This window comes from Cebidichthys violaceus, unplaced genomic scaffold (genome assembly GCF_023349555.1).
Source record: "Cebidichthys violaceus isolate CVI_PGR_0920_01 unplaced genomic scaffold, fCebVio1.0.p SCAF_65, whole genome shotgun sequence".
Classification (NCBI taxonomy): domain Eukaryota; kingdom Metazoa; phylum Chordata; class Actinopteri; order Perciformes; family Stichaeidae; genus Cebidichthys; species Cebidichthys violaceus.
In genome coordinates, this window is record NW_027176872.1 from 613,528 (window position 1) to 683,868 (window position 70,341).

The window sequence follows — 70,341 nt, forward strand, 5'->3', positions numbered from 1 at the left end:
AGTTGTAGTACGGCATGAAATTACAAACAATATGATGGCCGATGCCAAAATACACATCCCCGTGTATATGTATCTGTGGTGCAGTTTTTGTATTCACACATACATCTGTGCCAACACTATGCCCAAAGATTTTGTTAGCTTCATTGTCAGGTGATTATGAGAATGATTATGGGATTAAGGCCTGTGGTGGAAAAAAATCCTATACCCGCTTTGCGTGAGTCTTTTCATGCTGAAATACATAATACCAAAAACCAGGTTGTCTTTTAAGTATTTATTCTCTGCGCAGAGAAGGTTCAATCATCACAACAGAATGCGTACAGTCTCAGTGAGGAAGAACCTTGAAAAAAGTGAACAAGCTTTCTTTATACAGAATGAGCAAAGGTGGCGGCCGATGGCCAACATTACATACATCTCGGTCTCAGACTTTTGGTCTCAGACTGATAGGAACAACAAGTGAAAACAAACGGCCAGCAACCAAAACAAGCGGCCCAAAGGCCTTGGCATGGAACATTCTCATACAACACAGTTAGTTATCTATGTGAACAGGCAAGAGAGAATTATTCTTTTGCACAACAGAGACACGGTGAAGTTCAACAAAGTCCAGAGCAAAAATACTTATGCATGAATACAATATACTGAGTAGAAATATATACTACGTAAAAAATTACCATTACAATCCTCCCCTTGATCATAACATTAGATCACTACAATAGTATATATTCCCTGCTAGAAGTGAGAACATAAGTCAATAATATTTCATAACGATTTTAGTTAAGGTAAGGGCATCATTAGTAGTGAAAACACCAAGCCTGTGGAGGAAACAATCTTTATCATAGTTGGGAAAAGTGTCTAATTGTGCAGTCGTTAGAACAGAGTGCTCATTGGAATACAGGAGGAGTTGATGGGACACTGATTTGTTGATGGTTCGCACTAAAGGACAGTCTAACAAAAGGATTGACACGTACCATCATCTGGATAGTTCACTAGTTAGTTTGGTTAACATTGGCCGGCGAGACTAGAGAAGTTTACTGACATGCGGACAGAATAATTAAGGTGTTGAAACAGATTTCGTTGTAGCCTGTCGTCAATCAGGGGCATATCAAAACATCAACACATAATACTCAAAATGGTTTACATATGCACATCATTAATCAATAAGGTTAAGGCATTAGCTGTTGTTGTTTTTTTTAAATTGTAGGCAAATCTATGTTGTAGCAAGCTAGGGAATGTTAACATGAACATGGGAAGATAAGTCTCCTGAGATGAGGTGATACACAGACACTGGACCTCTCTGTTGAACAGTATCATAAGACAACATATCAGTGAATTTCATAACAAACAATAATCAAACAACTTAAACGATTTGTAAGAAATTCTATCATATTACCATAATGCACATTCAGAATCAAGTGTCAGTTTAATCGATTACTTTATCAGGTAAACTAAACAAAAGCACTAGCTGTTTTATGAGATCATATTTCTCAGATAACAAGCTGTAATAATAAACATAAGTATTACACAGAAATGTCACTATTAAAGTACTACTCATTTAAGGGAGGAAAACAGTAGGGCATTGAAAACAAGTCACATGCTGCAGGATTGGCCTTTTTTCCCTTCTTTTCTAACAGCATGTCTGGGGCCAATTTAAATCAATGTAGTGTATTCATATCACATGTTATTTGCTGTTTAGTTAAATTACAAACCGTTTCTTTAATCTGATGGTTGCTGGTTTTTGGTTCTATGTTATTTGGTTGCCATGGTTTCTCATGCATCAATTATTAGGAAACACAATTATTATTGCACAACAATACAGAAAACACATTGAACCTCTTAGGCTACATCCACATTACTCCGTTTTCGTTTGGAAACGGAGTTTTCAAACGAAAACGATCTCCATCCACACGGCGTTTCAGCCATCGTTTCCGAAGTGATCTCCGTCCATATTACACGCCTGGAAACGAATATCACGTGACTCTTCACGTTCACTGGGCATGCGCTGATGTAAACAGGAAGTAGATTGTCGTATTTTGTAACTAAGCAACCAGAGTAATAAAGTAGTCTTTAATGATCGTAAGTATGTGTTTGATACTTAAGATCTTCTCTCAAATCTTCCTCTATAAACTCAAACAGATACAGTTCGTGGAAAGTTTAATAGGTTTTATTTTTCAGACTTAACGTTAGTTACAGCGCTGCGGGTCGCTCTCTCTCTCTCTCTCTCTCTCTCTCTCTCTCTGCTCACTGATCTCTCTCTCTCTCTCACGCCGCTCACCGATCGCTACAATAACAGCTGTTTCCTCCACAGACATGCAGACTTTAACTGGACAACAGCTGCTAGTAAAGACAACAAGGTCAGCAATGCCTGTAATCAGTTGTCAGTTAACCTGGTAGTCGATCGCGGGTGTTACGTCATCGTTTCCAAACGTATGCGTTTCCGTCCGTCCACACGAATACGCTACCCGGAGTTTCCAAAGTTATCCGGCTTCGGGATCGTATCTAAACTTATCCGTTTACGGTGCTCCAAAACGCCGGCGTAGTGTGGACGCTCAGTGTAACCGTAGCAAAACATATGCGTTTCCAAACGAAAACGGAGTAATGTGGATGTACTCTTAGACGTAAACGAAAACGGAGTAATGTGGATGTACTTAGAGTACATCCACATTACTCCGTTTTCGTTTGGAAACGCATATGTTTTGCTACGGTTACACTGAGCGTCCACACTACGCCGGCGTTTTGGAGCACCGTAAACGGAGGAGTTTAGATACGATCCCGAAGCCGGCTGCTGTTGCTGTAGCAGCTGTTGTCCAGTTGAAGTCTGCATGTCTGCGAGGAAACAGCTGTTATTGTAGCGATCGGTGAGCAGCGAGAACAGTGTAGAGAACGGAGAAAGGAAGTTGTGTGGGAGAACTTGGGGCGATTGAACACCAGCGATGCGTGTCTCCACTTGGGTGTCACCGGGGGGAAATGACAAGACCAGCTGGGTGTCATCGGCATAACAATGGTAGGAGAAGTCATGCGAGCAAATAACAGAACCCAGAGATGTTGTGTAGAGCGAGAAGAGAAGGGGGCCCAGGACTGAACCTTGCGAAACCCCCGTAGTCCGCATGCGTGGTTCCGACACGGCCCCCCTCCAGCCCCCCCTACAGGAAGCTAGCTCGGTGCAATATGGCTAGTAATAGACCAGAAATAGAAGATCCTCCAATGGCCTACAGGTCTGATAATTTGAAAAAATAATTTGAACCTGAAAGTTCAAGTTATGGTCTTGAACATTGAAAAATACAGCAATGTATTCAAAATAAAAATAAATGAATGAAAAGTTTTTTTGGGTTGAGGGGTGTGTCATCATGAGTGACAGCATCACAAAGAAGGCTGAGGACCTTCCTCAACAACGTTGTCTTCAGGTAACTTGGGCACCACGAGAATTATGATTGAACACTTTCTATACACCATATTCATGTGAATGCAGAGGGGAAAAACTGTGAGCGCCAGCTATCCTGAAGGAAACTTCGGAGAGAACCAGCTACTGGTTCGATTGGTCTTTCGCCCCTATACCCAGGTCAGACGACCAATATGCACGTTAGGACCGCTATATCCTCGCCAGGCGCATATCCTCCGTGGCGGTGCGCCGCGACCCCGGCACTAGGTTGGATTGGAAAGGCTCGGGGCGAAGGTGCTTTTCAGCGCTCCTCACCCAGACTTTGTCGCTTTGTGGACTAAGTGCTCGCTGTACCCGCTCTCTCTGCGGGGAGAGACGGGTCCCGGTGTTACGTCCCTACTGGTTTTTAAACCTACTGGTTTCCCTTCCATGAGCAGCAGCTGTTGTCTGCCTCTGTCGCCAGATTTGTCACACATTCACAAACATATTGCTGGAGATCTATAAACCACATCTTATATGCGACTGTCGCGCTGAGGACAGTCCGCCCCAACTGCGTCGCGAAGCTCATAGCAGTCCTGACGTGCAAATCGGTCGTCTGACCTGGGTAGAGGGGCGAAAGACCAATTTCAGAAGACTACTAAGTGACTTGGTTATGTTTAAGCAACAAAACTACTAGGTTAGGTTTAGTAAAATATCATGGTTTGGCTTAAAATGAGCAAGCTATGGACGTAAATTCAAATAAGTCAACATTGACTTTTTGTTTTACAAGGGGACACAAACTGCAGCCTCCTGGGTGTGAGTCCTGTGTTGACCCATCCATCCCTTCCACGGCAACCTCCTTTCTGTGCAGACTTCTGTCAACTATGATTGGAAACGTATATTTGATATGTCAAACAGACACAGAACTCGGAAGAAGATAAAACACAATTGTTTGTTAGCCTATGTGTTGCGGAAAATGTTGACGGTTTTTAGCTTTTCGTGACGGTTTTAGCTTTCGTTTTGTCTGTTTGGTCTGTGTACCATGCTATCATTCAATTATTTCATTCAATCTAAACTAAAAACGGGTCAGAATCCTTTTTGGGGGGTTTGGTTGGCTTTAAAAAAAAAAATGACAGCGTCTTTTCTTGTTATTGTCTTTTCATGGGTGGATGGAGACTCTCAGTTCTCATGAAGATGGTTCAGTTGTTAATCGCTTCATCTTAAAATGTTCTGTGGTTTGGTGAGCACATATTTGACCACCTATTATCACAGGATCAAAATGCCATAGTTGGGTCAACTCCATGACAACTGAGCAAACTTCATCCACTGATGAAGGTCACAGCAAAATTTCCAGTAAGTGGACCTTTAATGTTTGTCAAAGAAATTACCCTTCCTTAAGTCCTGCCCCTTGAGCGCAGACTAGCCAATCATAGTGTAGCATTACAGAGCTTGATTAAGTGTTGCAATATATATATATATATTTTTTTAAACATAGAATCAACTCAGGCCAGGCCATCGGGAGTTCCCGATTGACTGTCAGTGAGTGCAGTTAGTGACAGTGTGGGCTCCATGGTAGCTCTGACAGCTTCACGGAGCAGCAGTGCAGGGCCTGGCTTAGCAAAGGGTCAATTATTTAATATGTTCCATCTTGTACTGGCTATATTATAAGAGGCATATCAATATGTTATAAATGTTTTTCCTCGGTTCAAAACTTGAACTACACTTATCTAACGAAGTAAACATATCTCCACCAAAAGGAGGCTGAGGAGGCTGAAGAAGCTGAGGACAGCTGGGCTCGCCATCTTCAGACTGACCTCAAAACAGCCACTGGTTGTCAAGAGCAACAAGAAAGTTATAGTGCTGCTTCTCAGCACTAACAGGCCATATGACCCTTTTCTAATAACGCTGACCCCTACCTCCAAGCTTGCCACCAATTGGGCTGTGGAGACAATGGGTGGATTTCAAAGGACTATTGCTATTCTGTCAGAGACGGAGGGGGCCGGCAGTTTGAAGGTGTGTGTGAAGAAGGGACAGTGCCACTCACCTAAGTGGAGCAAGCTCCTGTCGGATAAGCAGTGGGTGTGGTCCAACTTTCCAGTGGGGACAACGCAGAGTCATGTGACTGTGGAAGTGGACGCTCGTATGGCAGCCTACGCCTACGGCGGTAGTGTAAGGCATGGATATGGCATTATTGGAGTTTGTTCTGAAGGTACACACACACTTAGATCGCTTTGTACACACACACACACACACACACACACACACACATGCATAAAACGGAAGAAGTATAGGACCACACTGACATTTTTTTTGGACTTAAGTGTTTAAAGTCAGAATTCTGAGAATAAAGTTAGAATTCTGAGTTTAAAGAAGACTAAAAACTAAACTCAGAAATCAAATACACTTTTCACATGTTGAACTAATATTCTTCCATACAGTTTATTTATGGCTGAAAGTGAAAAGATATAGTAATACATTTAATGATGGTACAATAACACGTATCTGCTTTGGTGTTGCATGTATTTCTATATGAGGTGTTTGTATTTCCTGTAGACACCCTTCCTCCTCCACCTCCCACGGATCCCTGTGAACAGGTGAAATGTCGTGTGAAAAAACGATGTGTGAAGGGAGAATGCGTCCATGTTTCTATGACAACCTGCCGTGCAGTTGGTGACCCCCACTACCTGACATTTGATGGCCAATGCTATGACTTCCAGGTAGGGTTGGGACGGCTTTACCAATCATCACCAGCTATTCACTATAGAGTATATCTCTATTTTAACTTGTTACATTCTATTGAGGCCGTCAGGGACACACTGGACAGAGACCAACTCTCATGAGCTGAACTTCAACGAGGAGCATCCACATAAAATATGGCGTAACTCATCTTTGAAAACGCCGCTGTAGAAGCAGTATTTCTTAACTAGCAAACAAAAGCACAACTGAATTAAGCTTCTAAAGTGTCATTTAGGAGTAGGACAATATGACATGTACAGTGAGCTGATTTATAGGCCGGTAGATGGGAGTGCTGCTAAAGCACACACCACACCTAAAAACCAAACAGTTGTAGTACGGCATGAAATTACAAACAATATGATGGCCGATGCCAAAATACACATCACCGTGTATATGTATCTGTGGTGCAGTTTTTGTATACACACATACATCTGTGCCAACACTATGCCCAAAGATTTTGTTAGCTTCATTGTCAGGTGATTATGAGAATGATTATGGGATTAAGGCCGCATTCACACCAGCCTTGTTTAGTCAACGTTGAACCGAACCCCGAAGCGTTTACCCCTTTGGTGCGGTTTGTTTAGGTTGGTGTGAACGACAGACTCAAACTCTAGTGCGAAACAAACAACCACTCTCTGGTCCGCCTCGGCGGGTGGTCATGGACCCCTGTCAAAGTGAACTCTGAATATCCGCTGTGAACACCATTTGAACCAATCACAGCAAGCGTACCAATTAATTTATTATTAATGTCATTACATTGGATAAAAAGGTTTTCCTTTTCCTGTTTTGGTGACTGCTGACTAGTAGCCTATTTTCGTCTGTGCTGTGGAAGTTAGTCAGCAAGTGTAATAACATACTGACCTTCCACGAGTTCACGTCGTCGTAACACAAGCATACCTTGCACAAAAAAACGAATTGGTTCTCGTAACGCGGCATTACTTAAATCAATAACTGTAATACAATAACTTTTTTGTAAATTGTAATGCCTTACACTACTCGTTACTTGGGAATAATATTACAGTGCCCAACACTGTTTAGTAACTGAATGTAATAAATATACTGTTTCTCAGACCACAGATGAGACAATAGTTCGCTAACTAGCGCATCCCGAGGTCCCGCTGCCTCACTCTCCACTGCTAGGAGACTACTTCGATGGTAGTGAAGCAACTCATTTAGAGGGATCCCTGCCGCTGGCCACCAAACAGCTCATTTTCTGTAACATGCGTAGCACAAAAGCATGGTGGAATTAGCAAGCTAGCTAACAAGCTAAGCGCTAAATGGGTAGAATGAAACATCTTTGCATCAACCACAAACCCCTGTCACAACGTAGGAAAGCACATCACACACAAGGCAACTGTTGAGCCATACCAGGAGCAGACATCTCCATCACATGACATTTGTTAAGAATTTCTGGACCGTTTGAGTTTTGCCTTTGTGAACGCAAACCATACCAGTTGGGAAAATTTTAAGAATGTATCATCATTGCATTGGCACGATTCAGGAACCAGACTTTAATGTCATGTCATAGCGATACATTGCCTAATCGGACATGCCTCAAAACTTACATTATACCGTGTGGAGCCTTTTTTAAACTGTGTGACATTCAAAGAACCTTCAAGATTGCTGTTACTGCATAGAGCAAATTGCCTTTAATCGGCACTACATCAGGTTTTGTTTTTTAAAAAGTCGCCCTTTTTTCTTTGTGATATAGAGTGCCAATATTTTTTATAATTAGACTTTGCTTCAGTTGACCAATCACATTCATCTTTTCTTTCAGGGTACCTGCACTTACATTATGACAACAGTTGCAAAGACGGCATCTGACCTTCTGCCTTTCCCTGTGACGACCACAAACTTTTCATACGTAAGGACCGTAACTGTCAGTGTTCACGAGCAGACCATTATCATCGGCAGTCAAAGAGGACAAGTACAGGTAACAGATCTGCTGTCATCTACTGTAACAAGCAGTGAATGTAATAATCATCTCATCTCATCTCATCTTCAACCGCTTATCAGGGATTGGGTCGCGGGGGCAACAGCTCCAGCAGGGGACCACAAACTTCCCTTTCCCAGGCCACATCAGCCAGCTCTGACTGGGGGATCCCGAGGTGCTCCCAGGCCAGTTTGGAGATATAGTCCCTCCCCCTTGTCCTGGGCCTCCCTCGGGGTCTCCTCCCAGCTGGTCGTGCCTGGACCACCTCCCTAGGGAGGCGCCCAGGTGGCATCCTTACCAGATGCCCGAACCACCTCAACTGGCTCCTTTCCATGCAAAGGAGCAGCGGCTCTACTCCAAGTCCCTCACGGATGACCGAACTTCTCACCCTATCTCTAAGGGAGATGCCAGCCACCCTCCTGAGGAAACCCATTTCGGCCGCTTGTACCCGCGATCTAATTATTTCGGTCATGACCCAGTCCACATGACCATAGGTGAGGGTAGGAACGAAGATTGCCCGGTAGATAGAGAGCTTTGCCTTGCTGCTCAGCTCTCTTTTCGTCACAACGGTGCGGTAGAGCGACTGCAACACCGCCCCAGCTGCTCCGATTCTCCGGCCAATCTCACGTTCCATTGTTCCCTCACTCGCGAACAAGACCCCGAGGTCCTTGAACTCCTTCACTTGGGGTAAGGACTCATTTCCTACCCAGAGTGGGCAATCCACCGGTTTCCTGCTGAGAACCATGGCCTCAGATTTAGAGGTGCTGATCCTCATCCCAACCGCTTCACACCGGTTGCGAACCGATCCAGTGAGTGCTGGAGGTCACAGCCCGATGAAGACATCAGGACCACATCATCTGCAAACAGCAGCGATGCAATCCTCATTCCACCGAACTGTAAACACTCCTCCCCACGACTATGCCTCGATATCCTGTCCATGAATACCACAAACAGGATTGGTGACAAAGCGCAGCCCTGGCGGAGGCCAACCCTCACCGGAAACGAGTCCGACTTACTGCCGAGAACCCGGACACAGCTCTCGCTTTGTAATAATCAATGTTCAAATATTAAGGCAATCTTCATGAGAGTTGTTACGTTCCCCTTTTAGAGTCTAAAGGATGCGGGGAGTAACGATGTTAAATTCCCAGGGAAAAAGAGAATGAGCAACGGATGAGGTTTAACAAAGGAGTATTTATTATCAAAAATGGTTAACTGCTTACACGGCAGGAAATGAAAACAACATTCTTATAAAAAGAAAGCGTCACTAGTTGAACAATATACAAACAACACACACGCCAACAACAGCCCACACGGCTGTAACGGGTGATCCACAGATTCACAGCAACACGTGCCCACACAACGTCACTGCTGCGGTCCGTGTGGCGCTCCTCTCCTTTTAACCACCGCTGATTTGGGATAGAACGCAGCCGCGTTTAATCACCCGGCAGCTGGCATCCAGGGAAATGGGCGGCACCTGAGAGGACAGAGGAGGAGCACAAACAACAGGACACGTAACAAGAGTAAGAAACTATACTACATATTCATACAAAACAACCTTATTAGTCAGATGTTTCACATTTAAGGGTAAGTTCATTAGTAGAGTTCTGCTCAGTCAGATTATTGAATATGTGTCCAGCAAAAGACTTTCATCAGCATTTTAAAACATCTGGCTCGAGAAATTTTAGATAATGAAAAGGAAACAGCTGCCCCGTTTCTAGGCGGGGAAGTCTTTCGCACCTAACACAGTGGTTACTCCGTCGGCTGTCCCACCTTTGAGGATATACGTTCCTCTAGGAGGTGTCGGAACAATATCGTCAGCCTTTTATCTCACCCCGTAGCTGAATCGTTAGGATTTCGGAATTATTGTCCTTTTGAAAGTCTTCTACGGCTAATGCCCTAGGTGCTCTCAATGGGATGTAACCCTAACACCCTGTATATAATAGTTATATACATCGTCTATACTTTACTGTTGCCTATTGTGAACATTCTCACCATTTTATGACTAACACTGCCAAGTCTTCACCCAGGGTACTTACCTTAAGCTCCTCTGCATGTTTCAGTCGTCACATCTTATCACACCATTAACGGACAGGGGAAGAGGGTTACATTGTTCTAAAGAACCAGAATACTTTGTTTTGCTTCAGACACTTACAAAATGTAAGGCTGTATTTTTATTTAAGTTTTTCACACAAAAATCACATAAAACAATTTAAATCCAATGAAACAGTCTCTGTGCTACAATAACTAATTCTAACACTCCTACTGTAATGGGATCTTCCTCTTAATCAGCGTTCACTGATTTGCTAAATGAATAATCTAGTCTCTACCATAGAAATCTCCCCCTTTCTCTTCTCTTCTCTTCTCTCTGCTCTGCTGTCTTCCTGTAGGTGCAGGCTCTCTCAATCAGCTCTCTGACATTCCTGTGTTTTTTGGGGTCTATCTTTCCTCTGATAGCAAAAGCGTCTTCCAGTCCACCTCAGAGTGGCTAAGACAGCAGAAGGGTCTTCCAGTCCCCACCTCTGAGGGGGTAAGACCCCTAAGGGTCTTCTATTTAAAGAAGTCTATCAGTCCCAGTCTCTAGTTGGGGAAAAAGCCCAAATCTCACAGTTTTTCTGCTGCTTTTTATCCTGGTCTGATGCTGGTAACCTCCCTCAGGTTCATGCATCACTCACATGAGTCCTCCTGCTTCTTATATCAGACACAGAATGTAACTGGTTGTAACTGGTTTGATCCTGTTCAGAAGAGGAAGGGCTATATAAGTTTTGAGTGACTATTTTATATAAGGCGTCTATGCAGTTTATATGGTTAATCACATCTATCATAAAATAAAACAGTTTATATGTTTAATGGTTATAAAAAGTTGAAACAAGATATATGTTGTGAGGGTTATAAAAAGCATGGTTGTACTTTTATGCTTTCATACTTTTCTACAATCTTCTTTTACAATAGACTGACCTTAAAACAGCCACTCGCAGCTTCTCAGCAACAACAAGCCATATGACCCTTTTCTAATAACGCTGACCCCTACCTCCAAGCTTGCCACCAATTGGGCTGTGGAGACAATGGGTGGATTTCAAAGGACTATTGCTATTCTGTCAGAGACGGAGGGGGCCGGCAGTTTGAAGGTGTGTGTGAAGAAGGGACAATGCCACTCACCTAAGTGGAGCAGGCTCCTGTCGGATAAGCAGTGGGTGTGGTCCAACTTTCCAGTGGGGACAACGCAGAGTCATGTGACTGTGGAAGTGGACGCTCGTATGGCAGTCTACGCCTACGGTGGTAGTATAAGGAATGGATATGGCATTGCTGGAGTTTGTTCTGAAGGTACACACACACTTAGATCCCTTTGCACACACACACACACACACACACACACACACACACACACACACACACACACGCATAAAACAGAAGAAGTATAGGACCACATTGACATTTTTTTTGGACTTAAGTGTTTAAAGTCAGAATTCTGAGAATAAAGTTAGAATTCTGAGTTCAAAGAAGACTAAAAACTAAACTCAGAAATCAAATACACTTTTCACATGTTGAACTAATATTCTTCCGTACAGTTTATTTATGGCTGAAAGTGAAAAGATATAGTAATACATTTAATGATGGTACAATAACACGTATCTGCTTTGGTGTTGCATGTATTTCTATATGAGGTGTTTGTATTTCCTGTAGACACCCTTCCTCCTCCACCTCTCACGGATCCCTGTGAACAGGTGAAATGTCGTGTGAATGAACGGTGTGTGAAGGGAGAATGCGTCCATGTTTCTATGGCAACCTGCCGTGCAGTCGGTGACCCCCACTACCTGACATTTGATGGCCGACGCTATGACTTCCAGGTAGGGTTGGGACGGCTTTACCAATCATCACCAGCTATTCACTATAGAGTATATCTCTATTTTAACTTGTTACATTCTATTGAGGCCGTCAGGGACACACTGGACAGAGACCAACTCTCATGAGCTGAACTTCAACGAGGAGCATCCACATAAAATGTGGCGTAACTCATCTTTGAAAACGCCGCTGTAGAAGCAATGTTCCTTAACTAGCAAACAAAAGCACAACTGAATTAAGCTTCTAAAGTGTCATTTAGGAGTAGGACAATATGACATGTACAGTGAGCTGATTTATAGGCCAGTAGATGGGAGTGCTGCTAAAGCACACACTACACCTAAAAAACAAATAGTTGTAGTACGGCATGAAATTACAAACAATATGATGGCCGACGCCACAATACACATCCTCGTGTATATGTATATCTGTGGTGCAGTTTTTGTATACACACATACATCTGTGCCAACACTATCCTCAAAGCTTTCAGGTGATTATGAGAATGATTATGGGATTAAGGCTGCGTTCACACCAGCCTTGTTTAGTCAATGTTGAACCGAACCCCGAAGCGTTTACCCCTTTGGTGCGGTTTGTTTAGGTTGGTGTGAACGACAGACTCAAACTCTGGTGCGGAACAAACAACCACTCTCTGGTCCGCCTCGGCGGGTGGTCATAGACCCCTGTCAAAGTGAACTCTGAATATCCGCTGTGAACACCATTTGAACCAATCACAGCAAGCGTACCAATTTATTTATTATTAATGTCATTACATTGGATAAAAAGGTTTTCCTTTTCCTGTTTTGGTGACTGCTGAACTAGTAGCCTATTTTCGTCTGTGCTTCATCTGTGTCTTCACCCAGGGTACTTACCTTAAGCTCCTCTGCATGTTTCAGTCGTCACATCTTATCACACCATTAACGGACAGGGGAAGAGGGTTAAATTGTTCTAAAGAACCAGAATACTTTGTTTTGCTTCAGACACTTACAAAATGTAAGGCTGTATTTTTATTTAAGTTTTTCACACAAAAATCACATAAAACAATTTAAATCCAATGAAACAGTCTCTGTGCTACAATAACTAATTCTAACACTCCTACTGTAATGGGATCTTCCTCTTAATCAGCGTTAACTGATTTGCTAAATGAATAATCTAGTCTCTACCATAGAAATCTCCCCCTTTCTCTTCTCTTCTCTCTGCTCTGCTGTCTTCCTAGGTGCAGGCCTGCTGAAGACACGCGCGGTGCCGCAGCCTCAGCTTTTTTTTGTTATTGTTCCGGGTTCAGAGGTCACAAAGCCTGTTGTCTGTTACGTGAGCGCAGTCCACCAAAAACATTATATTTCCCTCAATTTAAGCTTCTGCATTTTCCAAAACCACTAGTGTTATTCAAACATATTGTCCGGTTCTTAAGCCTCATACCGAACGGTTTAATATGAATACGTGTATTATTACACCCCTAGAAACAAATAACTGTTGCTGTGGCATCATAATGAACTTATTAGGAGATGGCTCAAGTGTAGTAGGACGGCACAGAAGGCCCAGGGATAAATTGCACGTCCCGCCACTGCGTCTAAGCAGTGTTGCACCGACCCAGGTCGGAGACTGAGCAGTTCAAAGCCCCTGTGCTGCTCAGTGCTGCTCAGCGCCTGTGAACAGACGCTATAGTGCAGCGGGACCCAGTCTTTTTACACTCTTTCTACTGTTCAACAAACAGCTGGGACAACAACAACGTCTTTACATGTTATAGCAGCTTCATCATTGCTTCTTTGTATTCTAGTTCCCATGATAACATTCAGAAACCAGTTGCATTTGTTTGTTTGTCCTACAGCGCCTCCACCTGGAGGAGAGGAGCAATGAGCATCAATCACAGCAGTCAGTGCAGCACCACAGATACAGCAAACTAACGGGGCTTTCTTTATGACATTCAATCATTTTGATGGAGAGGTGAATAGTCACAAACAAACACTTTTCTCTTTGTTTTTATGTTCAAATAACAATATATATAATATATAATATATAATGTGTCCATAATAATTCTTTAAGGTATAAAAATCTTGATCAAAAGTATTTAGAAATGTGTTTTTCTATCTCGTTGTAAATTAGTTTTCATTGAGTGATTGTTGTATCAGCCTTAAATATGAACAGTATAATTCAGTAGCACAAGACGTGGTTTACAGTTTGACGTGACTGAAGGTCAGAGAGATGGAGTTACAGAGCAGGTAACGCTGTCAAGAGATGTGGATATTATGGGATTAATCACAGTGAGTAATAACTTATGATGAATCCATTTCTGTGATGTATTGCAGAGCCCTGATGTAGCTGAAATGAAAAAAATAACAATATTAGCAGATAATTGGTATTTATGTGATGATTGTGTTGGCAAATGGGTCACAGTTGTTTGCTGATTTTGGAATTATCAGAAGCAAACTCTCTGTATTTAGTTGAATTAAACTTTGAAGGAAAATGTCTTTCCAATAAGCCTCTTTAGTGAAGTTGTGAAGCTGTGTCACGTGCGTAAAAGTTGAGACACATCAATCCTGCTGCTGTGTGATGACTACAAGTATTTAATTTAATCCAGTTTGAGTTTTAACTTCAGTGTATCCATCTCCTGGTGGACCAGCTGAACTTCTAAACTCACCTGCATTTGATAAGTATCTTGTTCTTGCTCTTTAAACTGTACTTAGGCCTGTTTTAAAGTAACCTGCTTTGAACTGTCTCGATAGCTGTACTTAGGCCTGTCTCAGTGGCCTCAGTTGTGAAGTGCTATCTGAGTTTCTGCTTGTTTGAAACGGCTTGTTTGATCAAGCCTGGTTCACTGATTACAAAGGAGGAGCTTCCACTCCTGGCAGACAATGAGCAATTAGTAGATAGCTGTACTTAACCACTGCTGGATGTGTCAGCTTTTAAGCGTCTGGCAAACGAAGGCTAGGGCAAACAAAGGCAACAGGCCGACTTTTTCAAGTCTGACTTCGTCAAGCTAAGACTTCTCGAGCGTGTACTACCATGTGTTTGCATCCTATTTCTGTCCGGCCCTCTGCCCGGCGGTCACGTAGACATTGGGCAGCTTTCAGGAGCCGTGACCCCACTAACCTCATCTATCCTACTCTCTCAGCTCAGGGCGAGCAAGTGGTGGCGGGGGGGCTCTGGAACTGCCAGTCAGCAGTGCCGAAAGCTGAGTTCATCTCAGGTTACGCTTCCTTGCTCTCCCTTAACTTTCTTGCTCTAACTGAGACCTGGATCACACCAGAAAACACCACCACACCCGCAGCTCTGTCAGATGTGTACTCTTTCTCTCACACGCCCAGAGCTGCGAGGCGGGGTGGTGGTACTGGCCTGCTAATTTCCCCAAAATGGAAATACTCTCTTGTCTCTGTTCCTCAGTTCTCCCCGTCCTCTTTCGAATTTCATGCTGTTACTGTCACTTATCCAGTCAAGCTCACCATTAATGTTGTGTATCGCCCACCAGGGCCTCTTGGTGAGTTCTTGGAGGAGCTCGACACATTAGTCTCGCACCTCCATGACGATGGCTCGGTGCTCACCCTGCTCGGTGACTTCAACATCCAGACCGACAAGCTTGAACCTCTTCTTTCATTCCTCTCCTCCTTTGACCTTTACCACTCTTCTTCTCCTCCTACCCACAAGGCCGGCAACCAGCTGGATCTTATCTTCACTAGGCACTGTTCTACTGCTAACCTCTCTGTCACTCCCCTCCAGCTCTCTGACCACTATTTCATGTCCTACTCCCTCTCCCTATCCTCTGCTCCATCACTTCCTCCACCTACCCACATGGTTTTTACCCGGAGTCATCTGTCGGACTCAGTGCATACTGATAGACGGAGCCTAAGAGAGGCTGAGCGTAAATGGAGAAAAGGCAAACTCCCGAAGGACCTTCTTAACTTCCAAGCTCTTCTTTCCACTTTTTCCTCCTCTCTATCTACTGCTAAAGCTGCGTTCTTCCGCTCTAAAATCCTAACCTCTGCTTCCAATCCTAAAAAACTCTTTGAAATTTCACTTCACTCCTCCAACCCCCACCCCCTCCTCTTACTTCCTCCCTTCTCCCTGATGATTTTGCCAACTTCTTTGACAACAAGGTAAACGATATCAGATCCTCCTTCTCTCAGCCCCTCTCTCCCTGTCCAATCCTGCCCCCACAGCTCTCCCTCCCATCTCCACGCCCCATCTTACCCTTTCTGGCTCCTCTCTCCCCTAACGAGGTCCTCAACCTTGTTACGTCTAACCGCCCCACCACGTGCTCCCTTGACCCGATCCCTTCCCCTCTTCTTCAGTCTATTGCGACTGAACTCCTTCCTTTCCTCACCCACCTCATCAACACATCTCTTGTTTCAGGATGCCTTCCCACGGCCTTCAAGACCGCCAGAGTCACCCCCCTTCTGAAGAAACCATCACTTGACCCCTCTGATGTCAAGAACTTCAGACCGGTTTCTCTTCTACCCTTTCTATCCAAAACACTTGAATGTGCTGTCTTTAACCAACTGTCTTCCTATCTCCATCAAAACAGTCTTTTGGACCCCCACCAGTCCGGGTTCAAAGTGGGTCACTCGACAGAGACGGCCCTCCTTGCGGTGACAGTCGCTTCACGCCGCGAGAGCTAACTCTCTCCTCTGTCCTGATTCTCCTGGACCTGTCTGCGGCATTTGACACTGTGAACCATCAAATCCTCCTCTCATCCCTCGAGGCGATGGGCGTCTCAGGCTCTGCACTCTCCCTGTTTGCATCCTACCTGACGGGTCGATCCTACCAGGTGACCTGGAGGGGGCCGTGTCGGAACCACGCATGCTGACTACGGGGGTTCCGCAAGGTTCAGTCCTGGGCCCCCTTCTCTTCTCGCTCTACACAACATCTCTGGGTTCTGTTATTCGCTCGCATGACTTCTCCTACCATTGTTATGCCGATGACACCCAGCTGGTCTTGTCATTTCCCCCCGGTGACACCCAAGTAGAGACACGCATCGCTGCATGTTTGGCTGACATCTCGAAGTGGATGACGACACACCACCTCAAGCTCAACCTAGACAAAACTGAGCTACTGTTCCTCCCGGGGAAGGGTTGCCCGCACCGGGACCTGTCCATCACCATTGATGATACCGTGGTGACGCCAACTCGGACTGCGAAGAACCTGGGTGTGACCCTGGATGACCAACTGTCATTCTCGGCAAACATTTCATCCGTTACACGCTCCTGCAGATTCCTGCTCTACAACATCAGGAGGATTCGTCCCTTCCTGACTGACGAGACGGCGCAGGTTCTCATCCAGGCTCTTGTCATCTCCCGCCTGGAGTACTGCAACTCTCTACTCGCCGGAGCCCCGGCGTCGGCCATCAGACCTCTGGAGCTTGTCCAGAAAGCCGCAGCTCGCCTGGTGTTCAATCGCCCCAAGTTCTCCCACACAACTTCCTTTCTCCGTTCTCTACACTGGCTACCTGTAAGAGCTCGCATCCAGTTTAAGACTCTGGTGCTAGCCTACAGGGCAGTGAAAGGAACAGCTCCTTCCTATCTCCAGGCCATGGTCAAACCTTACACCCCCGCCCGACCACTTCGCTCTGCTGCCTCAGGGCGATTGGTTGCCCCGTCGCTCAGAGGTCCTGGCGGCCGATCGACCCGGTCACGGCTGTTTTCTGTCCTGGCCCCACAGTGGTGGAATGAACTTCCCACTGACGTCAGGACAGCGGAGTCGCTGCCCATCTTTCGGCGCAGGCTGAAAACCCACCTCTTCAGGAAGTGCTACCCTGAGCCTTCCACTTAGCGCTTATTGTTTTCATACTAGCTTGTTGCACTTAGTGCTATAAGTAATACGAATACAATAACTGTTTTTCTTGTTTCTGCACTGTACTTTGGCTCTGAGTTATGCTCTGCTTCATGCTCTTAGATGCTTGTTTGGAAAAGGAAATGTACTTATGACTTCTGGTGACTAGTAGTTCTTTTGATTACCAATGTTGAATGCACTTATTGTAAGTCGCTTTGGATAAAAGCGTCTGCTAAATGACTGTAATGTAATGTAATGTAAGAAACTAAAAGGAAAGGATACTAAATACAAACAAATGAACAAACACATTAGTGTGAGGATAACACTTATTGGTAAAATGTGTTACTTTAACTATTTACAGACTGAAGAAACAATGTGCAGCCGCCTTCACCTGCACATTCTGGCAGACAGCTGCAGCTAAACTCCACCTACACCCTCCGCCACCACCAGCATGTTGTGAGACAGCTGCACCTACAACCTGTTTCAGATCCTTCCTGCAGCCTTCATCAGTAACCTGCAGTCTTCATCTCTACCTTCAGATACCAACAGAAAGGTGCAGCTTGAACCTCCACCTCCAGATGTTTCCAGCTACCTGCACCTCCGCCTCACCTGCAGACTCTGGCATCCGAGCTGTGTAACCTGCAGGACATGACCCAAAGAACCCCGAGGACATCATGAAGGCACAGAGGTGAGACACACATTTCAAACATTTGCAAAATGAACAGAAACTCATCACATTCATCCTGTTGTCCCAGCTGTTTGTTGAGCAGTAGAAAGAGTGTAAAAAGACTGGGTCCCGCTGTGTCACTCAGGCTGCACTACAGGGTCTATTCACACTACTGAGCGGCATGGGGGCTTTGACCTGCTTAGACGACCTGGTGGTCCCGGGCTCCCCCAACAGCACCATATCGATACCGAACTTAGTGCGGACACCCGATCTTCATAGTCTGCTGCAGTTCAGACCTCCTGAGCTCAAACGATCCTCCAGCCTCAGCCTCCCGGTAACTTGGATTACAGGCGCGCGCCACCGTACCCGGCAAGAGAGCTGTTCATTCAGAGAGGTTTGGGCGTACATGGACGAGTGAACATGTGTTGATCACGACGCAATAAATGCAAAGACAATTGAAAAATAAAGAGACGTTTGGTTTATTCTTATTAAACATACATAATTTAACTACCTCATTGATTTGTCACACTTAAAACCTGAATTGACTGGTTAAACAGAAGTAGTCAAAGGGCCAAAATGAGAAGGTATAATGTTGGTCAAATGCATGTGGTCCAAATAAAATGACATCAGTTTTATTGCCAGTGAGATACAGAAAGTTTGATCCTGAACATTTTCAATTTTTTTCTCCAAATCTCACAAGACAAGAGCAAAAACCAGATTAATTTGTTCCCTTTTCTTCTTTGCTACCATGTTACCTGTCTTGTGACCCCTCAGAATGATCTCTGGAGCTCTAGGGGTATGCAGACCTTCAGATTTGTTACTATTTTTAAAATAGTCAAACTTAAGTTATCACTGATGGTGTTCATTTTATTAGAACAATTTTATTTTAAAGAGAAAACCATTGTTAAAGATGCAATTCTTATTATAGGGAAGGGGATCCCTAGTTACTTGGCTAGAGAGGGATGCCCAAAAAAGCTGGATGCATCAGTGGCTGCAGACTGGTATGAACAAGAGGTGGGCTCATTGACACGAGTGTCACACTTTGGCAGCAATCCGTTTCACAGAGCACAGGACCAGGAAGCTGCAGAGAGATTGCTCTGCAGTGCAGAGATGTGAGTGTACTGCTGGACAATGCTGTCAATAATCTACCACAACTTTTTAAAGATGGACTCAAGTGTGTGATTGATGTTACAAGACATTGTCAGCACTGATGTTTTTTATGTTTTCTCTTTCATCTACTTGTAAATAGGTCAAATATAGAAATGAACACATTCATTGAGATGACATATTTGACTTGTACTGAAGATGGATTCAGTCTTCTCTCCGAACACAATTTTGAACAGAAGTATGCTGTGTTTTGGAACAGCTCTTGCAAGCCAAAGCTGTGATGATGGAAATCATGTGAGCAGTTTAACTGCAGACGGAAGAATCAGAAGAATTGAGATACAGTAATACAAGTCAAATACAGGAATGTAATCACAATGCAATAACTAACTTTTAGGGAAGTATTTAACTTGTGCTTGACATACAGAATTTAGAAAATAGCAAAGATTGTCTTTCTTTGCTAGTCTAATGGGAATAATTGAGTTCTCACGACTTGTCCGCTTTAATGTGAAATAAATGTATATAGCCTTTATTAGATTTGAAAAATGCATCATGTCAAATATAGCAGTGGCAAGTACATTTCCCTCTAAAATGTAGTAAAGCACAAGTATAAAGCAGCGTGTAACTTGTAGTACTCCGGTCCAGCACTGCAGGTGTCTTCATCATAACAGTGGACCTGCTCAGCGATCAGTATCTCAGTGTATCATTTTTAGAATAGAGTAGAAATGATGCACGGTAATGGTCAATATGCATGTGGGTCAATCACAGACACAACAGACGGGGAAGTTGCTGACATGCGTTTAATGATCATTAGAAAAGAATTGATTAGTAAAGACTGAAATGTACTGTATATGTGTTAGAAGTGACTTACAAACATTACATACTGTAATCATCCACAGTTACAACAATCACTGTACAGATTATCACTGTACAGATTATCTGTAGCTTGTGTAACTGAATATAAATGTTATAATTATAATGATAGCTTACAGTATAAACACAACATTGCTGGATATATTCTTAGATGAAGAGAAGAAGTTCTACATTGGTTTCCGTTCTATCCTGCGGTGTAGCAACCCCTCACTCCCTTCCGCACTCCACAGCTTTTCTTTCCTGTGCAGGGTTTGTCTTGACAGGCCACCATCCCACGGTGGCATCTACACAGGCGCTGGCAGTCAGAGTCAGCGTAGAACTTCTCACCAGACACAATGTACCGACCGTTGACGTTGCAGCCGCACTGAGCCAGCGGCACACAGCGATCCTGGAAGGTCAAAGTTCAGTCAGGACACTGTCACTGTGTTACAAGACCCTTCTGAATGCAACTATCGGGCAGCCTACATGAAAAAGCGGTTTTTCAACAACTGAACAACTTCTTGGCTGTAAATAACAGTTTTGATGTCTTCCAGTCAGGCTTTCGACAGCACCACAGTACTGAAACTGCTCTTGTTAAGGTTTTCAACGACATCCACTTAAACACAGACAATGGCAGAATTTCAGTCTTAGTATTATTGGACCTCAGTGCTGCATTCGACACGGTCGACCATGACATACTACTAGAAAGACTAAAAATCTGGGTGGGACTCTCTGGCACAGCACTCAACTGGTTTGAATCCTACTTGAAGGACAGAGAATACTTTGTGTCTGTAGCTAATTACACATCAGAGCTGACGAAAATGACATGTGGTGTTCCCCAAGGTTCAATACTGGGGCCTCTTCTGTTCAACATCTACATGCTTCCACTAGCTCAGATTATGGAAAACAACAAAGTGTGTTATCATAATTATGCAGACGACACACAAATCTACATAACTATATCACCAGGAGACTATAATCCCATACAGGGACTGGCTAAATGCATTGAACAAATCAACAACTGGATGTGCCAGAATTTTCTTCAATTAAACAAAGATAAAACGGAAGTAATTGTTTTTGGTACCAAGGATGAACGATTGAAAGTCAGCGCTCAGCTTCAATCACTGATGTTAAAAACCACAAACAAAGCCAGAAACCTAGGTGTAGTTATGGATTCAGACCTCAACCTGAACAGCCACATCAAGACAATCACAAAATCAGCCTACTATCACCTGAAGAACATATCAAGGATTAGAGGACTTATGTCTCAACAGGATTTGGAAAAACTTGTCCATGCATTTATTTTCAGTAGACTGGACCACTGTAACGGTGTGTTCACAGGTCTCTGTAAAAAGTCAGTCAGAAAGCTGCAGCTGATTCAGAACGCTGCAGCTCGAGTCCTCACTAAGACCAAGAAAGTGGATCACATCACTCCAGTTCTGAGGTCTTTGCACTGGCTTCCTGTCCAACAAAGAATTGACTTTAAAATCCTGCTGTTGGTTTATAAAGCACTGAATGGTTTAGGGCCAAAATACATCTCTGATCTGCTGCTACCATATGAACCATCCCGACCCCTTAGGTCGTCTGGGACCGGTCTACTTTCTGTTCCCAGAGTCAGGACTAAACACGGAGAAGCAGCGTTCAGTTTTTCTGCTCCACATATCTGGAACAAAGTCCCAGAAAGCTGCAGGTCTGCAGAGACCCTCAGCTCCTTTAAATCCAGACTGAAGACTTTTCTGTTTGTTGCTGCCTTTGATTGAACCACATTCAAGGATTTTAATCAATTTCTGCATTTTACTACTGTATTTTATTTCTTAAACTGCACTGCACTGTTTTTAGCTTTTTAGTGTTTTAATGACTGATTTTAATGTTTCTTAATTGTTTTTAAATCTCCTTTCTTTTGCATTATGTTTTGATGTTAATTTGATGTTTGATTTTAATGGTTTTATGTGAAGCACTTTGAATTGCCTTGTTGTTGAAATGTGCTATACAAATAAACTTGCCTTGCCTTGCCTTACATTGCCAGGCTTAAGTATTGGCAAATTCAATTTTGGCAAGTTAAACTCCAATTTAATTTTTGATCGCTGTGGAATATCAAAACCCAGACTTTAAACTCAAATTTAATCACTGAATCTTTGTTGAAACAGTTTCGCATCTCTGTGCCAGGACCACAGTTTGCCAAAGTCTCATTATTTTAGGTCCACAGCTTTGCCTGTAAATTTTTTTTACATGCTGTCCCAACCGTCTTCCAAAAGACTTAACGTACTCAGTTCTCTATGTTGACCCTTATAGTAAGGGTGCAATATCCAAAACACATGATGTAATTCAAAAAAAGATCTGATATACATGGGATCAAACTAAAGCTATCTGAGGAATGGATATTGGAGAAACTATTCTGGGAGAAGTTTTGGAAGATACAACTTTGCGTATTCGCACCTCTTTTTTCTGTATTGCACATGGTGTAATTCGGTTCAAAATAGTACATTGGTTACATGAATCCAATGATAAATTATATAAACAAGATATAAACAAGATCTATCTTAATCTTGCTCCTAAATGTCAGTATTCCCCAGTTTCCTGGGTCATATGTTTTGGTCGAGTCACTAACCACTTCTGCACTTCTGTTTTTAATTCACTGAAATTTTGTAAACATGAGTTTATGGTCTCAATCTCTAGTTTCAAGTCTTCTTCAATACAGCATGATGTTCATTAAGTAAATTATGGTCCATTTAGAGTCAAATAGACCATAAAGCAGGGTATGATTTAGGGCAGACTTACTGTGCATTTTAGCATTTTATCCATGAAACAGCATCTGATTCAAGGTTTTTAAACTTTTTTTGCCAGAGGACAACCTTGGCCTTTCCTTTTTTGATGAAAGTCATGTGTCACTGTAATTGAAGAAGGCCGGGGCAGTGTGGAGGATTACCTGACTCAGCAGGTAACCGGGGTTACACATACAGCCCTCGCTGGGCGGGGTCTCACAGTTGGCGGATGGAGATTTAGAGATGCAGCTGGCCGGACATCCAGGAGCCGTGACACTGTACATACTGTTAGCTGAACACTTCATCCCTGTGACACACACACACACACACACACACACACACACACACACACACACACACACACACAGAATAGCACTCAGATCACAAACACACAAATACAAGAAAAGTCACATTATCTGTCACAGAGCGCTTACAGCAGAAGTGCCTCGTCCGCCATGACTTCACGCAGCCTCCGTTTCTCTGACACTCCTCCACGTAGTCACTGATGATGCTGCAGGCTGCTTCCTGTTGACCTTCATTAAGCACCAAATCATAGATGCAGTCGGCGTGGTACTGCTTGGAATCTACTCGGCCTATGCAGTCATTCATGGGTCCGTCCTTTGCTGTCATGACATCACAGACCGACGTGTAGGCGGGTGGTTTGAAGTTGGGGGGGAGCGGCTGAGCGCAGTCTTTACCTGGCAGCACAAAGGCATCAATAGAGACATGGTCACATTACATGTCACTCAAACAGCTGATATCATCTGCCATTGATAAAGCCCTTATGCAATGAATGGGGTCGGTGAGCACCAGCTATGAGAAGCATGGTAATCTTTACATAAATGATAACTAATGATAGCTAAAATGGCTAATAATTGTGATTTGTTTATTTGCAGAATGTTCTTTCAACCTTATAACTGAATCCATTCATAGTGTGAACGGCAGTGCAGATCATTTGTGCACCCTTAGTGCCCCTCCAACCAGGTCCACCCGAGTAAGATTGCCATCGTGACTTGATATGACACTGATGTGTAAAATTGGCATATATTTTCATAAAGAGGTGCATGTCTGTGAGTATGACGGGGTAAAGGGGATATATTCTGTGTAAACAAAACAAAAGATATTAACACCTACCAAAAAAAGAAACGTGGTCATTCTCTGAGATTACAGTGGCAATTTTACGGGAAAAACTTGAACAAATTATAAATTCATAAATTTATGAAAAAAACTCTGAATTTGTTGCACCTAAAGTAGGTGTTAATATCTTCTGATATACAGTCCATGGTTAATATGGAAGGTCCTGAAAGATTAATATACACGTCATAAATAAATACCAATATTTCTCTACAACTTCTGTCTTTGACTAAACAAAGGTGTTTCTCTTTCATTTCAGCACCAGGTGTTTATAAATTATAAAGACTTTAACCTCGGTAATTGAGACATTTTTCTCCAAATATTACCCCCTCCCCCAACTCCATAACAATTATTTAGTTTACCTACAATGGCCCTAAAAAAGGCACTAACGATGCAGAGCACAATAGTGAAGATAAATAGCACAGCATCAGCTGCTTACAGTCACGGGAGCAGCCCTTCACGTCCGCCACCCACTGGCTCTGTCCAAACTCATTGGCGTTGGAAGCCAACTTCCCATTAGGCAACATGAGGTCATCAGCAGGGTCACCATTGAAGTTTCCACAAAGGCCGTAGATTGCGTTGTGATAACTACTCGCCAGGTCCACCCTCACTGCACTCGCAAAGTCAAAGGAGACCTTTAACAATGTGAATATAAAAGGAAAGTTATGTCAAAGTTCAAGCTGAGACATATTGGCAGGCATTAAGAGTACCACTACACATCACTGAAACAGACTATGAATGCCGTTAAGGAGGTCTCTAACATTTTTCAAATTTTAATCTGGAGGGGAGTTAGACACTGTTCATTTGCATGTATTACACATTCTTAACGATACAAAGCTGGTTAGAAATCAACAAACTTTCCCTTTAAGCACATAAATGAGCGATTTGAAAATAGTTAAGAATTTATGTAAATTACATTCTATAAACACATTAATTTATAAGTCCTCATCATCCATACCTTTGGAATTAATCACCTTATTAGCTTATTGCTTCCCTTCTTCATATTAAAATGTTTTGTAACAGAGTTAGTTACGACATTACTTTTAGAGGCCTTGTGTTCTATAATTCGCTCTTTAAGTCGAAATTAAATTAAAACTGTCCCTTTTAATCCATTAAGATCACATCCTCGTACTGTATGCAAAAAAAAGCACCAGTCTGCTCTCATTGGCACACTTTCTGAATACTGGCTGTGTGCGTTTCTCTGTAGATTGAGTTTTTTGATACGTTCACAGTAAAAAGTAAATAGACCTTCTTTACAATCAAAAAAGACCTGGAAATCTCGCTTTCAACAAAATGAGACCTTTAAGTTATTGTAAAAAAATTGCAAAGCAGAAATCATCTTTTTAGTGTATTTTTGTATAAAAATCCATTCATCTTTTCTTCCATTTCTTCAATGATATCATGACATCCGTCCATCAATCAACCTGCTTAGCGACTTTTAGTGACGAAAGAGGTGTGTGAGGAGACACAGTCCTCTATAGCGCTGTACATTCTAAGCCCGCCCACTTTGAAACGGTCCAATCAAATACAAAGGATATGATTTAATTCCCTCTTGTGACTGCACACCACTCAAATACTGTGTTCACTGGGTCATAGGTCACAATACAGAAGCTAAAGACGCTCTAACATCCGTTTCACTGTGACTATAAGAGAACGTGGCTACAATCCAAAATGTGTTCACAACTAAATTGTTCTTAATACTAGAAGTGTTGACCTATTGTTTTTATGCAAGCAGCCAAGGTACTCACGGTACTTGTAACACGTGTAGTCAACGCAATATGTTTTGATGGCCCTAATCACATTAAAGTTAAGACAAAGGTTGACTTAAATGTTTTATAGATACTTTATGAATGGCGGTGTATGCTTTGGTGTTTATACCTTCAGAAAGTTGGTCTCAAGGATAGCCAGTCTGTGTCTCCTATAAACCTGGACCAATGACTGATCGGATGAATTGGTGAAGGGTAGGTTGTTGTCAAGTCCGTCAACCTGCAGAAAATATACACACACACACACACACACACACACACATTGGGTTATGGGTTGTATTTGTACTTCTACTTCCCATGCTGGGGGCAATATTAGCTCATTGCTTGAATATTGGTAAGTAACAGGAAAGAGAGTAGAGAAATGCCACAGATATGTTTCAGGTGATTTGGAAACAATGTCATCATGACATTTCTACTGGCCATCAGGGGGCGACTCCTTTGGTTGCAAAAAGAAGTCTGATTCTATAGAAGTCTATGAGAAAATGGCCCTACTTCTCTCTTGATTTATTACCTCAGTAAACATGAGGGAATTCAGCCGATGGGCCTTGTACGGCCATGTTTTTGCAGGTCACACATGCGCTGCATGATAGTTTATGTGGGCACACAGCGGCACAGACAGAAACGTCCCAACCACACAGTCAAAACAAATCGCAAGAGTAACGTCAGGCAAAAATTTAAGCCATGTTTGATCACACTGCAGCCCTCAGAGAAGGTGTTTGTGTGTGTGTGTGTGTGTGTGTGTGTGTGTGTGTGTGTGTGTGTATGTGTGTGTGTGTGTGTGTGTTCCTCACCAGCACTCTGCCTGGGTCGTCCACTGACAGCGTGTACGTGTTGCCATAGATATTAACAGTCACCACTTTAGCGTATGACACTCTCTTGTTGCCACGGTTGTTATTCTCCAGGATGACCTGCAATTCACCGAAAGAGGAGTAGAGAGGACCGATAGGAGGAAAAGGAAACAAATCCAATGGATGATTTAGTTAGGATATATGAAGCAAATCTTTGTTTTTTTGACATTGATGTACAGGTACAAGAAAGGAGTCTTTTTTTTCTCAGATCTTTAACAAAAGTAAAAGCAGAAATATCCCCATTTAAAAATACTCCGTTACAAGGAAAATTCCTATGTGTAAAATATCACTAAAAGGTACAAAAGCATCATCATCAAAATGTACTTAAAAGTGTGTCAGTGATATGCAAGTTATTGAAGAAATCTCATCTCGAAGAATCGGTAATCTCTTTTAAATGACTTCTTAAAACACATTTTTATAGACTGGCTTTTATGTGGTGTCGTCGCTTTTCTGTTTTATTTTTATTTGTTGATTTTACTAAATTATTTTACTAAATTAGTATTATTGTTATTATTTATTATATTTATTTCTCAGTTGATTTGTATCGTGTCGACTGTCTCACTGAGCTTTCTCTTATTGTTATTATTACCTTGCTTTTTCTGCTTTGTCTGTCAAAGTGCTATATAAATAAATAATTATTATTATTATTTTCCCAAATCAAACTCCTGTTTCTGTGTTGATTTCAATTTGCACAATCTATTGTGTAAATGTAAAGAAGCGTCCCAGTGGACGTGTGGTGGAGACCTTCATGGTGCACTGCATTGTTTGGTGCTCAGCTCACCTCAAAGGGTGTCAGACCCGTGGTGTCTGCACGCACACTGACCAGCCTGTAGACACAGTTGCCCTGGAAGTCGAACTTGCGTCCATCGAAGGAGCTGAAGTGCGGATCTCCGCGTGCGCTGCAAGTCTCAAAGCTGACTGGGTAGCAGTCTTGGACCCCGTTCACGACGCCGCACTTCTCTCCGGTTCGACAGCCTGTCCGCTCGCATTTCACCTTTTGTGTCGCCGCGTCACACACACATTTCTCCTCACACAGCGAGTCGGCCCAGAACGTCACACCCGGGTGGTAGTAATGGCCGTCATGGCTACAGCCGCAGCCCTTCTCCCTGATAACACACCTGACAGAAGCAAAGACACCCAGAACAAAAGGATGTCAATCTGAGCGCAGGGACGAGGTCAGTACGGAAGACATTAGTCAGGAACAGGTGGGGGGGGGGGTACATTATACTCACTTTTGACCATTCAGCACATATCCCGGGTCACAGAAACAGCCTTCCACACAGATCTCAGGGCAAACGTCCGGCTGAGCACCACAGGTAGGGGGACATGCCGAGCCGCACAGCTTGTATTGGCTGTGGGCTGGACACTCAATAGCTGAAGGCACAACAACAAGAGCAGGGAAAAGTTTAGAAGATGGACGGACAGAGAGAAGGAGGAGCGCGGGGCTATCCCACACAGTGACCTCTCGAGCCAAAGCACATTCAAAACACCATTTTTAAACTATTCTATCCAAGTTTTTACCTTTTAGATTGTAGATTTATGCAGATGTATTTATCCAGAATTATATTAATTTCTAAATATCTCAGCATTACATTACATTACAGTCATTTAGCAGACGCTTTTATCCAAAGCGACTTACAATAAGTGCATTCAACATTGGTAATCAAAAGAACTACTAGTCACCAGAAGTCATAAGTACATTTCCTTTTCCAAGCAGAGCGAAGTGGTCGGGCGGGGGTGTAGGGCTTGACCATGGCCTGGAGATACGAAGGAGCTGTTCCTTTCACTGCCCTATAGACTAGCACCAGAGTCTTAAACTGGATGCGAGCTCTTACAGGTAGCAAGTGTAGAGAACGGAGAAAGGAAGTTGCGTGGGAGAACTTGGGGCGATTGAACACCAGGCGAGCTGCGGCTTTCTGGACAAGCTCCAGAGGTCTGATGGCCGACGCCGGGGCTCCGGCGAGTAGAGAGTTGCAGTACTCCAGGCGGGAGATGACAAGAGCCTGGATGAGAACCTGCGCCGTCTCGTCAGTGAGGAAGGGACGAATCCTCCTGATGTTGTAGAGCAGGAATCTGCAGGAGCGTGTAATGGATGAAATGTTTGCTGAGAATGACAGTTGGTCATCCAGAGTCACACCCAGGTTCTTCGCAGTCCGAGTTGGCGTCACCACGGTATCATCAATGGTGATGGACAGGTCCCGGTGCGGGCAACCCTTCCCCGGGAGGAACAGTAGCTCAGTTTTGTCTAGGTTGAGCTTGAGGTGGTGTGTCGTCATCCACTTCGAGATGTCAGCCAAACATGCAGCGATGCGCGTCTCTACTTGGGTGTCACCGGGGGGAAATGACAAGACCAGTTGGGTGTCATCGGCATAACAATGGTAGGAGAAGTCATGCGAGCGAATAACAGAACCCAGAGATGTTGTGTAGAGCGAGAAGAGAAGGGGGCCCAGGACTGAACCTTGCGGAATCCCCATAGTCAGCATGCGTGGTTCCGACACGACCCCCCTCAAGGTCACCTGGTGGGATCGACCCGTCAGGTAGGATGCAAACAGGGAGAGTGCAGAGCCTGAGACGCCCATCCCCTCGAGGGTGGAGAGGAGGATTTGATGGTTCACAGTGTCAAACGCCGCAGACAGGTCCAGGAGAATCAGGACAGAGGAGAGAGAGTTAGCTCTCGCGCCGTGAAGCGACTCTGTCACCGCAAGGAGGGCCGTCTCTGTCGAGTGACCCACTTTGAACCCGGACTGGTGGGGGTCCAAAAGGCTGTTTTGGTGGAGATAGGAAGACAGTTGGTTAAAGACAGCACGTTCAAGTGTTTTGGATAGAAAGGGTAGAAGAGAAACCAGTCTGACGTTCTTGACATCAGAGGGGTCAAGTGATGGTTTCTTCAGAAGGGGGGTGACTCTGGCAGTCTTGAAGGCCATGGGAAAGCATCCTGAAACAAGAGATATGTTGATGAGGTGGGTGAGGAAAGGAAGGAGTTCAGTCGCAATAGCCTGAAGAAGAGGGGAAGGGATCGGGTCAAGGGGGCACGTGGTGGGGCGGTTAGACGTAACAAGGTTGAGGACCTTGTTAGGGGAGAGAGGAGCCAGATAGGGTAAGATGGGGTGTGGAGATGGGAGGGAGAGAACATTCAGACTAAATGTAATTTGGACCCACCTTTGGACTTTTGTCCAGGGTCAACTTAAAAGCACCTGTGAGGTCCTCTAGTCGATAAAGTTGTTACTTAAATATTGATTTTAGCGACATTTTCAGTATGCTTTGAGCTATTATGAGTTATTTGGAGTTATGTGTCATCAGAAACCGGATTGAATCAACAGGGATGCCCTGTGTGGTGAATGTGATTCCTCCGTCCTTTCACAGATATAAATTTATAGCCAGTGTTCAGTTTTAATTTAGAACATTGAGGTGAGTGACTTCAAGTCTGTCTGTAGTGTTTCAGTCTACATAAATGTACTGTGTGTAAACTCACAGCAGTTGCCCAGTTGTCTCCATGCGAACACAGATGCTCCCGCCTCCTGGCACTCTGCCACGTAGCTGCTCAGGGCCTCACACAGTACCTCTTTCCGTCCTTCATTGATGCAGACGTCATACAAACAGTCTGACACAATCTCTGCTACGGGCACGCTACCATGGCAACCAGAGAAAGGCCCCTTTTTGTCGCTCATGATCCCACAGTACTCTGGACCAGTGTACCTGAGGAGGAGCAAAGGGGTTTATCGTCAGCTCACTCATAAGAAAGTAGTAGTACATATGATAATTAGTGCATTTACTCAAGTTCTGTACTTAAGTGCAATTTTGAGGTACATGTACTAGAATTTCCATTTTAATGCTCCAGTAATCTTCTACTCCACTACATCCATTATCCGTCTCCTGTACTACTTTCAGAATATAGTGACAGTTTAAACTTATAACTTATAACTCACTTATTATGATCCAATAATATCATATATATTATTATGAAAAGGACCATTCTGCAAAATGACTTACTTTTGTTGCTTAAAGTATATTTTGATGCTAAAACGTACTTTTACTTATTATTTGGAATGCAGGACTTTTACTGTGCTTTGGGTTTAGTGCTAATTATCAGATGTTAAGTGAAAGTAGCAGATAATCTTTTGTCATAAACTCAAACAAATCCACACATACCCCTTCATCATATGTTCCCCAAAAATATTGTGTTATAATCGGTTTAACACAACAGTGATCTATAAAAAGAATACTGGTTATTGAAAGGATACATATTATGCTAATTTTCAGGTTCATACTTGTATGTTGTGTTTCTTCTAGAGCATGTTCTCATCTCTCATCTCATCTTCAACCGCATATCCGGGATTGGGTCGCGGGGGCAACAGCTCCAGCAGGGGACCCCAAACTTCCCTTTCCCGAGCCACATCAGCCAGCTCTGACTGGGGGATCCCAAGGCGCTCCCAGGCCAGTTTGGAGATATAGTCCCTCCACCTGGTCCTGGGCCTCCCTCGGGGTCTCCTCCCAGCTGGTCGTGCCTGGAACACCTCCCTAGGGAGGCGCCCAGGTGGCATCCTTACCAGATGTCCGAACCACCTCAACTGGCTCCTTTCCACGCAAAGGAGCAGCGGCTCTACTCCGAGTCCCTCACGGATGACCGAACGTCTCACTCTATCTCTAAGGGAGATGCCAGCCACCCTCCTGAGGAAACCCATTTCGGCCGCTTGTACCTGCAATGTAATTCTTTCGGTCATGACCCAGTCCACATGACCATAGGTGAGGGTAGGAACGAAGATTGCCCGGCAGATAGAGAGCTTTGCCTTGCGGCTCAGCTCTCTTTTCATCACAACGGTGCGGTAGAGCGACTGCAATACCGCCCCAGCTGCTCCGATTCTCCGGCCAATCTCACGTTCCATTGTTCCCTCACTCGCGAACAAGACCCTGAGGTACTTGAACTCCTTCACTTGGGGTAAGGACTCATTCCCTACCCGGAGTGGGCAATCCACCGGTTTCCTGCTGAGAACCATGGCCTCAGATTTAGAGGTGCTGATCCTCATCCCAACCGCTTCACACTCGGCTGCGAACCAATCCAGTGAGTGCTGGAGGTCACAGCCTGATGAAGACATCAGGACCACATCATCTGCAAACAGCAGCGATGCAATCCTCAGCCCACCGAACTGTAAACACTCCTCCCCACGACTACGCCTCGATATCCTGTCCATGAATAATACAAACAGGATTGGTGACAAAGCGCAGCCCTGGCGGAGGCCAACCCTCACCGGAAACGAGTCCGACTTACTGCCGAGAACCCGGACACAGCTCTCGCTTTGGGCGTACAGGGATTGGATGGCCTCCAGAAGTGGCCCCCTCACCCCATACTCCCGCAGCACCCCCCACAGTATCTCCCGGGGGACCCGGTCATACACCTTCTCCAGGTCCACAAAACACATGTAGACCGGATGGGCGTATGCCCAAGCCCCCTCCAGGATCCTTGCGAGAGTGAAGAGCTGGTCCGTTGTTCCACGGCCAGGACGGAATCTGCATTGTTCCTCTTCAATCCGAGGTTTGACTATCGGCCGAACCCTCCTTTCCAGCACCTTGGAGTAGACTTTACCAGGGAGGCTGAGTAGTGTGATACTGTGGTAATTGGCACACACCCTCTGGTCCCCCTTTTTGAACAGGGGAACCACCACCCTGGTCTGCCACTCCCTAGGCACCGTCCCAGACCTCCACACAATGTTGAAGAGACGTGTCATCCAAGACAGCCCCTCCAAATCCAGTGCCTTCAGCATTTCTGGACGGATCTCATCAATCCCTGGGGCTTTGCCACTGTGGAGTTGTTTGACTACCTCATTGACTTCCACCAGGGAAATTGATGATGCTCCCCCATCAGCCTCCAGCTCTGCCTCTACCATAAAGGGCGTATTAGTCGGATTCAGGAGTTCCTCAAAGTGCTCCTTCCACCGCCCGATTACCCCCTCAGTTGAAGTCAACAGAGTCCCATCCTTACTGTATACAGCTTGGATGTTTCCCCGTTGCCCCCTCCTGAGGTTCCGGATGGTTTTCCAGAAACACCTTGGTGCCGACCGAAAGTCCTTCTCCATGGCTACTCCGAACTCCTCCCACACCCGCTGCTTTGCCTCCTTCACGGCAGCGGCTGTAGCCCTTCGGGTCGGTCGGTACCTTGCAACTGCCTCAGGAGTCCTCCGGGATAACGTATCCCGGAAGGCCTCTTTCTTCAGTCGGACGGCTTCCCTGACCACTGGTGTCCACCACGGTGTTCAAGGGTTACCGCCCCATGAGGCATCTAAGACCTTGAGACCACAGCTCACCGCCGTAGCTTTGGCAATAGAAGCTTTGAACATCGTCCATTCCTGTTCGATGCCCCCAACCTCCAGAGGGATGCTAGATCTCGCGGACAGGAGCCTCCTCCAGACGTTCCCAGTTTGCCCGCACTACCCGTTTGGGCTTACCAGGTCTGTCCAGAGTTTTCCCCCACCCTCTGACCCAACTCACAACCAGATGGTGATCAGTTGACAGCTCCGCCCCTCTCTTCACCCGAGTGTCCAAAACATATGGCCTCAGATCCGATGATACGATAACAAAATCGATCATCGACCTTCGGAGTCCAGTCGGAGGGCCCGACAGCGAGCGCCTGGCGGCTGGGTTTGCCACGGAGCCCGGCCGGGCACAGCCCGAAGCAGCAACGTGGCACCCCCCTCCTCTCCATCCTGTGGGCCCACCACCTGCGGGAGGAACCGCTGGGGTCGGGTGCGCTGCCCCATGGGTGGCAGTGAAGGCCAGGGACCTCGACGGACCAGACCTGGACGGCAAAAGCTGGCTCTGGGGACGTTGAACGTCACCTCTCTGTGGGGGAAGGTGCGGGAGGTGAAACGCTACCAGTTAGATCTGGTGGGGCTTACCTCTACGCACTGCATCGGTTGGATAGGGGTTGGACTCTTTTCTTCTCTGGAGTTGCCCAGGGTGTGAGGCACCAGGCGGGTGTGGGGATACTCACAAATCCCTGGCTGAGTGCCGCTGCGTCAGAGTTTACCCCGGTGGACGAGAGGGTCGCCTCCCTACGCCTGCGGGTTATGGGGGGAAAACTCTGACTGTTGTCTGTGCATATGCACTGAACAACAGTTCAGAGTATTCGGCCTTCTTAGAGACTCTGACTGGAGTCCTCTATGGGACTCCAGTGGGGGACTCCATAGTTCTGCTGGGGGATTTGAACGAGCACGTGGGCAATGATGGGGATACCTGGAGAGGTGTGATTGGGAGGAACGGCCTCCCTGATCTAAATCCGAGCGGTCGTTTGTTGTTGGACTTCTGTGCTAGTCATGGATTGTCCATAACGAACACCATGTTCGAGCATAAGGATGTTCATAAGTGTACTTGGTACCAGAGCACCCTAGGCTAGAGCATGCTACATTACATACTTTAATGTTAAAAAAACACCTTATTTTTCTCATTCCGTCTGTCTGCATATACCGGTATTCATCTTCTGTCTGAATATCTCTGTTTTAGAGCCTGTCTCTTTTAGTCCCTCCCCCCAAACACCAGTCTGCTCTCATTGGCACACTTTCTGAATACTGGCTGTGTGCGTTTCTCTGTGGATTGAGTTTTTTGATATGTTCACAGTAAAAAGCAACTAGACCTTCTTTACAATAAAAAAAAACCTGGAAATCTCACTTTCAACAAAATGAGACCTTTAAGTTACTGTAAAACTCAATGTTACTATAATATTACTTTATGCGGTCCTCCTCCAAGCACTGAGGACACTCGTCCTCACAGTAATGGTAACAGAATGGGTCGTAGTCTTCGATGCTCCATGTCCCTGCCCACTGTGTCACGTTAACAGCTGGGCTGCCGTCGGCGGTTGTCAGGTCATCCTCCTTGTCGCCGTTGTAGTTTCCACAGAGCCCAGCGACATTACCATAGTAGCTGCTGCTGATGGACACCATGACGAGTGCTGACCAATCAAAAGTAACTTCGACGCCAAAATCACTCTGGATTGTGCCTCTAATTCCAGATTGTGTTATGGAGATGCGGCCTTCTTCAAGACTGACAGGAAGCTCCGACCTTATACCATCCACCTGGAGAGAGAGGGAGAGACACGGTGGTGATGAAATCAAATGTTTATTGTATGATGATGATTTAGCACTGCTGCCACCTACTAAGAGACTTTGGGGATGTTCGAAATATTCTGCCAACCTTAAAAATAAATGTCAATAAAACTAAAGTATTTCATTAATTGAAATATCATCAACAGCAAATTGGGAATTGGTTGTGAAATAACTAAAAGAAAAGGTAAAAGGGGCATTTTACACCTCAAAACCTGACTTAAAATATATTCAGCAGTATAGCAGTTATTAAACCAATCATATATAAGGTGGTAAAATATGGTATTCAATCAGACAATGCACATTTTTTAATTTGTTAAAAACATCCAGTTGAAACTTTACATGTGTATGTCTGCAAAATGATTTGTCCGTTCACAGACGGGCACAGAAAGAGCAGACTGGCAAGATAAAGCATGCCTTGGACTGCATTCATTCAAAATCCGGCACCTTCTCGCAGCTTTGTGAGCCGATATGGATGTGTTTAGTTCTTCATCAGAAAATAATGATTTGCGGCTTTGTTCTCACCAACGCCCGTCCCTCTCTTCATTCACTCTCTAGCTCGCTCAACTACCGTTAACACTCTATCTCTCGATCTCCCTCACTCGTTTAGCTGGAGAGGAGGGACAAATTCTGAATGCTGTGTTAACAAACAGCCACCTACATGTTTTACTTTTAAAACATGCGACCCTCGTTCATCTCAGTACGTAGCTTTAAATAGCTAAGACAAACTGAAAAGAGCCTCCTCCACGAATTCACTAGCTGTCAACCCAACGTCACGCCTAATGTGAGTTGTTGTATTACCCAACGATGCCAAGAAACGGTACTTTACAAAGTACAATGTCATCATTACTTACTGCAATGATGGCTGGCACAACCAAAATAGGTTTAAAAAACATTTAATATGAATTTACTTGTAATTGTGTCAATGAAGAAGATTGAATCCGATTGATTTCCAGTGTAACTAAGAATTGTGCATGAAAGGTTGGTGGTGTTGACACAGCCCATGTATTGAAGTAAGACCCACCAATATGAAGCCTCTGTCGGTGTTTGGGAGGGTTATCTGGTGGCCCAACATCTCCACAGTGGCTGAACGCACAAAGGAGCCGTCAGGGTTCCCACGGAGCTCATTCTTGGTGATCACAGTTACTTCTGGCAGGGAGGGGTCAAGACCTGAGAAAGTCAGAATAATTCATGTTAACGCTAGCAAGACAGAGTGTCAACTTTATAACAACTGCTTAATGTGATATGCAGTCTTTTAGTTCACAAAGATTGGCTGGTTGATTGGAAATATTCATTACGCAACCAACATCCCTTCCATCTTGACGTCAAAAAACTGCTACCTTAACAGATAAATGGACATTTCTGTAACAGGCAATCAAATGGTGCTCGTGCAATTCCTGTTACCAGTGAATGCATCATATCAATCTCTGCTATAACAAATGACGGTCGCTGAAGTTTCACTTCTAACGTTGGGTTTTCTTTGGCCAATCGAAAAACAATTTGTTAAGTAGCCTAGTAGTTAACAAAAGGTGTAAAAGTGAATTATTCATATGTGTTTGTGTGTGTGTAGTAGTCCATTCAAGGTAACACAATGGGGCAATAGTAAAATCAAGCAATGATGAATGTTCATTTTGTTGTTAATGCAATTTTAATGCAAAAACCCTGTGAAATTACGCATAGCTGGTGCACTGGGCTGCAGGTAGGGGTGTCACTTTATACGTGTATTGACGATAACCGGGACATTTGAAGCTACAATGGGGAACTTTCTTTTTTTGTTGATTTTGGCGGTCCCTGTGGACAAAAGGGGTAGTGTCTCAGAGCGCCAGAGTCCCTTTAGAAAACTTCTCATTTCTCAGTGGATCCTAGAGGCGACGTCAACGTCGAAGCTAAAAAGGATCAAGTGTGTGACCTGGTCTCTGTTTGTTTGTAATGATGAGGCCCTTTCATTTCCTTTAAATTAATAAGTTGCAAATGACGTACATACTGTATATACTGAGGTTCTGGAATACAATGTATTGAGATATGTCTGGCAACTCCTTCCTTGCAAGACGCTCTGCATTATTTTGACCACAGAGTTGTATTTCATTGTTAGTTAAGAAAACTGTGGTGCTGCGTGAACTCCGAGCAGAGCAAACAAATAGATATCTCTGTGTTAAGGTAACTGCAAACCTGTGGTGTTGACGAGGACGTAGGTGCAGGTTCCCTGGAACGAGTAGCTGAAGTCGTCAAACGATTTGTAGTGCGGGTCGCCGAAAGCCCAGCATAAGGCCTTGGAATCAGGAACACACACTCCTTGGCCCTCTGACACCTCACAGTGCTCTTTCACCCTGCACTTAACTTCCGCACAAGGGTCTGGAACACATACAGTATCAGCATTAATCAATTATTACTATGAGTCTAAAAATGTATAACTCAAGTTGAGAGGAAGTATTGGTTATAAATTTAAACATACATGGGTGAACAAAACAAAAAGGTCTTGGCTCTTGGAAGATATAAAAAAAACAAAAAACGTTTTTGTCTCTGGAGAATCTAAACGTTTGCACTGTTATCTTCATTTATCTCATCAAATGTTGTCTCTCTCAACGGCAGCAGGCTTTTCACCATGCTTCTGTTCCAATTGAAATATGTGAGGATCGCACTACTTCCCACAGTGGCATTGAACATTCCCATGAAACATAAATTGCTAAAGCAGAACAGTTACAAATGAAAGTAGGTGGCTGGGTTGGTCGTGGATTTTTATTTTAAAGAGTAACTTAAATTGACAGTTCAACCCAGAATCAAAACTACATATTTTTCCTCTTACCTGTAGTGCTATTTTTCAATCTAGATTGTTTTGGTGTGAGTTGACTAGTTTTGGAGAAATCAGCCATAGAGATGTCTGCTTTCTCTCCAGTAATGGGGCGATGTGGCATTCGGCTTGTGGTGTTCAAAGCACCCAAAAAGTACAATTGAAAAAGTCAACAGCAATGTCGCTTTCCAGAAATCATGACTGTGAGTAACCGGGTCATGATTTCTGGAAAGATAATTTCTCTTGGCTTGTGGTGAGCATTACAAGCTAAAAGAACAAATCCATTATACTGGAGAGAAGGCAGACATCTCTTCTGCAGTTAACTCCAACTGCAGAAGAGATTAAAAATCTGAAATCTGTGGAAAGCAACAGATTTCAGATTTTTAATCTCTTTTTTTTTGTCGAAGCATTTAATAAATATTGATTGCTGTCGGACAAAATGTTTTTTGAAGATGATTGCCAACCCTAGCTTTAAAAGATCCCAGTCACTCAGCAAGTATTTTACCTGTAGAGTAGCAGCCAACGGTTCCATCCCTGTTGCGACACTCCTCATCCTCTTTGCAGCTTGTGGAGTTGCAGCTGAATTGTCCAGACTGGCAGACACAGCGCTTCGAACAGTCCTCCAGTAATACTGATTTACCGGTCTGAAAAGAGTCACTTATGCATTAGATAGAATAGATGGCCACTGGTATGCTTAACATAGAAGATCCTATTAAGATAAACGTGCATATCAATAATGTATCATATTAACCCGGGATCATTGGACCTTGTTTTTCTGTAGTAGTGTTACTTGCTTTCATAATGCATAACCCTGTTCACCTCACCTCATGTCACTGACACACGGTAATAATGGTGAGCTGTGTAGAACATTTTATTTGAAATATTAATTTTAACCACCCAAATATTTGACCCACACCCAGCTATGTGGTGGAATCACTGAATTCAGGAGCACTGTTGGCCAGGACTAACAACAGACTAGATATTAGTAAGCTACCATATTGTGCCGAATAAGCGTTACGATGAAGAAGCTGACGTGGACGACGGTGATTACCCCGTAATATTGTCCATCCACCACGCAGCCACATTCCTCTACTGGAACACAGCGGACTCCATCGGACATGAGGTCGTCGTCACACTGGCAGCCCTCCTGGCACACTGGGCAGGGCTCGGACTCCTGCAGAGAGAAGCAGGTGGAGGAGCAGGAAGAGGTGCACAGCTCATAGTGACTTCCTGCTGGACACTTCACAGCTGCAAGAAGAAGAAAAAAACATGGTTTGTTAGGATTTCTGTTGCCTAAAATTCATGAATTGTAGCAGAGTTCCGGTTTTTAATAATCCGCAAGTTGAAGGTTGTAATTTGGCACATTTAGTCAGATGGCATTGTATTAGTAGATTTGATAAATAGATTAGATTAGAAGTTAGATTAGCAGATGAAACACGTCACAGGCAAGCCGGCCTCCCACATTTTCCTAGTGCTTTCAACGCCATCCAGCCCTGCCCCTTTCTAATGGGAAAGCTTCTCATGATTCAACTGCACCCTGACACGGCTTCCTGGACCACGGACTACCTCACTGGCCGGCCACAGTATCAGAGTGCATGGCTGTGCCTCCAAGGTGGAGATAAGCAACACCGAAGCATCTCAAGTGTACTGGCCCCTCTCCTCTTCACAATCTACACTTCTGACTTCCACTTTAAAAATAAACTAGTTGTACTCCTTAAACCGTTCTTGACGGAGTGTTTATGTATTAAAGACACAGAGTGACAAGAAGAAGACAGAAAACACAACATGACAAGATAACAAATTAACAAAAGAAAACACATATCACAAAGTATTTCATCCAATATTGTTGTACTTTGCATCTCATGTCCACCATGCGATGCAGCATGGGAGAATAAACACATGCAAACAATAAGATAAGTCACATTTAGGAACAGCGAGCATCAGCCAATCAGATCAGACTTACGACAGAAAGTGTCGCTCCTCCATTCGCTTATCTTGGTGCCAGCAAGTTGACAAGCGGTGACATAATTCTGGATGTGACGACACAGGATGTCCGCGCCCCCTTTGTCTGTGGACATCTCCCTGGAAACAAACTTTCATTTAATTACAGAAAACAACAGAAACGGTCGTATCACAGATCTTCTTTTTGGTGAAAGACAATTCTGATTTTGGATCTTATTTTTGCAGTTTTGTCTCCCATTTCTATCATAATAATAACCCTAACCACTACGATTCTCGGAGGGGTCAAGAAATAAAGGTCAAAAGTCATATGATCAGACAGCAAATATCTTACCCAGACTAACTGAACCACTTTGATAGCAGGTAAAAGTCAGTGCGCCTGAAATGTTGTTAATAATCCCATATAGGAAAACAGTGTGGTACAAAAATGTATGGAATTGTTGAGAATTCAATAATTCTCGGTGGCCTGGCCCGCTGATTGAGTGTCAGGCCGATGTTAAGAATGCAATATGAAATGTGCAAATATAAGCAAAAACAACACTGGTTGTTACGGTCCTGCAGTAAAAAAGGGCTAAGGACATCATGCTGAGTCACAGTAACGTCAAGCTGGAAACACAGTTGAGACTTTTACACATCGGGGACGAGGAAAAGAAACAACACGAAAATGTTGCATCAAAACTGTTCATATCAGCAAATTTCATTTTGATTTCTTACAGGCAAAGGACCAACTACCAGGCTCAGAGTAGCGTCTCGCAGTCTGTCTGAGCTAAATTGTTGTATAACCGTATGTTACTCTAGGCTATTTTATTGAGGTTTCTTTTAGCGAAAAAAGCTCGGAGGGAATTTTAGTTCCCCCTGGGAAACAGTTGTATGTGTTGAGGGCTTTTATTGTGAAAGGTATAGAAGGAGCTGGTCTGCGTTGCCTGAAACTGACTTTGATCAAGTTTTATGGGAGATGTAAAGTTTACCGTCTTGTTTTGAATTACGGAGCCTCTGTGTTGTTGTACACTATAGTGTATGTTTTGGATGTGTCAGTACCACACAACGTGATTGGTTGATGCCTTTATTTGCAGTGGGAAAGCTCAGAAAAAAACCTTACTCTGGAAGAAAATGGCCACTTTTTCGTTGCATAATATTTGTGTCCTGTGTGAAAAAACTAAAACAAAAAATTATATTGAAGTGAATTAATCGCATGAAAAAATGCCCCTGGTGTGTAATGCCCTTGTAATGTGTACACTCTGACATAAGAGATATTTCCTTGCCTGACACAAGCATCGTAATCGGGGGTTGGCTTCACTGTTGAGTGGCAACCTGCAAATGGGCCCTGCTGGGCTTTGATGATGTTACAGGCCTTTTCAGCTTCTGGGCCCTTCTGTTCATCTGGCCCAGGGCAGGAAGCGGCACCACAGCCCGTGTCACAAGTAGTGTTGTCCGTCGTTACGACCCAGGCTGCTGATGTGTCTGCTGGCTTCTTGCCTGCTGTTAATGTCAGGTCGTCAGTCGGCTCACCGTTATAGTTGCCGCAGAGACCACGTGGCAAGCCGCCATAGGTGGACGGGATTTGTAGGAACACTCCCGCAACACTGTCGTAAGTCAGCTTCAGATCAAAGTCAGTTTCAATGATGATGTTGATGCCATTTTGATGTGCTCGCACTTGTCCGTCAGCCAGTGACACAGGAAGGGAGGCTCTGACGTCATCGACCTGAGACATCGGGGGTACAAATTATTTCATCACATTAGCTCTGTCCCACTTCAGGAGATACTGCATCCTTAGAAAGATCTACATTTCAACCAAATGGACTATAAAATGAATGAGACTTAGCTATGTTTCCATTAAGGCCAGAACATTGTGTTCACAAAGTTACCAGATGAGGTTGAGACAAGTGTAGTACCATGGCATATTGCTGGACAGTGTGTTCTAATACTGGTCAGTCATACCTTGATTTCCCAAACAACCCCGGTCTCCATAGTGATTTCCATGTCGTAAACCTTGAGCTCCAAACTGCGGGAGACTTCGCCATCCTTACTGGTTTGCTGCCGTACAAACACAGAGAAGGCTTCCATCCCTCCTTCCTGCTCCTGCACTTCTGCCAAGTTGAACAAACAGTTTCCCCACAGAGGATAAGCCTAGAGGATGAAACAGAAGATATTCAAGGTTATGTCAGAACTTGCACAGTGATTGTCGACGCTATGAGAGCGGTGAGAGTGAATCAAAAAGGCAAAGTTTAGGGTCAGACAGCTAAACAGTGAGCTGAAAGTCAGTAGAAAGGAGAGAGGTCAACAGGAAGTTCAAAACCCATATGTCAAGGAACGCTTCCTATTAGTAAACATATGTTAGCTGGGCATAACATATCAGTTAAGCTACATGTTGCGTCAAAACTCAGTTTCTTTAAGTCGAAGTACAATTGGATGTGTCTCTGTGTCTTTCTGCTCCTCAGGTAAACCATAAAGGTTGGGTCATAAAACCATGTAGTCAAGATTGACCCCGAGTCTTATCTGACACTGTCCAGACACATGGTAAATTGAGAGTTCAACCATTAAGTGACCTATCGGTTCCTGAGAGCAGTCTCTGGACATAGTTTATTAGTTCAGATTGTGTCATTGACATTTCCGTTTTATAATCTGTCTGTGGATGTTCGCGACACCTTTCACATTGGCATTTGATACATTGCTGTAAAAACATTGACATACTTACACCTGCAGTTATTGGGGTTGCCACTTGATTAAAATCGAATACTCTAATAATGCAACGTATCCTCATATGACAATTTGAAAGTTATTTTTCGTTCTTCGAGTGTATGAATGTTCAGCAACTCGAGCAATCAATGCAAAACCTGTTTAGGCTACAAAACTACTTGGTTATGGTTTAGGGAAAGATTATGGTTTGTGTTTAAATAAGTATGTTTGTTATGTAAAATAACTAAGTTTGTTTCATAACTTATGTATTAGTTACGTCTTTAAGTTGTTTGAAAAAAGTAGGGTAAAATAAGTCATTGTGGACTTGGTTTCACATGGGACACCATCAGTGGTCTCATTGGTGAACATCCTGAGATTGTTTGACCTGCCCACCCCTCCAATCTTCCCATCTGCGGACTTTGTCACTCTTTATTCTTCGGCAGCCCTGTACATTCTTGCTCATGATTACATGGTTTGTGTATGAATTACAGTGCATTACTTTTTGTAAGTATAAGTACGAACAGTGAATGAGATCAGCCTAAATACTGATATATATATCTGCAATAAGCTTATTTTTTGAAAAAGATCAAATAGATTAGACACATTGTGTAAGTGTAAATGTCCTTTACCTGTCCGTCAAAGGACCTGATGATCCTGCCCCCGCTCACAGAGCAGGAACCAACGCTCCTGGGTGAACAGGAGGCCGCGCCCCCTTTCACAACACACATCTCATTGGCTGAACAGTGGAATTTCAGATCACACTGTACTTGTCCACCGTCTGAACAAACGCAACGGGTGTCACATGACTCTTCCGGATAGAACACCTGAGAAAAAGAGCAGAGAGCCAACCAAACATATCAGCGGTAGTAACAGTGGTGGCAGAAGAAGAAGTAACGGTGTTAAAAACAGAAGCTGTGGAGCTTCGTTTGACACTGTTGCAGCTGTAGTACCTGTCCATTTTGATAATACTGTCCTTCATACTGACAGCCGCACTCTGCTAGAGGTACACACTTGTCGTGGCTCAGCATGAATCCGTCGTCACACACGCAGCCTTCTGTGCAGAGCGTGTTCTCGTCACAGTCCACTAGGGGTGTCGGGCCGCTGCAGGTCAGCTGGCAAGGAGGGGCACACATCTCGTAGTGACTGTTCGCGCCACACGATGGAGCTGGTAGAGAGACGCACAAGTCAATCAGGATGAAGTTGATGCGATTATGCTCCTCACAAACATTACAAACATGCATGGGACCTCATTGGGACTTTTGGATAACCACTCACTAACCGAGAACATTTCAGTGACATTTAGGGAAGTATGCTTGTTTGCCACCTCTCGCAGAATCAGTTAAAAAAAATCAGCCTGCATCCAGTCCAGACTGGAAGCACGACAGGGGGTGTCGTGCTTCCAGTCTTCCAGATAATCGGATAAAATAAAGAGTTTGTCCTCTCTGACTGAAGGTCATATACATCGTCTTTCATGTCCCTTTTTACCTACAATGGCCCTAATACACTTATTTGTAGATGTACATCTACATTAAAGAGATTTGTCTTTATCAACCTCAGTAGGGCCCAGAGACTGCAGGCAACACCCCAAAATTCCGTATTGTGAGGTTGCCAAGTTAGTGCATAGTCTGAATTCCGAACAAGTTACTCTTGGATGGATGGAGGAGCGGTGTAGTTCTTGATTTTCACAGAGACTGTGGGTGAGTGTGTGCGTGTCTTACGACAAAGTTGTTCAGTTCTCCAGCTCCCCACTTCCGCTCCCACATCCTGACAAGAGGTGCTGAAAGCTGATAGGCTGTTGCATAGGGCGGAGGCGTGGCCTCGATACACGCACATATCAAAAACACAGTCTTTGAGGAAGGAGGAGTGGTCCATTTTACTGTGACACTTTCTGTGTGGGCAGAGACGGAGAAGGGCACAGTCTGTATAGACACCATTTAATAAACAAAGAAATATACTGTACATGTTTAACGATCCTGGATTTTTTTCCGCTGGACATTAATCATACCTGGCCTCATCTAGTTTTTCTTAAATACTAAGCATAAGTATAAATTGTTTATTGCCTAGCCCAGCAGCATGCAGTACCTACCCAAACGGTCCCAGTTTGTCGGCGATGATGCCACAGTAGGGTGGCTGTTGGTAACGTTGCATCATCACAGGCTCACACTCCGGACATTTACCACCAGGACAGTCACTAGTGCAGCCAAAGTCTCCTCCTGCCTGGTTCAAAGACATGCAACAGTGTTATTCAACAGTGTTATTAATAACAACATAAAGATACTGTTTGATATTTAGAGGATAGGCTCCCATTTTCCAAGTCTGTTTTGACAATGTCTGTCAATCTATGTGGCCGGATGTGTTTTTATGATGAGATGTCTTTCTTCTTTTATTAATTGGTCGGAATTGGTAGGCTATTAGCAAGAGGCGGTTAGATTACTGAGGAGTGACTTTGTTCTCCTTCCCAGCTGTCCACCAGATGTGCAGACACTATTGGAGCTGCTGTATTGAGCTGGAGATGGAGCTGCACACACAATGTGTACAACTGTGCCCGCTTTCTGCTTCTAACTGTTTTCACCTGTGTATGTTTCTCAGGTCAATTGTTCTCACAAAGATCCCCATTCTCACCTTCCAGCTGTCTCCGAAGGCGTTCACGTTTTTAGCCTGGCTGCCATCAGGTTTCAGTAAGTCATCATCAGGTTTTCCATTGTAATTTCCACACAAGCCTGACACAGAGAAACAAGCAACAACCACAGCAGTCACAGTTAGAGCATTTAGAATAGTTAAGAGTAGGAAGCTGTCAGAGTGTACAGGTATACTTTTATTTCCAACAATCGCCACATAGCGGCCTGAGATGCACTGATAGAATACGCATGTAAATGCCTTCAGTAGGCAGTATTTAGTATGTTGACAGTTTTTGACCTGGTCCTCTTGAAGCAGGTTAACAGGTTAGCCATGCAGCATAGGTTTCCATCCTGACTCAACCCGGTTGCCATGGTGATCTACCCTGGGCTTCTTAATACAGGCCCCAGTGATTAAACTGCTGCCATAAACTGCCATAAACCGTATTTCCTGCGTAACCGTATGAATCGGCTCAATCGGAACGACATTGCCTTGTTTGCTTTATAACCAAAGTGCTGCCGTCACATGTTGATTGCTGAAACATATTTGAGTTAACCAAACAACCCCCCAACTTACCGCCTGTAGCAGAAGAGTATGAACTGGGTAGAGTCAAGCTGACGTGGCTTTTCCAGTTGAACCTGAGCGTCAAACCAAAATATGTCCTAACAAAGCCGAAGTAGCCACGCCGGAACAAGGAGAGCTTGCCGTCTTCAGTGGAGTAAGGCAAGTTCACTGACCGACTGTTCACCTGAGGTACACATGTACAGAATAATTATATATATATATATATATATATATATATATATATATATATATATATATATATATATATATATATATATATATATATATATATAACAGTAGTTACATGTATACAGTCTTACAGTTACAACTGGCCCTTTGAGGGCAACCATAATGCTGATGTGGCTCAGAGTGAAAATTTGTTTGACACCCCTGCTTTAGATAATATTTACAGCCCAGAAATTACTAGTTATTGATTAAGAACATGAAAATGTACATGTGCTGTGTCTGAAATTCCATATTAACATGTTGTTTACTAATCTGTCCAGAATCTTAGCATGGAAACCAATAGTATGTGAATTGCATACTACATCCAGTAAAATATTACAGAATGCCAATAATGGAAACTACACATATCCCACAATGCAATGCGGTAATGAAGAAAACGTTCGCAACAGACAACAGCGGTTGAGTGTAAGCATAAAATCTCCCTTTGCTAGGATTAATTTGAAATTAGTTCAGACCTCACAAATCATGGTTTGGTTACGGGAGGTTGGCATGGGTTACCATGGTAACGCGGCTACAACTGGCAAGGAGGCTCTCTGGAAGTGATGTTATAATTACAGCTCAGTGTCCCAAAAGATACAAACTAGCTGTTTATTCACACAAAAGAATGTTGAATGTTACATACACATAGTATCTACTGCATGCTGTGCGATTTCGGAAGCACCAATGATTTTTTGTTGGGTTTGGTTGCCCATGTCAACCTATAAACCTACACCACGCCACTACTTGCTCCGTTAGCACCCTTAGCTGCTGGCTGAGCTGTTACCATGTTGAGAGCTGTGTGGAGGCAATAGATACACTCTGTGATTGTTCTTTTAAAATGTGCTTTGCTTTAGCTAACATTTACGGCGCAGAAATGACTCGTTCCAGATGAAGAACATATTAAATTCTTTTTTTGTTGGGTTCTTAGGTTGCCCCCGCACCCCCAACTCAACACGGGAACCACAGCCATGTCATCAACTACTGACTGCTAACTCATTGTTAAAAATTAGCAAAATCCTCAAATTTAAAATTTAAAATACTTTGTCCCATACGGCAGTAGTCTACTGTAACTACACTATAGAGGGATTGGTGAGGAAGACTAGGGGTAAGTACTGTAGACAGACCAATCTTACCAGCATTTCTCCCACACTAGCCCGACTCATGCTGACAGTGATGTTACCAAATACAATGAGAGAGACGGACTTGGTGTAGGCCACAGCCTTGTTGCGGCCTCTGTTCTCATTTTGGACCAGCACTTGGAACGGCTCCAGGTCCTGGTCTGATCCCTTGGTGAGTTGAGACAGGGTGTAGGTGCAAGTGCCCTGGAAATCAAACCGGCGTCCATCAAAGTTGCGGTAGTGGGGGTCTCCGGAGCCCTGGCATGTCGCGTGGGATGCTGGGTAGCAGTCCCGGACACCGCCCTTTATGGCACAGTGCTCAGTTTTCCTACAGGTGACTGGTTTGCACTTCAGCAGAATGAGATAACAGAATATCAGATCACAGTGAAAGAGACGAAAACAAGAACAGCACACAATAATTGTGATGGCACAGGGGTCTTGAGTAACGGACACACACACACACACACACACATACACACACACACACACACACACACACACACACACACACACACACACACACACACACCAACCTTGGCTTTCCCTTTATGGCATTTACACTTGGTGGTGCAGGTGTTATCACCCCAGAAAGTGGTGGCTGATGGGTAATATCTGCCCTGATACTGACATCCACAGGTACGCAGAGGAACACATCTGAAACAAACACACACAATTATTAAATAAACAGTACATACACATGAAACCTTGCCTGTGTTCTTGTCTTCTATGGCTTAGTGCTGCTAGCACACTTCACTTGATGTCCACAAATATTTCAGGTATATTTTTGCTGAAATGTTATTGTTGACATCAGGCAGGTTGTTCTCCTGAGTAGACTAACAAAAGATGTTTTATTGTGACGCATTAACACCCAGAGTCCTTGAAACGTCACATGGGCGTTATTTTCTGCACACTTTTGCGTTTTTTAAACGTATGGTTAACGTTGTGAACAACACAAAGCACATCACAACTACTTGGTTAGGTTCAGTAAAATTACACGGTTTGACTTAAAATAAGTAAGTTTGTTAGGTTATTTAAGCTAAGTCCTGTGTTGTTAGAAATGCATTTGTGATATGTTTAAAACAAACGTAATCAGGGAGAAAATACATTTCCTTCAAACTGCAATTGACAATGCAATTAAGTTGTATGTGAGCGTCATTTTTGGGAGGCCGGGGCGGTGTAACACACTCCATTTCTACAGGCTCAGAATCATGATCTCAAAACATCACTTTTTGAGCAGTAGCCTTCTGCTGGCTGGTTTCCAAAGAACTAGAAGACATTTTAGGTTATGTCAAGATCACAAAGAGCCTGTTTCTTTTGGAAAGGCTGTTTTCAGCTGTTTTGGTTAATCAATGCGTGATCATGGGACAGCAAACTCAAAACTACTCAAACCAATGAATATTGGCCTTGGTATGAATATTGAATAGCTTAACATAACCTGGCAAATTGTTGTTATTTATGCATAGAATCCACCAAATATTAAATAACTTTGTTACCTGTCTCCACTTTGCACCCATCCTTCATTACACTGGCACCCCTCCACACAGGGGCCTTTGCACAGCTTCTCGGTGTCAGGGGATGTGCAGGAGGCAGGGCAGGCGGAACCACACGCCTCATAATGGCTACCTTTGGGGCAAGAAGGGACTGGGGGGGGGGGGGGGGGGGGGGGGGAGGGGTGTTGGAGATCATTGTTCTTATCAGTGAGAACCAATACTCTGTCTAAACCAATAACCCAACCCACCTTACAATTATTTAACAATGTCAATATGTTAGTTTAACAGATTTTCAGTGACCTGTAGTTTGTGTTTCCATAATCTAGTTTGTACATCAGCATGGCTGGAGGAGGTGGGAAAAAACATTATTATTGCGACACAAAAGCCCTTTAGGTGACCACTTAAGATTTGAAAGACCCCATTTCCTCCAACACCAACCTCAGGTAAAGAAAATATAACTTTCTGTATAGGTGTCATACTTCAATATTTTCAGATAATGTCTTGAGGTAAATATTAGATTGTCTGGGGGCTGACGGATGTAAGACAGGGGTCACCATCCTTTTTAAATCTGTGTGCCATGTTAACATTTAGGTTAACATTAAGTGTATTTATGACGCCACATCAAAATTTTAATCTCCATTCCTTCTTTCATCCATATAGGCAACGTGCAGTCACTCACTCCTTTTGCTGTAGCTTTCTACTGCCACACTCCGCCAGAACCTCACTGAATGGTTCATGATAAATTATAACTCTTCAAAGGAAAAATATTTAGCTTGGCAACTTACAGCATTTGGTAACCATTCTCCAATTAGGGTCGATTTTCACTTCCTCTGACTGGCAGGCATCAGCATAACTCTTCAGGTTATCGCAGAGAACCTGTTTGGCACCTGGACAAACACACAGACACATTGATATCACAGGAACTCATGACAGCATGGCTTCAAACAATTTGCATTGTCTCCAGATTTTTTATGTCATATTTTTAGTGCATTCTGCCCCGAAAACATCTTTAAATATTGGCTCACCTTTAGTGACACAGACATCGTAGACACAGTTCTCCAGGTACGTAGAGGGGTCGACCTTATTGTGGCAGGCTGAAAATGGCCCATTTGACTTTGTCAGAATCCCACAGAGATTGGGACGGCTGAAGTGGGCCTGCTGCTCTTTTGAACAAGTGGGACAGTGACCGGCACAGTTATCATTACAGAACAGATCGGACGTATCGGTCTTCCACTTCTGGATCATCTTCAGCACAGCAGAGAGACTGGAGCCTGCAAGAGAACAGAAAGCAATATGCAGAAAAGCATGTAAATAAATACAAATTTGGACTTGGACGGGTGAGTGAGCAATTTAATGACTGGCGTTCAGCCAAACTCAAAACTTTGGATCTAAATTATTTTGGCATAACTTCTTTTAAAGGTTTGCTATGTGATATTCAGAACATTAATATAACATCAAACATAAGCATGCTGTGCTGTTAATGCATGTTAGTGCATGTTAGTGCAAATGAACTTGCCCCACTGGCTAGCTCATGGCCGGCGCTGCACTGCACTCATATGGAGGTTACAACTAATAACGCCATCAGGGAGGCATGATGTTCATTGAGTAGAGATATTCTCATTTAAATTAAAGTAAGGCGTGGCTACCTTGTGATTGACAGGTCTGCGTTGTCCAGTCTGGGAGCTGTGCGAGTTTTTATCCTTGAACTTTAACCCTTTCAGTGTGTTTCAGTTTACGAAATCTAATTGTAACATAAATACGCCTTATTTAGTGTTCAGTTGTACTCAGCCCCACCTTCTTGTGTCAATTTTGGTTGCAAAAAAACAAGATGGCGGTAACCAAAAAACAAGTTGATGCAGCAAAAAACCATGAATGACAAAAATCCAAGATGACGAGGCCAAAAACCAAGTGGTTGATGGCCAAAAACCAAGTTGGCGCATTCAAAATTCCAGATTGCGATGGCCAAAAACCAAGATTGCGACAGGCAAAATGGCAAACCTGAGGTTCCAGTCCACAAACCAATGAATGACGTCCCAGTGACTACTTCCCCTTTTTATCTACAGTCTATCATGTCAGCCAGAGTCTCTTGATGCAGCTCCCTCCATCACTCCCTCCATGCTACCTGGCACTGTTCACCAATTCAACACTTTTCGGAAGAAAGAGTACTTTCCACCTCTATTAGATATTGGCAATTACATTTCGGCCACATTAGGCAATTCTTTGCACCCAACCATCTCGCCTCCTACAGTATTATCCTTTTATGTCCCCGTCCTCACCTTTTGGTTCAGGCAGGTCATCGCTCCTGTCTCCATTGTAGTTTCCACAGAGGCCTCCGAGGTGTTGATAGTAGGAAGATGGCACTGTGATGTATAGCCTCATGTTCCAGTCATTTTTTACAGTCAGGCCAAAGTCAGTGGTGAGTACAGCGTAGATTCCACTCTGCTTTACAGAGACCTTGCCGTCCAACAAACTGAGAGGCAAGTACTGAAGTTCTCCATTCACCTGAAGGTAATAACAAAACACTGATTAGAACAAACTGTCTGTAACACTGCATATGCACAAAGTTGAAAAGAGAAGAGAAGGCAGACATCACTAGGGCCAATATCTTCAAAACTAGGAAAGTCGCATGAAAAGTATCTAGATTGATGAATAGCATTACAAGTAAGAGTAACAATATGTATTTTTAATTTTAGGGTGAACTGTCCCCAAAACAAGTAAAGGATTGTGTAGCAAATGAAACAGAGGCTAGTTCGGAGGGTGGCTGGACTTCAGCTCTCTGTAGAATCCCATTGACTTTGTGTGTTTAAAATTGCAATAAGAAATTATTATTAAAACAAAAGCATTTTGTTTGAGCTGTTCCCTTTTCATCATCTAAAATTTCTCGAGCCAGATGTTCTAAAATGCTGATGAAAGTCTTTTGCTGGACACATATTCAATAATCTGACTGAGCAGAACTCTACTAATGAACTTACCCTTAAATGTGAAACATCTGACTAATAAGGTTGTTTTGTATGAATATGTAGTATAGTTTGTTACTCTCATGAAGATTGCCTTAATATTTGAACATTGATTATTACATTCACTGCTTGTTACAGTAGATGCCAGCAGATCTGTTACCTGTACTTGTCCTCTTTGACTGCCGATGATAATGGTCTGCTCGTGAACACTGACAGTTACGGTCCTCACGTATGAAACTCGACGGTTACCTCGGTGGTTGTTCGTGGTCGTCACAGTGAAAGGCAGAAGGTCAGATGCCGTTTTTGCAACTGCTGTCATAATGTAAGTGCAGGTACCCTGAAAGAAAAGATGAATGTGATTGGCCAACTGAAGCAAAGTCCAATTATAAAAAATGTTGGCACTCCATATCACAAAGAAAAAAGGGCGACTTTTTAGAAAACAAAACCTGATGTAGTGCCGATTAAAGGCAATTTGCTCTATGCAGTAACAGCGATCTTGAAGGTTCTTTGAATGTCACACGGTTTAAAAAAGGCTCCACACGGTATGAAGTTTTGAGGCATGTCCGATTAGGCAATGTATCGCTATGACATGACATTAAAGTCCGGTTCCTAAATCGTGCCAATGCAATGATGATACATTCTTAAAATTTTCCAGCTGGTATGGTTTGCGTTCGCAAAGGCAAAACTCAAACAGTTCAGAAATTCTTAACAAATGTCATGTGATGGAGATGTCTTCTCCTGGTATGGCTCAACAGTTGCCTTGATGTGTGTGATGTGCTTTCCTATGCTGTGACAGGGGTTTGTGGTTGAAGCAAAGATGTTACATTTTACCCATTTAGTGCTTAGCTTGTTAGCTAGCTTGCTAATTCCACCATGCTTTTGTGCTACGCAGGTTACAGAAAATGAGCTGTTTGGTGGCCAGCGGCAGGGATCCCTCTAAATGAGTGGCTTCACTACCATCGAAGTGGTCTCCTAGCAGTGGAGAGTGAGGCAGCGGGACCTCGGGGATGCGCTAGTTAGCCAACTATTGTCTCATTTGTGGTCTGAGAAACAGTATATTCATCACATTCAGTTAGTAAACAGTGTTGGGCACTGTAATATTATTCCCAAGTAACGAGTAGTGTAAGACATTACAATTTACAAAAAAGATATTGTATTACAGTTATTGATTTAAGTAATGTCGCGTTACCAGAACTAATTCGTTTTTTTGTGCAAGGTATGCTTATGTTACGATGATGTGAACTCGTGACAGGTCAGTATGTTATTACACTTCCTGACTAACTTCCACAACACTGGTAGCACAGACGAAAATAGGCTACTAGTTCAGCAGTCACCAAAACAGGAAAAGGAAAACCTTTTTATCCAATGTAATGACATTAATAATAAATAAATGGTACGCTTGCTGTGATTGGTTAACATGGTGTTCACAGCGGATATTCAGAGTTCACTTGGACAGGGGTCCATGACCACCCGCCGATGCGGACCAGAGAGTGGTTGTTTGTTCCGCACCAGAGTTTGAGTCTGTCGTTCACACCAATAAAAAAAAAACGCACCAAAGGAGTAAACGCTCCGGGGTTTGGTTCAACGTTGACTAAACAAGGCTGGTGTGAATGCGGCCTTAATCATTCTCATAATCACCTGAAAATTAAGCTAAGAAAAGCTTTGAGCATAGTGTTGGCACAGATGTATGTGTGTGCATACAAAAACTGCACCACAGATATACATATACACGGTGATGTGTATTGTGGCGTCGGCCATCGTATTGTTTGTAATTTCATGCCGTACTACAACTGGTTGGTTTCTAGGTGTGGTGTGTGCTTTAGCAGCACTCCCATCTACCGGCCTATAAATCAGCTCACTGTACATTGTCCTACTCCTACATGACACTTTAGAAGCCTAATTCAGTTGTGCTTTTGTTTGCTAGTTAAGGAACATTGCTTCTACAGCGGCGTTTTCAAAGATGAGTTACGCCACATTTTATGTGGATACTCCTCGTTGAAGTTTGGTTCATGAGAGCTGGTCCCTGTCGGCCTCAATAGAATGTAACAAGTTAAAATAGAGACTCTATTCACTCTATAGTGAATAGCTGGTGATGATTGGTAAAGCCGTCCCAACCCTACCTGGAAGTCATAGCGTCGGCCATCAAATGTCAGGTAGTGGGGGTCACCGACTGCACGGCAGGTTGCCGTAGAAACATGGACGCATTCTCCTTTCACACACCGTTCCTTCACACGACATTTCACCTGTTCACAGGGATCCGTGGGAGGTGGAGGAGGGAGGGTGTCTGTAGGAAATACAAACACCTCATATAGAAATACATGCAACACCAAAGCAGATATGTGTTATTGTGTCATTATTAAATGTATAACTATATCTTTTCACTTTCAGCCATAAATAAACTGTACGGAAGAATATTAGTTCAACATGTGAAAAGTGTATTTGATTTCTGAGTTTAGTTTTTAGTCTTCTTTGAACTCAGAATTCTAACTTTATTCTCTGAATTCTGACTTTAAACACTTAAGTCCAAACAAAATGTCAATGTGGTCCTATACTTCTTCCGTTTTATGCGTGCGTGTGTGTGTGTGTGTGTGTGTGTGTGTGTGTGTGTGTAAAGAGAGCTAAATGTGTGTACCTTCAGAACAAACTCCAGCAATGCCATATCCATTCCTTATACTACCGCCGTAGGCGTAGACTGCCATACGGGCGTCCCCTTCCACAGTCACATGACTCTGCATTGTCCCCACTGGAAAGTTGGACCACACCCACTGCTTATCCGACAGGAGCATGCTCCACTTAGGTGAGTGGCACTGTCCCTTCTTCACACACACCTTCACACTGCCGGCCCCCTCCGTCTCTGACAGAATAGCAATAGTGCTTTGAAGTCCATCCATTGTCTCCACAGCCCAATTGGTGGCAAGCTTGGAAGTAGGGGTCAGCGTTATTAGAAAAGGGTCATATGGTCTGTTGTTGCTGATAAGCAGCACCATAACTTTCTTGTTGCTCTTGACAACCATTGGCTGTTTTGAGGGCAGTCTGAGGATGGCGAGCCCAGCTGTCCTCAGCCTCATCGTCTTCCTGTTGTTGGAGATATGTTTACTTTGTTAAATAAGTGTAGTTAAAATGTTTGAACCGAGGAAAAACATTGATAACATATTGATATGCCTCTTATAATATAGCCAGTACAAGATGGAACATATTAAATAATTGACCCTTTGCTAAGCCTGACCATGCACTGCTGCTCCGTCAAGCTGTCAGAGCTACCATGGAGCCCACACTGTCACTAACTGCACTCACTGACAGGGCCAGAATGTCCATCGGGAGCAGTGGGAGAACTCCCGATGGCCTGGCCTGAGTTGATTCTATATTTAAAAAAAATAATAATAATAAATGAAAAAAAAAATAAATAAATAAATAAATAAATAAATATATATATATATATATATATATATATATATATATATATATATATATATATATATATATATATATATATATATATATATATATATATATACATATATATATATATATATATATATATATATTGCAACACTTAATCAAGCTCTGTAATGGTACACTATGATTGGCCAGTATTTGTTTGACAAACATTAAAGGTCCACTTACTGGAAATTTTGCTGTGACCTTCATCAGTGGATGAAGTTTGCTCAGTTGTCATGGAGTTGACCCAACTATGGCATTTTGATCCTGTGATAATAGGTGGTCAAATATGTACTGACCAAACCACAGACAATTTTAAGATGAAGTGATTAACAACTGAACCATCTTCATGAGAACTGAGAGACTCCATCCACCCATGAAAAGACAATAACAAGAAAAGACGCTGTAATTTTTCTTTTTTTAAAGCCCACCAAACCCCCAAAAAAGGATTCTAACACGTTTTTTTTTCCACTTTGAATGAAATAATTGAATGATAGCATGATACACAGACAAAACAGACAAAACGAAAGCTAAAAACCGTCACCATTTTGGCAACACATAGGCCTACAAGCAATTGTGTTTTAAGGGACAGGTATGTTCTTCTGAATTCTGTGTCTGTTTGACATATCAAATATACGTTTCCAATCATAGTTGACACAAGTCTTCACAGAAAGGAGGTTGGCGTGGAACTGATAGATGGATCAACACAGGACTCGCACCCAGGAGGCTGCAGTTTGTGTCCCCTTGTAAAACAAAAAGTCAATGTTGACTTATTTCAATTTACGTCCACAGCTTACTCATTTTAAGCCAAACCATGATATTTTACTAAACCTAACCTAGTTTTGTTGCTTAAACATAACCAAGTCGCTTAGTAGTTTTCTGAAACGTTTTGTCTTAATTAAAAACATTAATAACTAAGTGTTAAAGTTAAAAAGCTGGGACTGTAATCAGGATTAAATACATTTCCCTCAAAATTTGATTAGGAATGCAGTTTAGTTGTATGGGAACGTCATTTTTTAAGAGACAGTGTTGGATGGAAAGGTGGACAGAAAGACAGACAATAATAGCCTTGGCTGTAGCTTCAACAGTATATTACAATGATTAATATTGAACTCAACTGTTTCCTTGAGCGTCGGGCACTGGGCAGTGTCAACTCGGTTTTGTCTTCAACCGCTACTATCATTGCAAAGTTGGTGGCCTTACAGCTGCTGGTCGTGGGTACCATGTATTCTTTACCCAGGTTTGCCACAGCGGGGAGCTGTTCATACACATGTTCGCACTTCGAACCCATCGTCAGACACTGGTGGCCTGCTAAGACAGCTACAGGCTGCTCGGACCGGATCCGCATGCCTGTCAAAGTTGTCCTACCTCGTACAAGGTAGGATGCGTAGGGTGCCAGGTTAATGGTCACCGCCTTCCCACGACGCCAAATAATCTTGCCTCTTAGCCTAGCATTGGCATTAGGTGTGATGGTGATCTTGTTCTGGTTTTTGCCATTAACGATAGCAAATAGACTGTCCATGCACCCCTTGGCATTGGGTGTGAACACAATGTAGTCAGTACCCAGCTCTTCGAGTGGGGAAACCACCGTGCCATCTCCCGTGGCAAAGCGACGATTAAAAGAGACCACAGAGATCGCAGCACTAGATGAGATTCGAACCGCTGAGTTGGCAGTGACAAATTGCTTCTGCAGCTCGGCTCCAGATGGTAGAGAAACCCAGTGGCTTTCACCTGCAGAGAGTGTCAGCTGTTTGTCGAACTTCAATGAAGCTACCTGCAGATCAATGGGTCTGGATTGGTTAAACATTCATGAGTCTCATTAAAACAGACTGGCTCTTCTTGCCCTTCCTTGAATTAACATAGTTCTAACCTGTATGTGAACATTGGCTTCAGAGCCCTGAGCAGTCAGAACCACGTGGAGCTTGTGATCTTTTTGATGAGTCTCCTGGAAGTTAGGAAGAAATGTGGTGATGAACTCCTTTCCTGTAGAACAACCATGACATACTGGAGAAGAGAGAAGAGAAGAGATTTTGCATTAATTAAATAATGCATGACTAAAGAGCGAGCCTTAATATTGCCAGCCTCCCTACTGTAATACCTGCCAAGAGTGCCGCACAGACAGCCAAACACACCGAGAGAGGCTTTATTTCCATAGCTGATAGAGAAAGAGAGACATATACAATGGTAAAATGTTTTAAACCAAAACAAATAATATTACATAATGAGGACTCAAGCACTGAGTATGCTAATAGAGGCAGATATAATTCAATTCAATTTATTTTGCATAAAGCAGGTCCCTAGACTGCTGTAATGGACTACAGTAAACATGGTCCAGAAGCATTTCAATATCACGCTAGAAGAATCAGATTGATGTTAGCATCTACTTTCAACATGCTGTCAAAGCTACCATGGAGCCCACACTGTCACTAACTGCACGCACTGAAGAAGTTTCATTCAGAGAGAGAAGCAGACAGAAGGGTCTACAACAGGGGTCACTAATAGGCGGACCGCGGTCTGAGTCCGGACCCAGACACCGTAGCATCTGGACCTGGACCTACAACCGATAGAAAATTGAGAATTATTACATTTTGACGGAACGCTTCTATTTTAACTGACTTTTCTAGCTTTTACGGTACTTGTTCAGTGGTCCAGGAAACAAACCAACCAATTACATGCATTGTAAATCACATCACATGATCAAATACTTTAATACAACTGTACCCAGCCCTCATTGTTTTACAGGGTACTGCAAAAGAATACATGCCAGGTCTAGAATACTGCAAATACATCCTGAAACATTTCACAAAACATCCAAAGACAAAGAAAAAAAATTATAAAGAATGCTCACGATTCCATTTTCAGATGCTCATGTCCAATTCAACGAGGTCCAGTTAGAGAGACTTTCCTCATGCAAAGGTCCAGAACATTACAGTAATGTCTAATTTGCGCTATGATCTAGTATATTTGAATAGTTGTATTAACATCTGTATGTAGTCAACAACTGCTGTCAAATCAAATAAAGAAAGTTCAATTGAATAATACTGTATCTCAACAATATTTATTGTCAGTTTTCAAATTGAACTGGATGAATTATAAATAATACATAATCTAATAATAAATGAATGTTCTTCTCTCATTTCAAGTAAAATAAGGTTAAGACAATTAAATCACATAAAAGAAAGGTTTGAAAAATGTGCATCTTAAAATAAAGTACTTCATTTAAGAAAAATGAATTGAACTGAATTGCCCTGCAGCTTTAAATTCAATTCATGAAGCGTGAAGTGATGTCACCCAAAAAAGTACTAACAAAAACTGCACTGTGTAGTCAAAATAATGGAGAAATAATAATCGTTTCCATGCTTTTACGACAAAGCTTTGAACCTTAAAAACGTCAAAGCTTAACAACCATTTCTTTTTGTTTGTTGAGAAACTAGCAAAGTGATGAACTGAATTTTATCACCCACAATCATAGTTTCTGGGGACTCTATTACTTCATATACTATAAACATTTACTTCATAAACCTAAAGATTCTCAGTAAATGAGCCAAATTCCAATGTCATACTGTAATCCCCTGTTGAAATACCCCAACCACCACTATTATCACCAGAGGCATCCATACTGTACCTGCAGCAGCCCTTGAGAGTGTTTCCCTGGGAAGGATGGAGGGACATTTATATACTAAGTGGGAGTGTGGGGCAGAGATAGTGACATATAGAGAGAAACAATCACACGCCACCGTTCAGTTCTGCTTGAAAGAAAAGCATATTGAATATTGGTGTGCTTGTGTTTGTTGTGTGGGCTGGTTATTGGAATAATGGTAAGCTTGGGAGCAGCCGAGGTCAGATGTGATGGGTTTGATCGTGTCACTCAGACAACAAAAGTCATGTCTTCAAATTGTCAAGCTGTCACGCTAGTCCCTCGTCCTCAAATCCTCCCATCCTCTGTCCTCTCTTGTTGACTTGCAGTGCTTATTTTATAACATACACATCAGTTATACAAAGATGACATAGAATTTCATGCATTCTATTTCAAGCTCAAACTCTTTTTTTAACACAAAAGTCGAAATAATCACTTCTTTATTAGTCTTCATTATAGATGATATGATAATAAGATGCAAAAGTAACCGTACTTGACCGCTAACACAGGAATTGACCTTGTTGTATTTCTTATGTCTGTTATTGCACTCTAGGCTTCGACCTCTCTGCTTTTGGACTAGGCCTTTGCTCTGCTTAAGGGAATGTATCGTCACATATTGTAGATAACTCACCTTCAATGACATTAATAAAATTAAATGACTCAAGTATTTTAGCAGGAACAGGATAATGTCTTCTCTGAAAGCATTTTCACCGGCAGGTGCACTTTGTATTCAAGATTCAGGGGTCAGTTTTTTAACTTCTCTGTCAATCACATACCTCATTAAATTAATTACCACGGCAACAGACATGTAATTTCACCCGACTAACACCAAAATGTCCCCCTGTGAATCTCTGGCCCTGCCTGCGTTCCTTCTATGACCTCTCTCCTGTTTCAAAAAGCGGTTTCCTTTATGTTAAGTGCATTGCGTGAGTCGACTGCCTGTAAAACTAACATGTACTAAAGGTGGAGATGGTTAACGCTACTGCTTGTGTACACTGGGTCATTAGCTAATCCTTTAGTTATGTTACATATATAATAGTGTGGGCTGGCAACAGTGTCAGTATTACATGGATGATAAGAGATAATTGCCCTGTTATAACAGCTGCACAAAAGGAGGAGGCGTCACGGTGGGATTGTCAAACCCACACCTAGCCAAATGTAGTCATGTGGTCATTTTTTTTGTTGCGTTTATTGTTTCATGTGACATAGTCATGATCTTTTGACAGATTATCTAATATCTATTATCTAATAGTTAAACACATCCTGAAGTTGGCGGTGTCAGAGTTTTTCAGTGTAGAAGCAAATCAGGTTAAACTGTCAGGAGTTGGCACGATACTAACAAATGTTTCTTTCGACCCTCTACAGTAACAAGGTAATGTTAGTAATAGAGAAAATGGAATGTTCTGTTATCAGTTAAGTTAGTTAATTTGAATCACTGTAATACATTTATAAGGTTCGCACTGTTGTTGTTAAATGTTTGAAATAATTAAAAATTTTAATTGAAAGTTAAATTTAATATTCTTCATTAAGATGAAGGACATCAAAATGTTTTTAATCACATATTAACAAGGACATATTTAATAAAAACAAGAATAATACAAATGAGTAATAATGAGTGTTCTGTCGCATTCATTATTACCTAATCAAATGTAAATACAGAAAACAATGCACCCAGTCAATGTGTCACTCTCAAGGCTGTTGCTATGATGCTTGCTCCTCTTTCTGGCTGTTAGCTGTCATGCCGAAGAGAAAGTGTTTTTTCTAAAGAACTCCATCCATGAGGCTCAATCCTTCTTTTGTAAAGTACCCGGTAACAGTGTTGCCAGATCAGAATGCCAGTTTCCAGCCCAATTCAACAAAAAACAGCCCAAATCATTGTTGACAAAAACGTAACATTTGTGTGAACTTAAAAAGTTATTGTAGCTACGTACTACCAAATTCAAATGTAAAGTGTTACCGTCTTATGAACAACAGAAACTGGCAAATGTCATGTAACTGATTCCGAGGGTTACTGCGTCTGTCTTATTGTCCAACCTAAACTCATTGTATAAATGGGATGGACTGCTGTTTGTTTTAAAGTCACAACTGTGTGTCTCTTCTTGCTCTACACAACATCTCTGGGTTCTGTTTTTCGCTCGCATGACTTCTCTTACCATTGTTATGCCGATGACACCCAGCTGGTCTTGTCATTCCCCCCGGTGACACTCAAGTGGAGACACGCATCGCTGCATGCTTGGCTGACATCTTGAAGTGGATGACGACACACCACCTGAAGCTCAACCTGGACGAAACCGAGCTACTGTTCCTCCCGGGGAAGGGCTGCCCGCACCGAGACCTGTCCATCACCATTGATGATACCGTGGTGATGCCCACTCGGACTGCGAGGAATCTGGGTGTGACCCTGGACGACCAACTGTCGTTCTCAGCAAACATTGCATTGGTTACACGCTCCTGCAGATTCCTGCTCTACAACATCAGGAGGATTCACCCCTTCCTCACTGACGAGACGACGCAGGTTCTCATCCAGGCTCTTGTCATCTCCCGCCTTGACTACTGCAACTCACTACTTGCCGGAGCTCCGGCGTCGGCCATCAGACCTCTGGAGCTTGTCCAGAAAGCTGCAGCTCGTCTGGTGTTCAATCACGCCAAGTTCTCCCACACAACTTCCTTTCTCCGTTCTCTACACTGGCTCCCTGTAAGAGCTCGCATCCAGTTTAAGACTCTGGTGCTATCCTACAGGGCAGTGGAAGGAACAGATCCTTCTTATCTCCAGGCCATGGTCAAGCCTTACACCCCCGCCCGACCACTTATCTCTGCTGCCTCAGGGCGAATGGTTGCCCCGTCGCTCAGGTCGATCGACCCGGTCACGGCTGTTTTCTGTCCTGGCCCCACAGTGGTGGAATGAACTCCTCACTGACGTCAGGACAGCAGAGTCGCTGCCCATCTTTCGGTGCAGGCTGAAAACCCACCTCTTCAAGAAGTACCCTGAGTCTTCCACTTAGCACTTATTGTATTCATATTAGTTTGTTGCACTTATTGTATTCGTAATACTTTGTTTCTGCACTGTACTTTTGCTCTGGTTTATGCTCTTACCTGCTTGTTTAAAAAAAGAGATGCACTTATGACTGGTGACTCGTAGTTCTCTTGAATACCTATGTTGAATACACTTATTGTAAGTCGCTTTGGATGAAAGCGTCTGCTAAATGACTGTAATGTAATGTAACTGATTATTCTTTCATTAAATTGTTCCAAGTTCCAAGTAACTCCACACACTTTTGAAGAGGCGCGTTATTCGGCAGAGCTGCACTATGCGCGCTCTCGCGAAGCTCGTGCACTGGTCAGTGGGCAGGCAGTGTACGCCCTGCTCTGACGTAACAAAACACTTTTTAGATTTATAAATTAGATTCATTCGCATTTGTTTTAGAAACAATTACATACATTGACTGTCGTATGTGTGCTGTACATTTTGGCGGTTGCCTCTTGATTTTTCAAAAAAAGTATTTGTTGTAATTTATTTTACGCGGGAGTTCAAAGGTTACTAACAAAATGGCAGCACACACTGGAGCCGTGAACACAATTCCATCAGCAGCCGGATAGTGAGGGGATATTTGGATGTTTTGATCCACGGCGACCGCAGCAATCATTATTTGGACATTATCTGTTTTATGCTATTGACTGCTAGTCATGTCCGACTTAAATTTATGGATACGTCCATTGTGTTTGCAATAAAAATACCGTACAGCAGTCTCCGGGTGAAACGACCCGAATATAAAGCAGTCATTACAGAGGGTCTGACGTTAGTATAGTTACAGTGCCGGTTTTTCAAAGTGTCTGCGAGCCTCGTTATTAAACTCCTATTTACACTCATTCCAACCGGGGAATTTATGAACTGCAATTACAAAGACTTACTTCATCTATTAAAAACGTATCACACTGTTATTTAAAAACTCATGTTTTTTTTCCCCACAGTGGTCAACCTGAACAGGATCAAGCTCAACAGTAAACAGTGCCGCATCTACAGGGTCCGGGTCAATGAACTCGAAGCCCCATTCATTTACAATGATCCCACACTGGAGGTGTGCCACCATGAGTCCAAGCAGTGAGTATGTTGGTGCACATTTCAGTGTTCGGATTGTATGGTGTTCCGAAAACATTGGCTTGTAATTTGTGCCATGGGTTTCAACAGGTTTCCCACTTTTCATGGAAACCAGTCGACCAATTGTCATTGAACAATCATGGAAAATGAAACAAAAAGATAAATTGTTCTGGGAAATCTTTTGTTGTCTTGGAAAATTATTTTAACATTGTATCTATCAGAGCTCCCGGATAACACTACCATCTGAAAGGGCTGAGTTATGTTCAGGATCATATTAATGTTCAAATCGTACTTTATGGATGAGAGTGTTTTGAATAGGCTGCTATGTTGTGGAAACCCTGTGAACACACGTCACATGGTAGCACATGCAGGTTGGATGACTTCACATAAAGTTGCTTTCTTCACAACTTGCTTTGAACCGTCGGATAATGTTAAATTGATTATCATGTTTTGTTCAGTTGCTAAAGTTGACATGCTTGCTAGCTTGTCTTGCTCGTAAATGTTTTAAGGTTTGTGATTCAACTCTGGCTTGGAGCAATGGTTTCACATGTGTGTTGGGCATTGTTGAGAGAGTTTGATTATAAGGAATGGAAATCGGAGGTCAAAACAATGAATGGGAGTCCAAACCATCGCCTAAAACTGGCTAATGGTACTTTTTTACATTGCTAGCATTGTCTCTTCAAATGCAAAGTTAATGTTAAATTATTGTGAAATCTTGAACTTTTGTAGAGGTGCTGTACATCTGCAGATGTATTTGCATCATTCTATGATCAATTTGTCATAATTTCTAAGCATGTAAGAGACGATTTTATAGAGAAGTTATAGCCATAGACTGCACTTCTTTTTAATCAGACTTCCATAAGTGAGGAACATATTAGTCGGTCTGTCATACCAGCTAGATCATCACTGAAAATGACCTGGAAAATAACCTTTAGAAAACAGTGGGAACCCTGTTTGAATTATTAGTCTACAAGTGAAATCCTTCTGTGTTGCAATAGATACTGTCAAATCTACTTTGAGTATTTACTTTGCTAGTAAATAAACAATGATAACACAGTTAGCTAGTTGTATGGATAAGTGAAAGGCAGAGAACATCAGATGACATATGACAAACTGAGTTTTATACAGATTTAAAGCAGCACAATGGCTCTCTTTATATTTCTGCCTCATCAGCTCCAAGGCACCGAACCAAAATGAAGCCATCCAGCCAAATCAATTTGAAATATTCATGCTTGAATAACTAATAATAGTGAATTTATTTACTAGTATTTTTCCCTTTAGGTTTCGGCGATATGATGATGTTTACACTATACACGATGCATTTGTAAACTGTCAAATTGGATTTACAAGATTTTTGCATTATTGCGATGAATCATTTTTTGAGTATTCAATTCACTGGATTGGCCAAAAAAATGACATAGGAATCTGGTTATTTTAATCAGCAAACGGTCCCTCACCCTGGAATTTCCATAAAATTTACCAACTCACAGTTGTGTCAAAACGTCTGCTTTTGTTGAATTTCTGGCCTTAAGTTACTGATGTCACCTTAAAATAATATCGAGCTTTGAGAAAACTGGAAATACTTTGTTTATGATGCTGAGGCGTGGGTTAAGAAACTCATATCTAGTAATTAGAGATGGTATTAGAGATACATTATTTATTTATTTATCTCCTTACATTTAGACTCCTGTAGCTATCTGACATTTCACTACATCTAGGTATATTATTACCAATATAATTTTCTGGCTAGTTTATGAGAAACTGTGGTGGCAATATGACCATTTTGTGTACATTTTGTGTGTGCGTCTATGTAGGAGGAATCTCAACTATTTCTCCAGCGCCTACACCGCAGCAGTGAGTGCTGTGGACCCCGATGCAGGACACGGGGAGCTGGTCATCAAAGTCCCCTCAGAACTCTGGAAACAAGGAGATGGTAAGACAAAAAATAAATCAAAAAGTTGAGGATTCAGAAGTGTTTTTTTTTTTTTTTTGGCCAAACCAAGACTAACATACCTAACTTACTGTCCCTTTTTCAAAATGCCATCATCTTCACTAGTTTTTTTATTTAAAAAAAATGAAATTCCAAATTAAATGAATCTTGGATTATTGACAGAAAAGGAGCTATGAGAATGTGACCGATACACCAATATATGTGTTTTTGTGTCTCCAGATTTGAAAGTCTTAAAGGTGTACATAGAGTTTTCCCTGGACCAGCCAAAAGGAGGTCTCCACTTTGTTGTTCCTGATGTGGAAGGCAGCATGGCGGAGAGAGGAGCTCATGTGTTCTCCTTTGGATACCAGAACTCCACCAGGTCTGGAAACAGTTTCTAACATTGACTTACAGTAATTGAGTCAAATAACGACACACCTTAAGTACACTATAATAAAGCCTTGTAGTGCGTCATGTAACGACTCTAAACTCAGTATCTTCACTCCTTTTCTCTTTTGACATTTCCTACACTCTTGTCCACTATCTCACTTAATAGCTGACCATCACAGTCTACCATTAAAGCCCGTAATAGCAGTGGTTGGTGCATTCATTTATATGCATGTGCTCAAAGCTCATCATATTGTCCGCTCCCCCAGATTCTGGTTCCCCTGTGTGGACTCCTACTCAGAGCTGTGTACGTGGAAGCTGGAGTTCACCGTGGACGCTTCAATGGTGGCCGTGTCGTGTGGCGACCTGGTCGAGACCATCTACACCCATGACATGAGGAAGAAGACTTTCCACTATGTCCTCCCCATCCCCACCGCGGCCCCCAACATCTCCCTGGCAGTGGGGCCCTTTGAAATCCTCGTTGATCCCTACATGCACGAGGTGGGTTTGCAGTGACCAAGTGATGGGTTTAAACGATAATGTATCACTATATCACTGTTTGTATGGTCTGTATTGAATATTTCAGTTTTTACTTTAACGGTAAGCACAGCACCACTTAAACGTTGATGTGTTTGAAGTTGCAGTGAAACAGTAGATAGAGCATTCAGCTTTGTCTTCTTTAATGTGACACTTCTTTAACGGACGATTTAAGAGAGATTTAATTCACATGCAGTGTGATGCAGATCTGCAGGACTGTTGGCCTCCACATCTGCATCATTTGGTTAGGAGGAGCAGTATGAGGGAGAAATTAACAAATTTCATCTCAAACCACATCCTTGGATATGTGAAGCAAGTTTTTGCTGGCTAATATCCAAACGGACACCTCTTACTAAGATGTAAAACATAATCTCAGCAATTTTTAATCTCGACAGAAAACCTTATGCCATCAACTAAATTGTTATTAACTACGGGTCTGATGTAACGCAGTCATATTTTGCCTGTCCTTGTATTTTCCAGTAATGACCACTAGATGTCCCTGAACACACAGTAGCAGTGTTGGTTACATATTTAATGGATATTTCACATTATATTCAATGTGTAACAATAACAGTACAGAACTGCTGTGAACTTAGTGAATGTAATAACTGCATATTGTTTACTGTGAATGTGGCATTACAGCTGTTATTTTTAGAAACGTTTAATACAATTCTGTTACTTTGCATTATTTATTTTTTTAACAATTGTACATACTTAATTGACCATTATACAACTGTAAAAATAACAATTTCATTTAATTTTCTTCACAGACATGATTTAGTTATAGGCCAACTGTATATTTAATGAAAGAAGTTCTTTAAAAAAAATCAAGAAAGCCTCCCAACCCCCTGTGAAGCTTTTGCGACTCTTAGTGGGGGTCGGGAGCCCCAGTTTGGGAACCAGCAAAGTGGACACCCATGGTATTCTGTTATGAAAGCTGGGTCGCCTCCCTACGCCTGCGGGTTATGGGGGGGAAAACTCTGACTGTTGTCTGTGCATATGCACCAAACAACAGTTCAGAGTATTAGGCCTTCTTAGAGACCCTGACTGGAGTCCTGTATTGGGCTCCAGTGGGGGACTCCATAGTTCTGCTGGGGGATTTCAACGCGCACGTGGGCAATGTAGTCGTGGGGAGGAGTGTTTACAGTTCGGTGGGCTGAGGATTGTTTGCTGTTTGCAGATGATGTGGTCCTGATGTCTTCATCGGGCTGTGACCTCCAGCACTCACTGGATCGGTTCGCAGCCGAGTGTGAAGCGGTTGGGATGAGGATCAGCACCTCTAAATCTGAGGCCATGGTTCTCAGCAGGAAACCGGTGGATTGCCCACTCCGGGTAGGGAATGAGTCCTTACCCCAAGTGAAGGGGTTCAAGTACCTCGGGGTCTTGTTCGCAAGTGAGGGAACAATGGAACGTGAGATTGGCCGGAGAATCGGAGCAGCTGGGGCGGTATTGCAGTCGCTCTACCGCATTGTTGTGACGAAAAGAGAGTTGAGCCGCAAGGCAAAGCTCTCTATCTACCGGGCAATCTTCGTTCCTACCCTCACCTATGGTCATGTGGACTGGGTCATGACCGAAAGAATTAGATCGCGAGTACAAGCGGCCGAAATGGGTTTCCTCAGGAGGGTGGCTGGCATCTCCCTTAGAGATAGGGTGAGAAGTTCGGTCATCCGTGAGGGACTCGGAGTAGAGCCGGTGCTCCTTTGCATGGAAAGGAGCCAGTTGAGGTGGTTCGGGCATCTGGTGAGGATGCCACCTGGGCGCCTCCCTAGGGAGGTGTTCCAGGCACGACCAGCTGGGAGGAGACCCCGAAGGAGGCCCAGGACCAGGGGGAGGGACTATATCTCCAAACCGGCCTGGGAGCGCCTCGGGATCCCCCAGTCAGAGCTGGCTGATGTGGCCCGGGAAAGGGAAGTTTGGGGTCCCCTGCTGGAGCTGTTGCCCCCGCGACCTGATCCCGGATAAGCGGTCGAAGATTAGATGAGATGACAAGTATAAAGCAGCGTGTAACTTGTAGTACTCCGGTCCAGCACTGCAGTTGTCTTCATTATAACAGTGGACCTGCTCAGCGATCAGTATCTCAGTATATCATTTTTAGAATAGAGTGAAAATGATGCACGGTAATGGTCAATATGCATGTGGGTCAATCACAGACACAACAGACGGGGAAGTTGCTCACATGCGTTTAATGATCATTAGAAAATAATTGATTAGTAAAGACTGAAATGTACTGTATATGTGTTAGAGGTGACTTACAAACATCACATACTGTAATCATCCACAGTTACAACAATCACTGTTGCATACTGTACACTCCTATTCCTACAATAATGTTCAGTTTTTGTCAAAACTGTTTTAGGAACAACAATTTAAAAATACTCTGTATGAATTTGAAGCAAAAGTGCTGGCCGATCATTTGATTGCACTTTAAAAAATAGGCTGTTTCATTTAGACTGTTTATTGAATTACTGCAGAAAACATGCTATATTGTGAGCGAGATATGAAATGGCCTATGAAGAATATAGATAGAAGAATTTTGCCAGAACTAGATTATCTGTAACTTGTGTACCTGAATATAAATGTTATAATTATAATGATAGTTTACAGTATAAACACAACATTGCTGGGTATATTCTTAAATGAAGAGAAGATGAAGTTCTACATTGGTTTCCGTTCTATCCTGCGGTGTAGCAACCCCTCACTCCCTTCCGCACTCCACAGCTTTTCTTTCCTGTGCAGGGTTTGTCCTGACAGGCCACCATCCCACGGTGGCATCTACACAGGCGCTGGCAGTCAGAATCAGCGTAGAACTTCTCACCAGACACAATGTACCGACCCTCGACGTTGCAGCCGCACTGAGCCAGCGGCACACAGCGATCCTGGAAGGTCAAAGTTCAGTCAGGACACTGTCACTGTGTTACAAGACCCTTCTGAATGCAACTATCAGGCAGCCTACATTGTCAGGCTATTGGCAAATTAAATTTTGGCAAGTTAAACTCCAATTTCATTTTTGACCCCTGTGGAATATCAAAACCCAGACTTTAAACTCAAATTTAGTCGCTGAATCTTTGTTGAAACAGTTTCGCATCTCTGTGCCAGGACCACAGTTTGCCAAAGTCTCATTATTTTAGGTCCACAGCTTTGCCTGTACATTTTTTTTACATGCTGTCCCAACCATCTTCCAAAAGACTTAACGTACTCAGTTCTCTATGTTGACCCTTATAGTAAGGGTGCAATATTCAAAACACATAATGTAATTCAAAAAAAGATCCGGTATACATGGGATCAAACTAAAGCTATCTGAGGAATGGATATTGGAGAAACTATTCTGGGAGAAGTTTTGGAAGATACAACTTTGCGTATTTGCTCTTTTTTCTGTATTGCACACGGTGTAATTCGGTTCAAAATAGTACATTGGTTACATGAATCCAATGATAAATTAGTCAAGATATATCTTAATTTTGCTCCTAAATGTCAGTATTCCCCAGTTTCCTGGGTCATATGTTTTGGTCGAGTCACTAACCACTTATGCACTTCTGTTTTTAATTCACTGAAACATTGTAAACATGAGTTTATGGTCTCAATCTCTAGTTTCAAGTCTTCTTCAATACAGCATGATGTGTAATGCTGTATTTAGTAAATTATGGTCCATTTAGAGTCAAATAGACCATAAATCAGGGTATGATTTAGGGCAGACTTACTGTGCATTTTAGCATTTTATCCATGAAACAGCATCTGATTCAAGGTTTTTAAACTTTTTTTGCCAGAGGAGAACCTTGGCCTTTCCTTTTTTGATGAAAGTCATGTGTCACTGTAATTGAAGAAGGCCGGGGCAGTGTGGAGGATTACCTGACTCAGCAGGTAACCGGGGTTACACATACAGCCCTCGCTGGGCGGGGTCTCACAGTTGGCGGGTGGAGATTTAGAGATGCAGCTGGCCGGACATCCAGGAGCCGCGACACTGTACACACTTTTAGCTGAACACTTCATCCCTGTGACACACACACACACACACACACACACACACACACACACAGACACAGAATAGCACTCAGATCACAAACACACAAATACAAGAAAAGTCACATTATCTGTCACAGAGCGCTTACAGCAGAAGTGCCTCGTCCGCCATGACTTCACGCAGCCTCCCTTTCTCTGACACTCCTCCACGTAGTCACTGATGATGCTGCAGGCCGCTTCCTGTTGACCTTCATTAAGCACCATGTCATAGACGCAGTCGGCATGGTACTGCTTGGAATCTACTCGGCCTATGCAGTCATTCATGGGTCCGTCCTTTGCTGTCATGACATCACAGACCGACGTGTAGGCGGGTGGTTTGAAGTTGGGGGGGAGCGGCTGAGCGCAGTCTTTACCTGACAGCACAAAGGCAATAGAGACATGGTCACATTACATGTCACTCAAACAGCTGATATCATCTGCCATTGATAAAGCCCTTATGCAATGAATGGGGTCGGTGAGCACCAGCTATGAGAAGCATGGTAATCTTTACATAAATGATAACTAATGATGGCTAAAATGGCTAATAATTGTGATTTGTTTATTTGCAGAATGCTCTTTTAACCTTATAACTGAATCCATTCATTGTGTGAACGACAGTGCAGATCAATTGTGCACCCTTAGTGCCCCTCCAACCAGGTCCACCCGAGTAAGATTGCCATTGTGACTTGATATGACACTGATGTGAAAAATTGGCATATATTTTCATAAAGAGGTGCATGTCTGTGAGTATGACGGGGTAAAGGGGGATATATTCTGTGTAAACAAAACATTAACACCTACTAAAAAAAGAAACGTGGCCATTCTCTGAGATTAACTAGAAGAAAAACTTGAACGAATTATAAATTCATACATTTATGAAAAAAACTCTGAATTTCATTGCTCCTAAAGTAGGTGTTAATATCTTCTGATATACAGTCCATGGTTAATAAGGAAGGTCCTTAATAACTAATTAATATACACATCATAAATAAATACCAATATTCCTCTACAACTTCTGTCTTTGACTAAACAAAGGTGTTTCTCTTTCATTTCAGCACCAGGTGTTTATAAATTATAAAGACTTTA

The 70,341-nt window shown here is 43.1% G+C and overlaps 7 protein-coding genes and 1 long non-coding RNA gene across 9 annotated transcripts in view; 2 read left to right on the top strand and 6 right to left on the bottom strand.

Annotated features, from left to right (window-relative positions):
- Positions 1-14,936: 14,936 nt before the first annotated feature.
- Positions 14,937-19,690, top strand: LOC137890462 (uncharacterized; the record flags this gene model as incomplete). Its single annotated transcript, XM_068734538.1, is given in 8 exon segments — positions 14,937-15,635; positions 15,702-15,858; positions 15,861-16,454; positions 16,457-16,630; positions 16,633-17,582; positions 18,106-18,252; positions 18,431-18,619; positions 19,652-19,690. Coding segments are annotated over 8 exon segments (2,949 nt in total), but the record flags the coding sequence as incomplete, so codon positions are not given.
- A 481-nt stretch (positions 19,691-20,171) lies between these two features.
- LOC137890499 (alpha-tectorin-like) lies at positions 20,172-23,500 on the bottom strand. Its single transcript, XM_068734604.1, has 3 exons — positions 23,438-23,500; positions 23,168-23,310; positions 20,172-20,650 (listed from the first exon to the last, which is right to left on the bottom strand). The coding sequence occupies exons 2-3, from the start codon at positions 23,306-23,308 to the stop codon at positions 20,447-20,449; spliced, it is 345 nt and encodes a 114-aa protein (XP_068590705.1). The 5' UTR covers positions 23,309-23,310; positions 23,438-23,500; the 3' UTR covers positions 20,172-20,446.
- Positions 23,385-28,232, bottom strand: LOC137890473 (alpha-tectorin-like). Its single transcript, XM_068734562.1, has 7 exons — positions 28,214-28,232; positions 27,984-28,125; positions 27,533-27,869; positions 26,695-26,811; positions 26,016-26,123; positions 24,577-24,772; positions 23,385-23,701 (listed from the first exon to the last, which is right to left on the bottom strand). Exons 1-7 carry the CDS (start codon positions 28,230-28,232, stop codon positions 23,385-23,387), a joined length of 1,236 nt encoding a protein of 411 aa, XP_068590663.1.
- Positions 28,233-34,463: 6,231 nt separating this feature from the next.
- On the bottom strand, positions 34,464-48,301 carry LOC137890474 (IgGFc-binding protein-like). Its single transcript, XM_068734563.1, has 17 exons — positions 48,281-48,301; positions 47,321-47,410; positions 46,803-47,135; positions 45,457-45,628; positions 44,887-44,984; positions 44,351-44,481; positions 43,983-44,152; positions 43,215-43,429; positions 42,894-43,088; positions 41,527-41,715; positions 40,851-41,290; positions 39,593-39,711; positions 38,681-38,877; positions 38,135-38,273; positions 37,011-37,193; positions 35,866-36,011; positions 34,464-34,814 (listed from the first exon to the last, which is right to left on the bottom strand). Exons 1-17 carry the CDS (start codon positions 48,299-48,301, stop codon positions 34,464-34,466), a joined length of 3,189 nt encoding a protein of 1,062 aa, XP_068590664.1.
- A 257-nt stretch (positions 48,302-48,558) lies between these two features.
- On the bottom strand, positions 48,559-54,302 carry LOC137890475 (IgGFc-binding protein-like). Its single transcript, XM_068734564.1, has 7 exons — positions 53,867-54,302; positions 53,355-53,518; positions 51,395-51,571; positions 50,554-50,779; positions 49,303-49,548; positions 49,063-49,164; positions 48,559-48,620 (listed from the first exon to the last, which is right to left on the bottom strand). The coding sequence occupies exons 1-7, from the start codon at positions 54,300-54,302 to the stop codon at positions 48,559-48,561; spliced, it is 1,413 nt and encodes a 470-aa protein (XP_068590665.1).
- Positions 54,303-56,314: 2,012 nt separating this feature from the next.
- LOC137890500 (uncharacterized) lies at positions 56,315-56,830 on the bottom strand. The gene is made up of 3 exons (XR_011105290.1): positions 56,771-56,830; positions 56,543-56,676; positions 56,315-56,446 (listed from the first exon to the last, which is right to left on the bottom strand). It is a non-coding gene; the product is annotated as an uncharacterized lncRNA (long non-coding RNA).
- Positions 56,831-61,838: 5,008 nt separating this feature from the next.
- On the top strand, positions 61,839-69,418 carry LOC137890497 (transcription initiation factor TFIID subunit 2-like). 2 transcript variants are annotated; one of them, XM_068734600.1, is made up of 6 exons: positions 61,839-61,905; positions 62,279-62,408; positions 64,220-64,338; positions 64,576-64,717; positions 64,992-65,223; positions 66,440-69,418. In XM_068734600.1, coding segments are annotated over exons 1-6 (639 nt in total). In that variant the 5' UTR covers positions 61,839-61,904; the 3' UTR covers positions 66,455-69,418. The 2 variants fall into 2 exon arrangements, with proteins under 2 accessions (XP_068590701.1, XP_068590700.1); XM_068734599.1 differs by having other exon boundaries at positions 61,871-62,408.
- Positions 67,932-70,341, bottom strand: part of LOC137890478 (IgGFc-binding protein-like) — a 23,541-nt gene continuing 21,131 nt past the window's right edge. The window contains exons 27-29 of the mRNA XM_068734565.1: positions 69,366-69,629; positions 69,106-69,248; positions 67,932-68,135 (exon numbers count right to left, since the gene is read on the bottom strand). Of these exons, the coding sequence (XP_068590666.1) occupies positions 67,932-68,135; positions 69,106-69,248; positions 69,366-69,629 (611 nt within the window). The remainder of the gene's footprint in view (positions 68,136-69,105; positions 69,249-69,365; positions 69,630-70,341) is intronic.

Bases quoted from the DNA above. Each gene is read 5' to 3' on its own strand.
- LOC137890499 (XM_068734604.1), bottom strand. From the start codon at position 23,308: ATGAAGTGTTCAGCTAACAGTATGTACAGTGTCACGGCTCCTGGATGT. The intron at 20,651-23,167 runs GTAATCCTCCAC...TTGACCTTCCAG, and splicing joins CCGGTTACCTGCTGAGTCAG to GATCGCTGTGTGCCGCTGGC.
- LOC137890473 (XM_068734562.1), bottom strand. The intron at 27,870-27,983 runs GTGAGTATAATG...TGCTTCTGTCAG, and splicing joins TATGTGCTGAATGGTCAAAA to GTGTGTTATCAGGGAGAAGG. The intron at 23,702-24,576 runs GTAAGCAGCTGA...TTGTGCTGCCAG, and splicing joins GAAGGGCTGCTCCCGTGACT to GTAAAGACTGCGCTCAGCCG.
- LOC137890474 (XM_068734563.1), bottom strand. From the start codon at position 48,301: ATGGGTGCAAAGTGGAGACAG. The intron at 44,482-44,886 runs GTGAGAATGGGG...TCTTTGAACCAG, and splicing joins CCTTCGGAGACAGCTGGAAG to GCAGGAGGAGACTTTGGCTG. The intron at 43,089-43,214 runs GTACTACAGCTG...TCTTTTTCTCAG, and splicing joins AGTATTATCAAAATGGACAG to GTGTTCTATCCGGAAGAGTC.
- LOC137890475 (XM_068734564.1), bottom strand. From the start codon at position 54,302: ATGAGGCTGAGGACAGCTGGGCTCGCCATCCTCAGACTGCCCTCAAAA. The intron at 51,572-53,354 runs GTAGGGTTGGGA...CTTTTCTTTCAG, and splicing joins GCCGACGCTATGACTTCCAG to GGTACCTGCACTTACATTAT. The intron at 48,621-49,062 runs GTAAGTTGCCAA...CACCTCCTCCAG, and splicing joins GAGAATGGTTACCAAATGCT to CCATGCTGATGTACAAACTA.
- LOC137890497 (XM_068734599.1), top strand. From the start codon at position 62,260: ATGTTTTTTTTCCCCACAGTGGTCAACCTGAACAGGATCAAGCTCAAC. The intron at 62,409-64,219 runs GTGAGTATGTTG...GCGTCTATGTAG, and splicing joins TGCCACCATGAGTCCAAGCA to GAGGAATCTCAACTATTTCT. The intron at 64,718-64,991 runs GTCTGGAAACAG...CCGCTCCCCCAG, and splicing joins GGATACCAGAACTCCACCAG to ATTCTGGTTCCCCTGTGTGG.